This window comes from Plecotus auritus (genome assembly GCF_963455305.1).
Source record: "Plecotus auritus genome assembly, chromosome: 7".
In the NCBI taxonomy this organism is placed as follows: Eukaryota; Metazoa; Chordata; class Mammalia; order Chiroptera; family Vespertilionidae; genus Plecotus; species Plecotus auritus.
Window position 1 is genome coordinate 99,773,541 of NC_137774.1, and position 72,089 is coordinate 99,845,629.

Consider the following 72,089-nt stretch of genomic DNA (forward strand, 5'->3'; position numbering starts at 1 on the left):
CTAACTGATCAAAACTACATCAAGAACTTAAATAATATGGTCTTTTAATGGATAAACCATTTGATCATTTTGACTATTTTCTTAGTTCTCCTTTGTCAGCATTCTTTCCAAATCTCTATGCTTTATATATGAAAACTAGAGGCCCGATGCACAAAATTTGTGCAAGGGGCTCGGCCCTCACAGCCTCAGCTTCATCCAGAAGGACATCTGGAAAGTTGTTTGGCTGTCTGGTCTAATTAGCATATTATGCTTTTATTATTATAGACTAGAGGCCCAGTGCACAAAATTCGTGCACGGGGGTTGAGGTGTTCCCTCAGCCCAGCCTGCACCCTCTCTCAATCTGGGACCCCTCGGGGGATGTCTGACTACTGGTTTAAACCAGCAGTTGGACATCCCTCTCGCAATCCAGGACCGCTGGCTCCTAACTGCTGGCCTGCCTGCCTGCCTGATCTCCCCTAACTGCTCACTTGCCTGCCTGCCTGATTGCCCCTAATTGCTTGCCTGCATGCCTGATTGCCCCTAACCACCTCTGCCTCAGCCCCCACCATCACAGTTTCATCTGGAAGGACATCTGGAATGAAATCCGGAAGGTCATTCAGCTGTCCAGTCTAATTAGCATATTATGCTTTTATTATTATAAATTAGAATAAAAATACTTTGTAATGTGGAATACTATCATACCAACAATAGAATATTTTCTCTTTCTCACCTAATTTAACAACTAATTAACATAAAAGTTTAGTAATTATTTTTATAGTTAAATAGTATAATTTAGATTTTTGATTCTTTAAAGAAGTAAATACTTCACATAGAATATAAAGTTCACCTCTATGTAATACGTCAAATTCTTAGCTTTTAATCCAATAACATACACCAAATTATGTATTCTCTAATATTATTTTGACTTTTTTGTTTGGTTATCATGTATAGCTTCAAAACTAAATCATGTTAATGGCTTTTGGTTGGACATTACAGTTAGTCACTGCTCATAAGTAGCTCGTAATTAGGTGGTCCAGTAGTCTCAGAAATGACACATGATGTTCATGTTTCTTGTTTTCAAGAGTGAGCCGACAATATTTCAAATCTTCATCAACTTTTTGTTCTTTGAGAAGACCAGAGTTTCTCAAAGCTATACACAAATCTTGTGTAACCTAATATTCTTTTAAAAGCAATGAGAAAAGCCTGTAATTTTAGTGGAAGAGTTCTGACAAATGTCAAAGTGTTGTCAAAACTGTTGATGTCTAGGCAGCCGTGAGATTAGTGTTAACCATTTTAATGTCCTCTAAATGACCACAACCATCTTTCCTGGTAAAAAATAATTTGTCACAGTTTATAACAGCAAAGAATATTTTCACTTGAATAGTAAATGGGTCCTTTAAAAAATTATTTCTTAGTGGAAAAACCAAAAAACTTTAGTGGTTGCTGGACCAACCTGAAGTCTACCATGACTACTCTCTCTCATTAATCAGAAGGGAAAACGAAGATACAGAAAAAAATGAAGAGCTCAAAAGATATCTTGGCCTGCCCACTTTTTTTTAATGCCCCTTTAAGGCACTGATACAAGTTAAAACTGATTATCAAGCTAGAAGGAAAAGTGTGACAATATGGATCCTAATTCTAATTGCTTAACCTTTATGAAACTCAATTTCATTCTTTGCAAAATGGAAATAATACTCACGTGGTTAATGTAAAGTTTTAAAGCTGACAAGCTCAAATGAAGTAATATAAGAGATTGTGATTTTAATATTAATTGCACATATATAGAATAAGAGATGGTGCCAAAGTCTTAGACAAGCTATGAAATTATAAACCTGTATAAATTTACAACATAAATGTCCATAAAATACAATCCTTTATATATGAAAAAAGTGTACATTATATTGATATAGCATCATTATTGTACCCATTCAGCATAATATGTCTACTCCACAAACATCATACTTCCCCAAGTTTAAAAAGCCTGTCATCAAACTTTTTACTGGTGATTTATTATGCAATTTAGGAATAGAATTAGATAAGGAGACAGATAACTAAATCAAGTTTTAGTTTGCCTTGCACAAATTTAACATCTAGGATACTGCTTCTTCATCTGTAAAAATAAGGAGAACAAATTATATAGTCTCCACAATCCTTTTAAATACCATAGATTGGAGATTCTATATGGCCTTCTATTCAATTTGGCCAATTAAAGTAATTTTATAGATATTTACATATTTAAATCAGGAATGTGTTTTCTTTAAAGTTCTGTCACTTATCTAAACTTGGGGATGAAATCAGTAAAACAGGTGACAGCTTATGTATCAGTAATTTCCCATCAAATGTTAGGGCAGTTTTTCTCTCATTGAAAACATAAACAGTTCCAGTACTCAGAACATGAGAATGTTTTAGCTAAATGTACACTCAAAGATAGTGTTTTACTGATGGACATGGCATACCAGAGACTAATTTTTTTCTTGTTGTAGTTTAAAATTATTTTTTAATTTTATTTTTTAATTACAGTTTACATTCAATATTATCTTTTTTTAGTTTCAAGAGTACAATATAGTGGTTAGAAATAGACAGTCATACTAGTATACTTTACAAAGTGACCCCCAAATATTTCCAGTACTCACCTGGCTCCATATATAGCTATTACAATATTATTGACTATATTCTCTATCCTATACTTTACATTCCCATTACTATTTTGTAACTACCAATTTGTACTTCTAAATCCCTTCACCTTTTTCACCCAGCTGTCTAATTGCCCACCGTTCTGGCAACCATGAAGATGTTCTCTGTATTTACAAGTCTGTTTCTTCTTTTGTTGTTCATTTACTTTGTTCTTTAGATTCCACATATAAGTGAAATCATATGGTATTTGTCTTTCTCTGTCTGACATTTCATTTAGCATAATACCTTCTATGTCCATCAGTACTGTTGCAAATCGTAAGATTTCATTCTTTTTTATGACCAAGTAACATTCCATTGTATATAAGTACCACTTTTTTATCCACTCATCTATTCATGGGCACTTAGGTTGCTTCCATATCTTGACTATTGTAAAAAATGTTGCAAAGAACATAGGGGTGCATATATCCTTTCAAATTAGTGTTTTGGGTTTCTTCAGCTGTATGCCCAGAAGTGGAATCACATACATTCCATTTTAAATTTTTTGAGAAAATTCCATACTGTTTTCCATAGTGGCTGCAGTGGGAATCCTATATAATAAAACCCTAACATGCAAATTGACTGACTAGCAGAACAACCTGTCGCTTTGACACACACTGACCACCAGGGTGGCAGACGCTCAATGCAGGAACTGCCCCCACCTGTGTTGAGCGTCTGCCCCACCCTGACTCAACTCTATAACACCTGACCTCTTGGTCCCTTCTCCTGACCTTCAGGCACCGATCACCCGATGGCGAACGGGGAATCGGGGGTGGGTGGTGGATCCAGCTACAGGAAGCTGGGGAAGATGGCCTGATCTCAGGCCAGGCTTAGGGACTGTACCCATGCATGAATTTCGTGTGCCGGGCCTCTAGTAGTTTTAATAAAATTCTATCTTTTATATATATTCATGCTTATCAAAATACTCCATTGGTAATACAGGCAGTCCTTGGGTTACCTTGGACTTGACTTACATCGTTTTGTGGTTACATCACCATCTCCCATTTATTTATAAAAAAAGTTCTGTCATTTTGACATATGTACATATGTGCTTTGTTTTTTTATTATTTATTTACCACAAGTAAAGGTCAGGAATTGTTATCTTTCTTTTAAATATTTTTTACTGTTTCACTTCATTACTGCTGTGTATGTGCTCCATGTGAGTGACATAGGTCCTTATGTAGGTGAGTTCCGACTTACGGCAAAAATCGCGTTATGTCACACAGTAGGAATGGATCTCTGCCATAACCCAAGGACCTACTGTATATGGATTATTATATTTTGGTTGATAAAAAATATTTATTTTATATAACTTTAATGTTTAATTTTTAATGTCATTAATAGTCACTATTTTTTGTATAAAAAACAAAAATAATTAGCATTAGCACTTTATATCACCCCTATCAAGTATAGTATACATTGCTTTAAATTTATCAAGAATCTTTTTTTCCAAAAGTAATATGAGTAACATGTACTTCTACAAAATTGATTAGTTGCATTTGGATCTGAGTTATTGGTGTTTATATTTTGATGTAGTGCAATATACACTGAGTGGCCAGATTATTATGATCTTTGCACACATAATAATCTGGCCACTCAGTGTATATCCTATAGAATAAAAGGCTAATATGCAAATTGTCCCCTCAACCAGGAGTTTGACCAGCAGGCAGGCTGGCCAACTGCCCATGTCCCCTCCCCCTGGCCAGGCTGGCCAGACCCCACCCATGCATGAATTCATGCACTGGGCCTCCAATATATATATATATATATATATATATATATATATATATATATATACACACACACACACACACACACACACACACACACACACACTGAGTGGCCAGATTATTATGCGTTCAGAGATCATAATAATCTGCCCACTCAGTGTATTTAACCAAGGGAATCCAGGAAGTTGGGGGTGGGAAAGACCTTAAAAATGAAAGTTAAATTGATAACAGAGCATACCAATGCAAGAGAAAGGGTTATTTCTAATTATTAAGTATGAGTTAGTTATAGCTATTACCTTATTGTTAAACAGTTTTTATTCTAATGCGGATAAAGTTCAAACCAAAACTAATAAAAATTTTAAGTGATTATCTTGGGGGAAAAATAGTGTAGAATCCAGTGATCTGGTAAAGATTATTTGCAACTCTAAGAAAAAAGGTCATTAAATCTTAGACTACTGTCATACCTATTCCAGTCTAATCTTTTTTTTTTTAAATAAACACCTGTTTGTCCAAGCAACACCAAATTCTGAAAATCAAAGCATACATAAAACAGTATTCTATCTTGTGTGTTTTTACATAACATTTATTCTGGTATATCTATCTTGTCAATAAACATTTATGAGGTACACTGAATCATTGACATATATTAATGTCTCAGGGGTCTATTACTGGGAATTATAATGATGAATATATATTATACTCTTAGTTGCTGACTCAACTCTATAAGGAAAAACTGGACACTGTTAAGCTCTGAATAGAGAAATTATCATGTATCAGAAATGAGTCTACAGGTCTGTCACGCCCCAAATCCCCTTCTAAAGAAAATAGATGAAGAAAATTATTTCCTTTGTTCCATATGACTCTACTTCCCTGAGCACTACTGAGAGATCAGACATGGGGTCTGCCTGTGAGATTTTTTAGCACAAAAACTCTGTTCAATGGGAAAATACAAATTAGAGGTTCATTCAATATTTCACAAGTTTTTGATTTCCTACTAAGAGTTAAATGTTCTACAGAGAACTGGTGATGCATTGCTTAACCCAAACAGACATAGGCCCTACCCTCCTGAATCTTACAGTATAGTGAGAGAAATAGATAGCAGTCAAAGTACCTACAAGTATGTCGAAATGTGTGTTTGTCATAAAAGATTAAAGTGGGAAGACTAGTCAAATGTGGCTTCTTAGAGAAACTGACATTTGAGCTGATATCTGAAGGAAGGGAAGCAGTTAAGCAGGTGAAATCATATGGGTATAGGTATTAGCCAAAGCCAAGAGCAAGACTGAATGAAATCACCTGGGGGACAATATAGCAGAAAATGAGAAGGGAAACCAGTATCGATATTCATGAAACCACACATTTAATGACTGTAAAGGTTTTGGATCTAAAAATGAGTCCACAAAGAAGTGGCCAATGATGAAGATGGAAATCCAGGGAAAGGATTAAGTCATTCAGAGCCTATCTCTTGGGGAGAATAGATAGTTGTTGGTAGATTCAGAGGCCAAAATACATAGAAACAGAAATAAATAATCTCCCTGACTGGAAAACCATGCATAAGCACAAGCTACAAAGTGGAGGGGAGGACAGAGAAGCTTTGTTAGAAATGACTAGAACAAAGACAGAGACAAAGTCACCCAAAGAGCAGGATGACATATGTTTGCTGCTGTGGTGTCAATAGCATTATATGCTCAAGAGGGATATAATGTATTTTAAACAAAGTCCTATTACTTGCACAGCATTGCAGTCTCAAAGCACTTGGACACATATTAGTTGAAATAATTTCTGGTCCTTACTTTCCTATGTAACCTTATAATAAACTAGACTCCTGGTGCACGAAATTCATGCATGTGTAGGGTCCCTAGGCCTGGCCGGCAATCAGGGCCAATCTGTGGGGAGACCAGCGAGGCAATCGGGGGGTCCCCACTGGCACTTGTCTTGGCTGGCCTGGGGCCTGCGGGCTGGGGGTAGCTCCTGTGTTAAGTGTCTGCCCCCTGGTGGCCACTGTACATCATAGCGACCGGTCGTTCCACCAGTGGTTCCACCGTTTGGTCCATTTGCATATTAGGCTTTTATTATATAGGATACCTTTCAATTGAGGTTACACATGTCTATCTATTTTCTAGCAACTGGAAAGAAACCAACTAGCACATTTAGAAAGTATACGTTTAATAAAATCAAGTGTTGGTTCATCATGGTACAGAGCTCTAGAAAATTGTTCTTGCTACTAAGTCTTTTGTCTAGTTGAGCTAAAAAAAATGACAAAAACTTTTTTAAAAAAACTTTGAAGAGTGTATAATATTAATGTGGAACAAACTCTAGGGGTAATGGGTCATATCAGATGGCCTCAAAAAGTGGTCACAAAATCTGGCCATAACTTCAATCATGGGTTAGATAGTCAGAGGTGGATGAGGGAGGCACATAGAGAGGTATTTAGCTTGTGGTATCAGTTATAGGATGGTAAAATGTTGGTGCCTAAAATTTTGTTCATTAAAACACTTTGCAATTTTGCATTGTGTCAATCTCACAAAGATACATGCTGCAGTACCTCCATGGAAAAAAGACTACTTCATGTTTTCAGGGTTCTGAATTCAATCTGAACCAACAATACTCAAAAATAAATGACCTGAAATGTTCACATATATTTTTAATGTAATACCTTGTCTACCATTTATCTTCTCTAGTTGAAAATGACTTTTATCAGATTTAAGTAGAAGTGAACTTTTGATGCTTTTGACATATTCATGTTTCTCCTTTACAAAGTTATAATTAGCCCTGTTTTTATATGTATTTATATTTGTGAACACAATCATTGTATCCCTTATTTAAGGATCATTGAAGTAATTTAGTTCAACCCCAACCTCTTTTTCCTCTATGAAAATTTATATGCTCTTGTAAGACCACAAGTGATTTGTAATCTTAGAGTGACATTTACTAATATGTTTCAGTGCTTACCTAATACATGTGGGCCATTCATTATCTCTTCTCTCTAGTGTCATCAATGTTACCCTTTCTTCTAGATCATTTTCATCAATATACAAATGTACTGTAACATCTCCCATCTTAATAACCCTACCCAGATCCCTTTCAGGTACTGCCCTAGTTTGCTCCCCAGCTTCACAGTAAAATTCCAAGAAGGCATTTGCTAGTTCCTTTCCTCCCATTCTATCTTTTTTTAAAAAATGTTTTATATTTCAAGTTTAATTTAATTTTTCCATCATTTATCACCTCTATGCCCTCTTTCGCCTCCCCACTTTCCTCCCCCACCACCACAATAAACACATTGTTGTTCCTCCCATTCTATCTTGAATCTACTCCCATCAAGCATTAGACCTCATCACTCCACTGATACTACCTTTGTCATGATTATTAGTGACCTTCAAAGAACCAAACCTAATGGTCATTTCTCTGTCCCACTCTTATTTTCTATATCGGCAGCATTGACATAACGCGTTACCCCTTGAAGCATTTTCATTTGGCTTCTGGAACAACTCACTTTCTTCACTATCTGATCTCCCCAGTTAGTTTTTTGTTTGTTTGTTTGTTTGTTTTCTTTTGCTGGTTCTTCCCCACCTCTCAACCCTCTAAACCACAGGGTATCCCATGCTCTGCATTCAGAATTCTCTTCTGTCTATATCCATGTCTTGGGCAGGATCATCCAGCCTCATGGATGTAAGTCCATCTATATTTGGATGGCTTCAAATTAGTGTCTTCATCCTGGACCTCTGTCCTGAATTCTAGGCTCAGACATGCACTTCTCTAATTGAATGTCTAATAGACATCTCAAACTTAAGTTTTCACACCAGCCACTTTAATCCCTACAATCTTGCTAATCTGGAAGTCACCCCAATCTCTGTAAATGGCAGTTGTATTTTTCCATGTTTGTCAACCAAAAACCTTAGAGCCATCTTTCTCACAACCCTGCATCCAATCTGATAGTAAATTCTTTAGGCTCCTTGAAAATATTTTTAAAATTTGACTGCTTCTCACCTTCTCTGTTGACAACACTGTTGTCCAAGCCACAATCATCTCTTCTCTAAGTGATTACAATTGTTCCCTAACTATTCTTCTTGCTTCCACCCATGTTCCTGAGTCTTTTCTACACTCAGCAGACATACTCATTTTCTAAAAATCTTTATCAGTTCACAGTACTCCACTGTTCATAATGCTCAAAGTACTAAGAATGGCTTTCAAGGTACTACAGGATATAGCCCAAGCACACCCACAGATTATCTCACAGCCCACCACAACCCTTCTGCCTTCATCTCCTACCATTTTCCCGTAATCCAGCCACATTGACATCTCTACTCTTCTGGGCACTCACCCCGGGGCCTTTGTACTTGCTGTTTTCTTTGTTTGCAATGCTCTTCCCCTACATATCCACATGGCCTACCCCCTCACTCCTTCAGATCTCTGCTCAAATGTCACCTAACTTGTGAGACCTTTCCTGAGCCCCTTAAACAAAACAGCACCCTCCCCTACCTCCCTTTTCTCCACAGCACTAACCGTCATCAGGCAAATATATAGTTACGTGTTTATCTGTCTTCTCCCACTAGAATATAAACTCTGTGAGGACATTAACTTTGTTGTGTTAACTCATATATCCAAGGCCTAGAACTGTGCCTGTACATGTTAGCTACCTAATGGATATTTATTGGATGTATAAGTTGATGAATTTGGTGGCTAGACATACAATACAACATATCCCTCCCCTTCTCTTTCCTCTCTCTGTGGCTTGCTGGTGTATTAGGATATGCTAGCCTCATCCTGGTCAGATATTTCTCTGTCATGCCTTCCTCTACAGCTCAGCTCAGAGATTTTACAGCAAATTATTGTTGACTTCAGTTTGGAAATTGAGCTTAGTTGAACTCCTAATCATATTGGCTCACTAAAGCTGATAAAGCCAGATGTAGTTTATAATATTTATCTACAAAGTACATTTAAATAGTTTTGGTTTAACTTCTTTTTAAAAATGTGAGTGCGTGTGTGTGTGTATATGTGTGTCTTTAATGATTTTTATTAGAAAGTCTAGTTATCTTTGGCTTTGACTGACACCAATTCTTCTATTTCGTAAAAACTATATTGAATTTGTTTTTCTATTTTATATTTATTAAGCAAGAAGTTGTGGGGGAAAATGGTCTTTTCAGAAGCTATGCTTATCCCAAATGAACAGAAGTGGTATCACCAAACTGACAACAAAAGACAGTATGAAGCAGTATAACAATATTATTTTGAGAAATGTGAAGACAAGCATCTCATTAGATCTATTTTTTTTTAAAGAAAGACTATAGGACATCCATATCCCATGTCGATTTCAGCATCACAGAGTTAGATTGATTGAATTTCAACCTATTTACAATTTATAATGAAATGTAATTGTGGCTTTTCTTTTAATTTTCAACTGGCAAGTAGTAATCTTACCATTGACATAAATGGAATAAAAAACAGCATCTCTGCTTGGCAGGGAGCATTTATGGCTGTAGCTAATGCAGATAAGTTTGTTTGAGAATGTAGACAGCGTTTTAGACGATCACTAGAGATAGGACCTTAATTTAACCCCAAGCCTGAAGCATTTCCTCTGGGATGTGGATGACCGATAACATGGCGGAGGGCAGAGAAAGTATGGATTTATTGAAAAACGGATGTTACAAGCAGGGGGTGTTAAATTTCTTCCTCTAAAAAATCATTGTTTAAAAGGACAAGCTTAGATTCCTGCTTCAGGAGGAAACTTTAAGTGTTGCAAGAGAGAGAAATTTTTAAAATCATAGGTAGTGGGCATTTTCAACATTTCATTTCAAAAGATAAGCAGTGTACTTACCTCTAGCTCATCCTGCAATAAGATGGCATGACTGCACTTGCTTTTAATATCCTCTACCTCAGTGATTTCTAATTTAAAGAAAATGAGTCCTTTACCGACAGCTTGATAATCTTTCCCATGGGAACAACAGAAAAAGTCTCCTGTTCATGACACTAATGAGTATCATATAATAACAAGCAGCTTCTTTAATGGTGGAGTAAATAGATCTTTATTAACTTTTGCGACAGCCTGGATGGACCTGGAGAGCATTATGTTAAGTGAAACCAGCCAGTCAGTGAAAGATTTATGATTTCATTTATATGTGGAATCTACTGAACAAAGTAAACTAACAAACAAAATAGAAACAGACTCATGGATACACAGAACAGACTGACAGATGTCAGAGGGGAGGGGACTGGGTGAAAAAGGTGAAGGGATTAAGAAAAATAAAATAAATAAATAAATAAAAACTCATAGACACAGATAACAGTATGATGATTACCAGAGGAAAAGGGAGGAGGTACAAGAGGGGATAAATGGGATGGAAAGAGACTTGACTTGGGGTGAACACAGAATACAATATACAGATGATGTATTATAGAATTGTGCCCCTGAAACCTATATAATTTTATTAACCAATATCACCTCCATAAATTCAATAAAGAATTTAAAAACTTTCTGAAAAAAAAACACACTGGTTATCTATTATGTCTTTCTATATCACAGTCTTCAATAACGTTTTAACAAAATGAATAAATTATCCGTAATAGGTTTCTTGCCTTTTACTAAGCAAAATATCAAGAGCTTCTGCAAGGTCAGAGGTTAAATAACTTCTTTGTTTACCAATGATAAAGTTAATTGTGTGAAACCTAATTCTACTGGGTTGGAAAATGATTTTTTTTTAACTCACACGTGGCCCTCACAGAGATATTTTTTTTTAATATTGTAATTCTTCAAATGAAGCTTACCTTCATCTTCTGCTATAGTTTTAACTAATTCATGATGGCAAGCAAAATACTGGATACATCCCTTTGAAAATGACTAGCTAAAAACAGTAAATACCTGATCTTCACTGGGGCTGCTCAGAGTAGGCATTTCAAATATGCATTAATATTAAATATTCCTTCTTATCCCTCTCATTGGATTGAACCAACCAAGTGGCACTCCTCTGCGGCTAATTGAAAAGTAGCCTATGTTACAGAAGAATTAAAAATAGCCATTGAATCATCTGCAGACCTGCTGTGGTTTTTCTAAAATTCTACATACACATGTGAATTTTAATATATCATTTTAATTATGCAATTCTTCCTAGTAAACTCTTCTCATTACTTAGGCAGTGTATGTGTGTGTCTCTTTTACCTTGATTACAAAGTCAAACCATTTTAGCTGAAATTAAAAATATCTGTGTATTTATAGAGAAAACAGCGGGCTGTGTTTTGATAAGGACTCCAGAGGAGGAGGGCAAAATGTTGTCCTGTAAGTGAGAAAGGCTGCCGGGTCTTCAGATCAGACACCAGCTAACGAAATCCTAAGAGGGTTTGTTACATGAGCCAGTGGGCTGAGGCAACCTTTAACATGCAGGAAACTGGAGTTAATTAAACCGTTACCAGGAACCTATCTGTCATCCTAGCCGCGTGCTCTAGCCCAAGTCCATTTACATTTTAGAATTGAAAAAATGTTCTCACGACTGTTGATAAGCCATGTTTACTATCTCTATTGATTTGCTACTTTTGCATAACCTTTATGTTTTAATTATAGTACTTCTTGAAGGCTCTCCTGTAGCAGTCGCTATCTGATTAGACTCTACCGGCAATTACTAAACACGAGGTATACACCTTTTAATGGATTAATCTGCTTCAGAGTTGTTAGATGACTGCAGAGGCAAAACGGTTAGGAAAAAAAATGTTATTTTACTGAAAGGCTATTTCCAAATCACAATTGTGCTTACTGTAGAGGAGACATGCTCAGATTATTGGCCAGCTTTATTCAGTGAAATGCCTAAGGGGGGACTATTTTATAGATAGTATGTCAGAAAAAGCATACACCACTGTAGCTATCAATTGGATAATTAAGATGCAAATTTAACACCTGGTGAGCTTGCATTCTGAGAAAGACCTGGAGCCAGACCATTTTGTAATATAAATGTTTTTATTAAATGAAAATCATATTATAGCAAAAATGAATACTGCACAACATGCACTTATTTTTTTAATTTTACCTAATATTTACTGAGTGCTTAAAATGTATCAGGCATTGAACTTAGAGCTAATTACATCAACCATCTCATGATCATGGAGTTATAGTAGCCCAGTTTTCACATGATGAGACAGAGGCACAGAGAGGTCTAGTAATTTGCCTCAGATCACAAAGCCTGCAAGTGGATTTCCAACTTAGGGCATCTGATAACACTGGGCAATCCCCTCTGGGATGTATTTCAACAATGGATCCCAAATATCATAAAGGGAGGATCAGGCCATATGCTTTTAACCCATGTTAATATCCAAGTACTGGCCCAGAGTTTTGATTTGAAGATCCAATAGTAATAATTGTTCCTAAAATTCAAAATAGCTCCAACTCAATTATAATATTAAAGAAAGTTTACCTGCACATATTCTATTTTAAGGAGCTTGCCAATTATGAATGGATTTCTATCAGGAGATATAACAAGGAAAACAGGTGAAGAATCTTGTCTGTTCTTCTAAAACAACAACAAAACCCCACATAATCCTGAATTTGCAGATTTACCACCAATGCCTTAAATGCAAACATTAATGTCAGGAAACAGACTATTTGCCCACACAGTGTTTGGTGCTATTGAAAGGAACCTGGAAACACTTTCCCCAAACACTTCAAAGGCAATCCTGGATTCAACCTTCCATTCATGTACTTGGGTGTACTGGTTAATAATGCAGATTTTTTTCAATAGATGTTACACATATGTTGATATATATGCCATTTGATATGTATGCTATTTTGTTGTATTGACAACAAGCATCAAAACTTCATATGTCAAATTTTCTGAAGGTGTTAACATCATAGATATTTTTACACTTAGAAATGTTGAATTTTGTGCCAAAAAAGCATTTGTGGGAAGTTTTAATTCATTATTTTGAAGAAAAGTGCTGCTGAATACTTCGGGAAGCTTATGGTGAACATGCTCCATCTCAAGATACTTGTGAACGCTGGTTTAAACACTTTAAAAGTGGTGATTTCGATGTGAAAGACAACATCCAGGTCAACCAAAAAAGTTTGAAGACCAACAATTATAAGCATTATTGGATGAAGATGCATGTCAAACTCAAAAACAACTTGCAGAAAGATTAAACGTTGCTCAGCAAACCATTTCCGATCATTTATAAGCAATGGGAAAGATTTTAAAGGAAGGAAAATGGGTGCCACATCAACTGAACAAAAGATAAATGGAAAACCAAAAAGTCATCAGTAAAATGTTGCTTCAATGGCACGAAAGAAAGTTTTTTTGCATCGAATTGTGACTGGCGATGAAAAGTGGATTTATTTTGAGAATCCCAAACACAAAATCATGGGTTGATCCAGGTCAACCATCAACATTGACTGCAAGGCCAAATCGCTTTGGAAATAAGACAATGCTCTGCGTTTGGTGGGATCAGGAAGGTGTGGTGTATTATGAGCTTCTAAAACCAGGTAAAACCGTTAATACTGTTACCTACCGACAACAAATAATCAATTTAAACCACGCTTTGATCGTAAAATGACCAGAATGGGCCAGAAGACACGGCAAAGTAATTTTGCTTCATGATGACGCACCATCACACACTTCAAAACCGGTTAAAGACACGTTAAAAGATCTTGCCTGGGAAGTATTAACCCACCCGCTGTATTCACCAGACCTTGCTCCTTCAGATTATCACTTGTTCTGATCAATGGCACACGCACTTTCTGAGCAGCACTTCAAAACGTATGAAGAAGTGGAAAATTGGGTCTCTGAATGGTTTGCCTCAAAACAAAAAAAGTTCTATTGGGACGGTATCCACAAATTACCTGAAAGATGGAGAAAATGTTTAGCTAGCGATGGACATTACTTTGAATGAAGCACTTTTGATGTTTCTCTTGAAATTATCATGTTTTCTTTGATTACACATCATTAACCAATCATTAACCAATACACCTAGTATTTTAGTTGTGAATATGAGGGAAAGGAAACCCTGATCTTTCTAGCACAAGTAGAGGAGTCAGAGCAACTAAAGGTCCCACCCAGGAGCAGACAGGTGAAGCTCAGTAAGTCACCTAAGCTGCTATTCTACCCATTCACCCATCTTTAAAGGGAAATGATTTGTTGCGATGGAAAAACTCCATCAGCCCACCAAGTGAGGGTCTGTCACAGGCCTGATGGGTCTCTGTAGCCCCATGCCAAGGGACCACGGGTCAGAGCCCAGCCGGAACATGTCCTGTTAAACAGACATGCATACACTGGAGGGTTTCCTCAGACTTGTAAGCCTTGTCCTGTGCCTGTGTTTACACTTAAATAAAATCTGTTGTTTCCAATGGGGTCATAGAGCAAGATAACTTCGGTGGATGGGCTAAATTTGCATTTGCAATCAATTTGTATTTATTAGTAATTTGTTTTTAATTAGATTTTACATACTGGGGAGGTGCGGAATCATCCCAAAGGAGATGCTAAATTTCTAGTAGTTGGGGTAGGGTCAAATATTGCAGTCCAGTTTTTCTTTCTGTTAATTCTTTAGAGGCGACATTGAAGGGCTGGAAGTAGGGGGAGGCTCTCCTTAGATTACTTTGCCTGTTTTGAGTCATTTTGAGTTAGGACTGAATAAGAAAACAACAGACAACAGTCAGAGCTGGGCTCTTAGCAAATCGCTTTGTAACAATTACGTCAAGAACTGGCCCCAAGTCCACGTTCCTCGACTTGGACTGGCCTCTGGGCGGGCAGCCAGGCATCACTGCAGAGCAAATGTGGCACCTCTCCCTGAAGCTCAAATTAGCTTCTTAGTAAGTCATTTTCATCATCTGTAAATAAAAACAAACATACTGGAACTGAAAATAAGTTACTCAAAAACTTTTAAGATAAACACCAAATCTGAAAGAACTATTGAGCTTTTAAACAGTCTAAGTGGCCATCCCCAGATGAGTGGATATAAAAACTATGGTACACTTACACAATGGAATACTATGCGGCAATAAAAAAGAAAGAACTCTTAACCATTTTCAACAGCATGAATGGAACTGGAGAGTATTATGCTGAGCGAAATAAGCTAGTCAGAGAAAGATAAGTATCACATGATCATATGCATCCTCTAATGAACCAAATAAACCGATGTTCAAAAATTAAACCCAAAGTCATAGAAGCATGAGCAGACTGTTGAACCTCAGAGGGAAGGCAGGGGAGGGTGGGTGGGAAGAGATCAACCAATGAACTTCATGTATATGCATAGCCGTGGACACAGACATTGGGGTGGAGAGGGCCTGGGTGTGGGGAGGGTGGGGGGAGGAGGAGGACCAAGAGCAGGCTGGAAGAGGTTAATGGGGGGAAAAAGAGAACCTATGTAATTCAACAATAAAGACTTTTTTTTAATGGCTCTCTTTAAGCTAACTCCTTCCCAGTTCCCCAGGGGACACTTTTCTTCAACTCTTCCCTAACCAGGATTTGGGTGAAAATGTTTAAGGAGTCCTTCCTGTTTCTGGTGCTTCCAACCATCCGCACCTGTGCACATCTTCCAGCTCCTTGCAGCCTTGTGCACTGGGCCTTGAAACAGCGTTCACAAAACTTTGGTGGTGTAGGGGGTGGGGGTGTCCACAGAGATATCCCCAGCATCTGCAAGAATCTATATTTAAGAAATCTCTCCTTGGAACTTGCTCTCACCCCATAATAAAGCTCAGATATTTTACACTTTATTTCTTACCATATAATTAAAGACTTTGTTCCAATTAAGGGGGTTATGATTTCTGTAGGCAAGAGAGAGGACACCAGCTTAGTGTGGGTGCCCTTCCCAAACAGCCCCTTTGCTGGCCCATCCCTCCCCCACATCCCTCTGAGCTCCAGAGCATTATTCTGTAGGAAAGCTCGCTGTCTGGCAGCAGGTTTAAATTTAGAATTCTGTACTGCTTTACCCAGATAAATCAAACTACTTGACTATTAAACTCTTCTCTCTGCCCATCTCTCACTCCTTGGGCTGAAGTACTATCCTGAATAAATTTGACTAGCTCTAGTGGGTGCCTCAGCACAACTCCTGTGGCATAGTAGCCATTAAATATTCATATTCCGCTCCTGGGGTGATCATTACTATTCCAGATCAGAACTGTTCTGACGCATTTAAACATCAATATTTCCCAGCTTAATTCATCATGCGTCCATTCAGGTAGGTGTTCACATAGCCAGCCTGTGTATGTGCCGAGGTCTCCCATCCCCCGCCAAGAAGGCTGCTTCCTTAGAAATGAGGAAACTGGGATACGGTCCTTTTTTATTTTTAACTGTAAACATGAATTAGATGCTTGGCACACATTAACGGTTTTTAAGTCATGTCTTTGTAATGTAATCTGTCATAGTGTCTTCATCACCATGCCAACTGGAAGGACTTTATGTTCCCTCTGATAGGAAAGTTGAAAACAACGACTGAAAAGAAACCATATTTATTTACATCTTGTTTCCATAGCGGTGGGAAGCAGGAAACGCTCTGGGTATATTACCTCGCAAGTTGTGAATGCAAAGATGTCAGACCTCGTTATGTATTTGTCTGCTCTGGTGGAAGAGTGATTACACAGAGTGCTGTCCCCTTGGCTGTCTCCGCTCAGGCTCAGAGGCTGTGCCCCACACGGCCCTGCCCACACCCAGCTTGGCTAGGAAATGCTGCTGGGCTTGGTTACAGGGCAACCCTTCTCTGGCAAATCTGCCCAGGCCAGGATTTAACCCGCTCCTCTCCCAGGCCTTTTGTCTTCTTGTTTATGCTGTTACCACTCCTGCTTTTCATTTTGATGGTGTGTTTTTTTCTCTCATTCTCTCCTTCCTGTGGGATGTCTATCATCAGGCTCTCTCAAGGTCAGCCTTGTTACATGGACCTGACACAAGCGAACTTCACTCCTTTTTGTCACTGAGCCAGCGGATGGGATGGCCTGCTTCTGCATGCAGGTTTGAGAGCTGGGGGAGTGATTCTGAGCATGGTGACTGGGAATGCAGGAGGGCCTGCCCAGGGACTGCAGGGTCTTTTACCTTCTTCCCAAGCTTGCTCCTTCCCTCCACACCTCTCCCCTGTTCCCTGAAAGAGTGCAGTGCTGTTCTGTTGGACTTCACACTGCCAGTGACTAAGGCAGGCTCCAGAATTCAAGTGCATTCGCCAATGCCAGGGAAAGAACAGGACGCAGAGAAGGATGAGATCCCCTAACGCTTATGCATCACCTTCGGTCTCTCCAACTTTAAAAGGCACAGCATTGTCTAACTAAGATGATTCCCGAGTCCTGGGTGAGGATGGCTTTTTACATACCAATCATAGAGCACAACAGACAAAATCTACATGGAACATTTGTGTCTCTAAGTCCTGAAAAATTGGGGAAATTAAGAAGCCCCCGCCCTGTCATTTCTTTCAGAAAGCATGTGAAAGCATTCCTTGCCTACTAAATGGATTTAGCCTAACTGCCTAATTCATTATGCTAAAACCATGAAGCAATTTCCTGTTCAAAGCCCAGCTCACAGGCTCTCTGTTGTCAAGTATTTGAATTTCAGATTAGAAATGTGTTCATTTGGATAGCTTGAAAGGAGAGCTTTGTTGTCAGTGTGGCTTTATGTTCTGCCAGAAGCTAAATCCCTCCTCTTCAGCAGTCACCAGCGGCACACCAGACTGCAGCCCTGGACTCAGAGTCTTGAAACAAACACCAAAGCCTCTGTCCTCTGTGGTCAAAGCAATGGTTGGAGGTTTACTCTCTCTAATAATACAATTCTTTTAGCTGATCATTTCTGACAGATAGGAGCAAATATTTAGGGTCTCCACCTTGCCTACCCCCTTTCATATCACCATCATACATTTTTTTAAAGGAGTATTTTTGGCAGAATACCTTCTGGAGTAGCTTAGCTCTCTTAGTAACTGAGCCATTTGTTACCCAGCAGTGAATTGAACTGGTGGCTGCATTTTTGTCAACCTCTGTCTTGTCACTTGCCATCATTTACAATGTGCAGAACTGTACCATTCACTTGCTATTACTTGTGACGTTTTCCCATTATTGATCTTAGAAACATATACACAGCTGCTCGGAAAGTCAAGAGGACATGCTTTTGAGCTGAAGAAATGAAGTGCAGGCAAAAACCCCTGATACCCCTAGAAAGGAAAATCAAAGCATGCAATTGATTGGCTAGTAATCATGGAGGTCCTGATAATTGGTAGGAATTCAAGCCATCATTTGTTACACAAACTTTTGTGTTTCTGAAGCTGCAAGATTCTACAATGTTGTCACATTTTTGTATTGTGATTCCATTGTGACCATTTTTCTAGTTATTAATCAATAAATAATTGAGGATTATTTTATCCCATTATTAATGCAGTCCTTATCTCTGATATTACCATACAGTATTTTTGGTTATTACTCATATTAATAACTAATACTTGTTGGGTGTTTTACAGTTTATAATGTTACCTCACTGTATTGTCAGATTAATTGTATTATTGTTTTAAATTGAGATATGACATTATTTCAGTTCCAGGTGTACAACAATGATTCAATATTTATATATATTATGAAATGATTACCACAATGTCTAGTTAACACCCAGAATCAGCCATAGTTACAAATTATTTTTTTTGTGAAGAGTGTTTTTAAGATTTACTCTTTTAGCAATTTTCAAATATGTAATACAGTGTTATTAACTATAGATAACATGCTGTACATTATGTCCCCTTAACTTTATTTTATAATTGGAAGTTTGTACCTTTCACTCATTTCCCCAAATCCCTACCCCACCACACACCTTCCCACACCCCTGGGTCTGGCAACCACCAATCTGGTGTCTATATCTATGAGCTCTGTTTTATTTTTTTAAGATTCCACATATAAGTAACATTATGTGGTATTTGTCTTTCTCTGTCTGACTTATTTCACTTAGCAGGATGCTCTTGAGGTCCATCCATGTTGTTGCAAATGTTAAGATTTTCTTCTTCTTTTATTTATTTACTAGAGGCCCAGTGCATGGATTCATGCACCAGTGGGGTCCCTCAGCCTGGCCTGTGGGAATCGGGCTGAAACCAACTCTCTGACATCCCCCAAGGGGTCCCAGATTGCTAGAGGGCAGTTCTCGGGTGACACACCCCAGAATCGGGCTCCCTCCTCTCTGGCTCCAGGTGCATCACCCAAGAACTGCAGCTGCCAAGTCACCACAGCTCGGCACCTTCTTTGTTGGTCATTGCATGTCATAGCTACCAGTCAGAACATCTGCCTCCTGGTGGTCATTGCATATCATAGCTACCAGTCAGACGGCCAAATATATATCAATTGCCAGAGTGTGTCACATATACCGGTCGCGCGGTCAGACGGATAGACGGTCAATCACTTAGCCTTTTATATTTATAGATTTATTTATTTTTGGTTAATCCTCACTCGAGGGTATTTTTCCATAGACTTTTAGGGAGAGTGGAAGAGAGAGGGAAAGACAGAGAGAAACATCAATGTGAGAGAAACAAATCAATTGGTTGTCTCCTGCACAGGCCCTTACTAGGGCCCAAGCCAGAGAGAAGCCTGCAACCAAGGTATTTGCCCTTGACTGGAATCAAACCTGGGACCCTTTGGTCCACCTGCTGACACTCTATCCACTGAGTCAATCTGGCTAGGGCAAGATTTTCTTCTTTTTTATGGCAGAGTAATATCCAGTTTGTGTGTGTGTATGTGTGTGTGACATTTTCCTTATCCATTTATCCATCAATGGACACCTAGATTGCTTCTATATCTTGACTTGTAAATAATGCTGTAATGAACATGTGAGTTGCATAGATCTTTACAAATTAGCATTTTAATTTTCTTCAGCTATACAAAAGTAGAATTTTTAGATCATATGGTAGTTGTATTTTTAATTTTTTGAGGAACCTGCATATTGTTTTCCATAGTGCTTGCACTAATGTAAATTACCAACAACAATGCACAAGGGTTCTTTTCATATCCTCACCAATATGTTTTGTCTTTTTTATGTTCGCCATTTTAACAGATATTAATAGCTCATTATAGTTTTGATTTGTATTTCCTGATAAGTGATGTTAAGCATCTTTTCATGTACCTGTTGGTCACCCATGTGTCTTCTTTGGAAAACTGCTTAATCAGATACTCAACCCATTTTTTAATTCATTTTGGGGGGGAGGGAGTTGCTGTTGATTTGTATGAGTTTTTAAATGTATTTTGGATAATAACCCCTTATTCTATTTAATAAAAGAGTAATATGCAAATTGACCGTACCTCTGCTACACCCACCAGCCATGCCCACCAGCCAATCAGGAGGGAATATGCAAATAAACCCAACCAAGATGGCTACAGCCACAGAGAGCAGGAGGGAGGCTTGGGTTTCCCTGGCAATGGAGGAAGCCAAGCTTTCCGCTTGCCCTTGCCAGCCCAGGCCTCCACTCAATGCTACAAAGTTTCAATTATAGAAGATAAATAAAGCCCAACAGAAATGGCAGCAGCCATGGAGCTGGAAAGAGCAGGAGGCTAGGGTTGCCCCCAGCGATGGAGGAAGCCAAGCTTTCCACACACCCTGGCCTGCTTTGGCCTCCGCTTAAGGCTACAAAGTTTCAATTATAGAAGATACATAAATCCCCCCCAAAAATGGCTGCTGCCACAGAGAGAGCAAAAGGCTTGGCTCCGCTCCAGGCTACATAGTTTCAATTGTAGAAGATAAATAAATCCCAGATCCCAGGGCCTCTGCTTGGGTCGCTGGGGGGCGTGGCCAGCCTGCAAACCACCACAGGTCCCTCGCCCAGACCACCTCACGCCCCAAGGGAACCCCCACCCTGATCCAGGACACCCTTCAGGGCAAACCAGCTGGCCCCCACCCATGCACCAGGCCTCTATTCTATCTAATAAAAGAGTAATATGCAGATTGACCATCACTCCAACACACAAGATGGCTGCCCCCATGTGGTCAAAGATCCTGCCCCCATGTGGACACAAGATGGCCACCACAAGATGGCCAGCAAGGGAGGGCAGTTGGGAGGAACCAGGCCTTCAAGGAAGGGCAGTTGGGGGTGATCAAGCCTGCTGGGGAGGGCAGTTAGGGGTGACCCGGCTGGCAGAGGAGGGAAGTTGGGGGTGACTGGGTCTGCAGGGAAGGGCAGTTGGGGGGGTCCCAGGCCTGCAGGGGAGGGCAGTTGGGGGGTACCAGACCTGCAGGGGAGGGCAGTTAGGGGCAAACAGGCTGGCAGGGGAGCAGTTAGGCATCAATCAGGCTGGCAGGGGAGTGGTTAGGGGGTGATCAGGCTGGCAGGCAGATGTGGCTAAGAGCAATCAGGAAGGCAAGCAGGTGAGCAGTTGGGAGCCAGCAGTCCTGGATTGTAAGAGGGATGTCCGACTGCCCGTTTAGGCCTGATTCCACTGGGCAGTCGTACATACCTCGAGGGGTCCCAGATTGGAGAGGGTGCAGGCTGGGCTGAGGGAACCCCCCCCCCCGTGCACGAATTTCGTGCACCGGGCCTCTAGTAAGATATATAATTTACAAATATTTTCTCCAACTCAGTAGGATTCTTTTGTATTTGTTGATTGTTAGCTTTACTGTGCAGAAGCTTTTTAGTTTGATGTGGTTCCACTTGTTTTTGTGTGTCAAAGCCAAAAATCATCTCTAAGATGGATGTCAAGGAGCTTTTACTCTGTTTTCTTCTAGGAGTATTATGGTTTCACTTCAGACATTTTCGTCTTTAATGAAATTTCAAATTAATTTCAGTGAGTGGTAAAAGATAGGAACCCAATTTTTTGGCATCATTAATTGAAGAGACTATCTTCTCTCCATTAAGTATCTGAGCTCCTTTATAAAATATTAGTTTTTACCATGTATTAGAGGGTTTATTTGGGGCGCTCAATCATGTTCCATTGGTCTATGTCTGTTTTTGTGCCAGTACCATACCGTTTTGGTTATTATAGGTTTCTAATATAGTTTGAAATGAGAAGTATGGTGCCTCCAGATTTGTTCTTCTTTCATTTCAGAAGATAGCTTTGCCTACATGGTATATTTATGGTGTCATACAAACTTTAGGATTGTTCTTTATCTAGTTCTATAAAATATGCAATGGAATTTTTATAACAATTGTAATGAATCTATAAATGGCTTTGGGTTTTATGAACATATTAATAACATTGCTTTTTTCCAATTCATTAACATGGGATATATTTTCATTTGTGTCTTCTTCAGTTTTTTCATCAATGTGTTATAGTTTTAGTGTATAGGTCTTTTACAAACTCCATGGTTAAATTTATTATTAGGTATTTTATTGTTTTTAATGCTGTTAATGGAACTTTATTTCTTTTTCTGATAGTTCATTGTTAATGTATAGAAATACAACTCATTTTTATAAGCTGGTTTGTATCCTGCAACTTTACTGAATTTTTTTTATTATTTCTAAGAGTGTTTTGGTGGAGTGTTTAAGGTTTTCTGTATATAAAATCATGCCATCTGGAAACAGAAAACCATTTTATTTCTTCCTTCCTGATTTAAATGACTTTTTTTTTTCCTTATTCTGGCCCGACTGCTCTGGCTAGGACTTCAGTTCTATTTGAGTAGAAGTAACAAGAGTGGTCATTCTTGCCTTATTCCTGATCTTTGAGGAAAAGCTTTCAATCTTTTACATTATTCTGATGTTAGCTGTGGGCTTGTCACATATGACCATTATTATGTTAAGGTATATTCTTTTTATACCAAATTTGTTAAGAGTTTTTATCAGGAATGGCTGTTGAATTTTGTTAAATGCTTTTCTGCATCTCTTGAGATGATCATGATTTTTACTCTTCTTTTTGTTAATGTGATGTGCCCATATATTTACTGATTTATTTTGAACCAGGAAGGAATCCCACTTGATCATGGTGTATGATCCTTTTACTCTATTGATGAATTTGGTTTGCCGAGGTTTTCTTGAGAAGTTTTACATCCATATTTAATCAAGGATATTGGCTTGTAATTTTCTTGTGGCATTCTGTGAGGTTTGAGTCAGGGTAATGCTGGCCTCAAAAAATTAGTTTGGGAGTTGTTTCACCTCTTCTGTTTTTTTTTGTTTGTTTTTTTTGGTTTTTTTTTGGAAGAGTTTGAGGATTGGTATTAATTCTCTGAATGTTTGGTAGAATATGAATGAAGCCATCTAGTCATGGACTTTTGTACATTGGGAGGTTTTTTATTACTGATTAATCTACTTACTAGTATTGTTCTGTTCAGGTTTTCTGTTTCTTCATGATTCGGTCTTGGTAGGGTGTATGTTTCTAGGAATTTATCCATTTTATCTAGGGTGTCAAATTTATTGGCATCTAATTGCTCATAGTAGTCTCTTATGAATCTTTGTATTTCTGTGGTATCAGTTGTAACATTTCCCATTTCATTTTTTATTAATTTGAGATTTCTTCCCTTTTTTCTCTTGGTGTGTCTAACTAAAGGTTTGTCAATTTTGTTTCTCTGTTCAAACACCAGTTCTAAGTTTCATTGATCTTTTGCATTGTCTTTTTAGTTTCAATTTCATTTATTTCCACTCTGATCTTTATTTCCTTTCTTCTACTATCTTTGCTGTTTTTCTTTTTCTAGTTCTTTGAAGTATAAAGTTAGGTTGCTTATTTAAGATGTATCTTGTTTCTTGATGTAGACATTTAATGCTGGGACCTTCTTTCATAAGTCTGCTTTTGCTGCATTCCATAAGTTTTGGTATGTTTTATTTTTATTTGTGTCAAGGTATTTTTATTTCTTTTGAATTCTTTTTGACCCATTGGTTGTTCAGTTGCATATTGTTTTTCTCCAAGTTCTTGTGAATTTTTAAGTTTTCCTCTTGTCATTGATTTCTAGTTCAATACCTTAGTGGTTGGAAAAGAAATTTGATAGGATTTAAGTCTTATTAAGTCTATTAAGACTTATTTTGTGGCCTACATATGATCCAGTCTAAAGAATGCACCATGTGTTATTGAAAAGAATGTATATTGTTGTTTTTGGATGGAATGTTCTGTATGTGTCCGAGACTTTCCTGTCTTCTGTGTCATTTAAGGCCAATATTTTCTTTATTGATTTTCTGTCTGGATGATCTATCCATTGGTGAAGGTGGAGTATTAAAGCTCCCTAGCATTATTGTATTGCTGTTTATTTCTCCCTTTAGGTTTGTTAATATTTGCTTCATACATTTAGGTGCTCCTATGTTGAAGGCATAAATATTAACAAATGTTATATTCTCTTCTTTGATTAGTCCCATTATCATTATGTGATTTTGGTATTTATCTCTAAGTCTATTTTATCTGATAAAAGTATAGCTATTCCAGCTTTTATTTTTTGGTCTTTATTTACATAGACATTTTTTTATCCTTTCACTTTCAACTTGTGTATGTCCTGTCCCGTTCTGTTCACACAATCTTTCAAAACTGAAGCAGGAAGAATCAGAAAACCCAAATAGGCCAATAACAACTGATGAAATAGAAACAGTAATTTAAAAAAACTCCCAGCAAACAAAAGCCTTGGTCTGGACAGCTTCACAGGGGAGTTTTACCAAACATTCAAAGAAGAACTAACACCTGTACTCCTAAACTATTCCAAAAAATACAAGAGGAAGGAAGACTTCCAACCTCTTTTTATGCGGCCAGCATGATCCTAATTCCAAAACCAGGTAAAGACACTACAAAGAAAGAGACTTACAGGCCAATATCCCTGATGAACATGTGCCAGTCCTTTTAAGAACCATTTCTCAGTTCACTGTAGCCTTATTGGTCTCATGCATGCAAGCCCCATTGGTTTTAAAAGCTAGATGTTTTAGGGGCTCACCTCTCAGATGCAGGTCTTAAAAGTTAGTGGAGTGCAAACCCTGCACTCCGTAGGCGCAGTGGTCGGCAAACTGCGGCTCGCGAACCACATGCGGCTCGTGAGCCGCAGTTTGCCGCTCTGTTGACTAATGAGTTTGCCGACCACTGCCGTAGGGAGAAGCCTGGAATTGTGAGTTCCCTCTCGATTGTGGGTGGTGATGCTGTGGGTGGGGTTTATCACAAGATTGTGTCTCAGCCTCTCCCACTTGCTTTGATATGAGTGTTCTTCTAGCTCATTGTGGAGAAGTCACTCAGCTAGTTGGTGGTGGTTGTTTTTTTGTGGTTTTTATTTTTTGTGTTCTTTTATTAATTGTTCCATATGTAGCTATAGATTCCTGTGAGGAGGTGAGTTCATATCTTCCTATCTCACCATCTTGAATGGAAACTTCATCAAATGATTCTTATCCATCTTTGACAAGTAAAGATACTGGTCTTAATAGTTATATCACACAAGTAGAATTAAGTTGCAGAGGGAGGAGTTTCAAAGATAACTTTGGCTCTGAATTCCCTGAATGTTTCATTAAACCACCCGAAATCTAATATCGATCTCAGCCCTTAAGTGGGGATATCTTCTCTGTGGGCTTCTTATTTTGAGGCCAAATATGATAGAACTTATAGCCTTGCATCCATTTGGCTTATCTCAAGGATAGAATGACAGTACTTGTAAGTAATTTTAGTATATTCATTGCTTTCAGTTTGAAAATAGTAGTTGTATTAGTTTGCTAGGGCTGACTTAACAGATAGCTTAGAATACGGAAATTTATTTTCTCACATTCCTGAAGTCTAGAAGTCTAAGATCCAGGTGTCAGAAAGGTTGTTTTTTTCTGAGCCTCCTCTCCTTGACTTACAGATGGTTGTTATTTCCTTGTGTCTTCGTATGGTCTTCCTGCTATGTGTGCAAATGTCTTAGAAGGACACCAGTTATATTAGATTAGAGCCACTGTTAAGACCTCATTTTTATTTGTTGCTTTAAAGACCCTATCTCCAGATATCGTTAGTCATTTTCTGAGGTACTGGGGGTTAGGTTGCGACATGCGAATTTGGGGTGGAGGGGTGGGACACGATTCAGCTCATAACAGTAGTCTCTTATATAGATTTAAACTATAAACCAAATTGAATTATGCCAGAGAAAAGTAGAGCATTTATCATATCTGCTTTGATAGAAAAATAATAGTAGTCAACATGCTGATTTATTGTGGAAATTATCCAGGCCTTATTACAAGGAAAGGGAAAGGAAAATTGGGAAGAAATTAAAGACAACTTAAGAGTTAGGTCATCCTTTGAGAATAACAGTTCCTTTCCTTCAATACCATTTCCATAAGAATCATCCTACTTCATTATAAGCCTTGGCCTGCTTCTCTCTGTTGGGTCATTCCTGGAGCTTATTTAAGTTTCTGAAATGGCAACTAAGCTACAAAATTTTTAATGTCATTCCAATGCAAATTATATTCTGAACCAAGCAATGGTATTGCTAACCCAACATTACAATTTTATTCTGAGAGCGAGCCCACAACTTGACACATTAATCACTTGAACACAAAAGTCTCAAACACTGGAAAAACTGTTTCTGCCATAGCACACAGCTATTGTCAGGCATATACATTATTTTAATTGCATTTTTAAATAGATTCAAAACTTGTATATATTTTCCCCTCTCCATTTTCTCCTTGTATAACCTTTGTCCTATTTCTCCTCCCTGAATTATTATGGTCTTTTCTCCTTGTTTTGTAGAATAAATAATTGCACTAGTGTAACCTCTGCTAGTCCTAACATCTGAGGTCACATATGCTTCTCTGGTTCCCCGGTTGATTGACAACAATTGCAGGTGCTGAGCTTATGGTGTCTCTCCCAGGTCTCTCTCATTTTCCACCTCCTCCAAAAACCTTCCATCCACAGTGCTAACCCACAGTGATTTCCCCCTGTGAATGTGCCATTTGTGAACATCTAATTTTTATTTTCTATTACTATTAACTAACTTTCCATGACTTTATGTCACCATTCTCCCACTGGATTGCTGCTCCCTTACATGCTTTAAAAATGAACAACTTACACCTATCTCTGCATTCCTTATGACTAGCACAGTGGAACCTGTGAGCGTAAGTTACTTTCAAGTGGCCATGAGAAAGCCAACTGGTCACCCATTGGAAGGGAGCGGTGCTACTGTTGAGGGAAGAGAAGAAGCAGATAAGTGTGAGCTGGAGGATCCATGTTCAAGGCTGATCACCAACCAGTCATCCTATAGCATGACCAAAGCAGATATTATGAAGTTGCAGCTATACCCAACCCTTCCTACTTTCTCTTCCTCTGAACTGAATGCAGGGATAAGAAAGATGAATGTGACACAGAGTCCCTGTCCTCGGGCAGCTCACGGACATCTATCAGAAGGGTCTGCCATGGAGGGCATGATGAGAGCATGCCTCACAGCCACCTCTACATAAAGTCTACGGTGGATTAAACTGTGCCAACCCAGTTAATAGGGAACATTGCCTGGAATCCTCTTTCATGTAGGGTCCCTGACTAAGAATTGGCATGAGTCTGGGGAGACAAAAGTGAAGCAGCAGCCATTATTTTCTGCAGGTGGTGTGGTTAAATATGCAGAATAACTCCAAGGGGTCAGTGGATACTGGCTTGTCCTTACTCTCCCCAGCTTTGTGTTCACTCTTCCAGCAGCAGCCTCCGGCTCCTCCCTAACAGACATTTGGCTGAACACCTACACAAACAGTTGCCATCACAGCTAATAGCTTTCCATAGGCTCTTTCCCAGCTCCCTTCACAGCCCTACCCTGGAAACTGAACACTCCTGCTTCCCAGATTCCCCTGAAAGTTCTTACTTGCCCACCTGCCCCAGTGCTTTAGGAATGCTGGTTGGTGACTTTTCTCTGATCCTTCATTTCTCCCTTCTGGATACTTACTTCCCTAGCTTCTCTGACAATTGCATAGGTTCTCATTGCTGTAATGAATCTTTATTCCATCACACACTGCTTCAGCTTCCCCAACTGAATGCTGATGGGATTCAGTAACTCTCTTAATGAAGGTGCCCTTTCTTGATGAGCTGTGGCAGATAATATTGTGCTGTCTTAGCGAGTGACAGAGGTAGTGGAGATAGATCATTTTTATTCAGCTCTGTTCCTTATGATGATATGCACTGATTTGGGATAAAATGAACTAACAGAAGTCATGGGTATTTTGGTGGCCAGTGTAGAAAAAAAAAAAAAAAAAGCAGCTCACCAGTCCTATGATTATAACACAAATCAAAGCAGTAACTAGTTTTCAACTACCTCAACCAACTAAGATAATGGCTCTATGGAAAATTAATGACCAAAAGACCCCATTTGGAACTTTGGAATGATAAAAGGTGATCCTTTACATCATTAACAATATTAAGTTCTTAGCCTATGCATTGAAAACAATCTATTTTATTTTGACACCTTGTCCATTTCTAGAATTTAAAGTACTCCACCATTCCTAAGGAGAGTTTCCTCATTAGTAAAATATGCCACCTTTTAGCCAATTGTCCCTCACAGATTTTCTGTATGACTGATTTAAATAGAAGAGAGCCCTGACCAGTGTGGCTCACTTGGTTGGAGTGTCATCCTGTACACCAAAGAGTCACAGGTGTGATTCCTGTTCAGGACACATACCTGGATTGTGGGTTCGGTCCCCAGTTGGGGCCCATGTGAGAGGCAGCCGATGGATGTTTCTCTCACATCAATGTTTCTCTCTCTCTCTCATCAGTAGACATATCTTTGGGTGAGGTTAAAAAATAAATAAAATAAATAAATAGAGGGGAGATCAATGAGGGCATTAAGGTAAGTTACATGGAAGTCAAAAAGCAGTATAGACTCAGAAAGTGAAATCTGAGGCATGGAAAGGAGGAATGGAGATTTAGGGACCACTAGACGAGGGTAATGACTGAAGTTATAGCATACTCTGAGCATGGGTGGAGGAGGGGAGCTTGGATTGAGCTATAAGTAGTGGGCTGGGCATTGAGCATAATCCACAGCTTACTTTGATCTCTGCAAGTGTGTAAAAAGAATAGCTGATACTGATGGGCGTGTGCCCTGAGTGTGACAGTGAGAAATTCCTTTCCAGGTGTACACTGTAATAGATGACAAAGTGTCCACCCCAAATGGAAATAGCACAGGCTCTGTCTTGCTCACAATTATACCATAGCCCTTATCTAGTATAGAACCTAACACATTAATGATAGTCAATAAAAGTTCTTTAAGTGTAGAGAGATGTCTTTGGAAGAGACAAAAGTAGGAAATGTGAGACACCAAGATTAGGCTCAGACTCATTTAAAAGAGATTCAAATACATTCAAGACCTATTCCCAGCATTGTTACCACTTACTCCCCAGACCTTATTTGTAGACATCCAACAATCTTACACACTTCCAACGGATCATCAAATGAACAAACCTTTTTGCTTTTAAGTACTTTCTGAACTTAATATATTAAATACCTATACACCTTGACAACAAGAGGGGATTCTACAGATATAAGTCTAATGTTTCATTTCTTCAGGTAGAGTTGCCAGGCAACCGTCACATTACAACACACAGGACTGTCATTATGGATCAGTCGCCTTTTCCTGAAACTCCTTTGCTGCCGAAATGAAAAGTAGTGCAGGCAGCAATGTCATTTGAAAGGATCCCTCCCTGTGGTACTCTTATTGGCTACAATCTTCTCTTATAGAAATTGTAGAATACTCTGGAGCTGGCAAAAATGATTCCATTTTATTAGAATATTTTATTCCAGTATAGAAAAGACACATTAAGAAAAGATTGTGACTAAAAAGATAATGCAGATTATTAAACTTTGAAATTAGCAATGCAAATTATTTATCATAAATTAATGTAAGACACCAGGGGTCCCATGTATAGCAGAATAGGTGCTGCCTTGTTCATCCTCTGGTTACTGCTGAGTTTCCCTCCATGGTAATTTCATCCATACCACTCACAGGATGACAATTTTATATCATAAGAGGTCCCCTGGTAATGGATATTAATTCATAATAGAGGGGAACAGCAGAGAGAAATTTTTTTGTGTGCTCTTTGCCAGTAAAATACAAAAATGGCTCCCTCAAGGCACATCCAGTTATATATTAAAACATTAATGATGGCATTAGAGTTAATAAGAGATATAATATACAATACAACCATATATAGTATATATTAACAATCCACAAAAAGAACATTATATATCCTAAAGGAAATCTCCCAGGATAAATTGTGTTCTATACTTTCTTGTGGTTTAAAAACACAGTCTCTGAAAATACACAACACATCCTTAATGGAATTCCCAATTATCTGAGGTTAAATATCTGAATTTTTTCCCAATGAAGCATAAAACATAAAATTTCTTATTGTTGTCTCTAAACTATAATAGAACTGCCAGTAACCACGGGATGAAATAAATGATTCCAAAGTAATAGAAAGCATTAAGCTACATTAGTGGTTTCCATCTCTCCTTAAATGATTCTTATTCCACATGAAAAATACATAAAACATCTACTTCAGACTATTAAGAAATGCTAATTTAGAATCTAGTTAATGTAAGGGACTTTGCATTTTGACTAAGATATAGCCATAATCCTGTATGCAACTAACATTTTTAAAAATTATGCATTATATTTCAAGGACTTTGAAATATTTTACTAAAATAATTTTCAATATGAAAGTATCATTCTCTATTTAGGAACTCAAAAACCACTAATTGCCAGGTAGAAGTTAAATGGCATAGGAAAGGTCACATAACAAAATAGTGGTGGAGTGTGGAACAATCTAGGATACTTCAAGCAAGCTAAACCTTTAGTAATGAGATAGAGTTATTGTCGTGTCCTAGAGAATATATCTTGTCACAGTAGCTATTTTTTTTAAATTGAGGCATAACTGACATATATAATATGACATTAGTTTCAGGTGTACATTATAATTATTCAGTATTTTGTACATATTGAGAAATAATACCCACAATAAGACTAGTTGACATCTGTTACCATATCTAATTCCAAAATTTTTTTCTTGTGATGACAACTTTTGAGACCTAATCTGTTAACACCTTTCAAACATGTCATACAGTATTATTAACTATAGTCACCATGCTGAACATATTTCATTGACTTATTTTACAACTGGAAGTTTGAAACTTTTGACTCCTTCACCCATTTTGCCCACTCTGTCTCTGACAACTACCAGTCTGTTCTCTGTATCTGCGAACTCAGTTTCTGTTGTTCTTGTTTAGATTCCAGATATAAGTGATATCATACAGTATTTTGTCTGACTTATTTCACTTAGTATAATGCCCTCAAGATTCATCCATGTTGTCATATACAACAAAGTTTCCTTTTTTATGGCCAGATAACATTCTGTTATGGGTGTGTATCTTCTATATATATAAAAGCCTACGCAACCATTATGACCGGCCAGTAGCTATGACACACACTGACCACCAGGGGGCAGATGCTCAGTGCAGAAACTGCCCCCTGGTGGTCAGTGTGCTCCCACGGCCAACCTCCCGCGGTCCCTTCCCCTAGCTGGCCAGCTGGCCCCGATTGGCCCCAATTGCCAGCCAGGCTGAGAGACCCCTACCTGTGCACAAATTTGTGCACCAGGCCTCTAGTATATAATATATACCCACAGAAAGTATATACACATACACATATATCTCTCACATCTTCTTTATCCATTCATTTGTCAATGGACACTTAGGATATTTCCATATATTGGCTATTGTAAATGCTGCAAAGATACTTTTTGAATCATTGTGGAACCCTTGTACACTATAAATGAGAATGTAAATCAGTGCAGCCACTATGGCAAACAGCATACAGGCTCCCCCCAAAATTAAAGATAAAACATATGATTCCAGCAATTCCATTTCTGAGTACTTATCCAATGAAAACACTGCAGGCCAGTGCTTTAAGATAAGTGAGCCTCTTAACACACAAAGTGTGGGCACCTCTCCACAGGCTGCACTAGGCATTGGGGCAGAGGAGTCTGAGCATGCGAACACTTTAAGAGCAGGTTCTCAGTGCGTTATAGCCTTATGTGTTTCGTGGAAGCCTGCCCATTGTTTTTCAAAACTAGATGTTCTGGGGGCTTGCCTCTCAGGTGCAGGTGCCTGATGTGGGGTTCAAACTCTTTGCTCATCTGGAAGAAGCGGCAGTTTTTGAGTTCCCTCCTGATTGTCTATCAGCCTCTCTTACCTGCTTCAAAGTGTTTTTTTCCTCTTTCCCCCCAGTGTGTAGGAGTTGCTCAGCTAGTTTTTATTGTTGTTCTTTTTTAGGAAATTCGTCTATATGTGACTGTAGATTCGGTGTGTTCATAGGAAGGTAAGTTCAGGATCTATGTTGCTATGTTCAACCAGAACTTCTATTTTCAAAGTAGTAACTATGTGTCCTTTAGAAGTCCAGGACCACTGGAATGATAATGAGACCAAAGTTAGATAGGCCAATTAGATCAACAGCAAAATTCACTACACGTTGTATTCTTTTTCCCCTCCAAACATCTGACATTTTCTAGCTCTTGTTTGCATACTCCTTATCATATCGTGGTCAGTTTCATACAATCTATGATTGCAACTCTCACATCAACAATGTGATGTCTCCCATTTCCCAGTCCATATCTGTCTTCATAGGTTCATATCTCACTTTCCAATAACTTACTGGTTAGGACTCACCGTATGTCCCCCTGGTAACTTTAAACATTCTACCCTGGTTCATGATATTATCACCCACCGAATATTTTTATTTCTTATATAGTCACTAGAGACCCAATGCACAAAATTCGTGCAAGAGTTGGCCTTGGCCCTAACCAGTTTGGCTCAGTGGATAGAGCGTCGGCCTGCGGACTGGAAGGTTCCAGGTTCGATTCCGGTCAAGGGCATGTACCTTGGTTGCGGGCACATCCCCAGTAGGAGGTGTGCAAGAGGCAGCTGATCGATGTTTCTCTCTCATCGATGTTTCTAACTCTCTATCCCTCTCCCTTCCTCTCTGCAAAAAATCAATAAAATATATATTTAAAAAAAAAAAAAGAGAGTTGGCCTTGCTTCCCTCTGGCCACCGGCAGGCACCCAAGACGCGGGCTTCCCTCGCAGCCCTGGCTTTGTCCAGTCTAATTAGCATATTACACTTTTATTATTATAGATGTGTAAATTAATGACAGGAATGTTCTGAGAAATGCAAATTAATGACAGGAATGTTCTGAGAAATGCTATATCAGGTGAAGGTGATTTTGTCATTGTGTGAACATCAGAGAGAGCACATACACAAACCTAGATAGCATAACCTACTACACACCGAGGCCACAAGCCTGTTACTGTACAAAGTACTACAGGCAATTGTATCACCATGGTAAGTATTTGTATATCTCAGTGGTTCTCAACCTTTCTAATGCCTCGACCCTTTAATACAGTTCCTCATGTTGTGGTGACCCCCAACCATAAAATTATTTTCGTTGCTACTTCATAACTGTAATTTTGCTACTGTTAATGAATCGTAATGTAAATATCTGTGTTTTCCAATCGTCATGACCCACAGGTTGAGAACCACTGCTGTAGAGCCTAAGACCATCAGAAAACACAGATATTTACATTAGGATTCATAACAGTAGCAAAATTACAGTTATGAAGTAGCAACGAAAATAATTTTATGGTTGGGGGTCACCACAACATGAGGAACTGTATTAAAGGGTCGCGGCATTAGAAAGGTTGTAAACCACTGATCTAGAGAGAAAGAAGGCAAACGTTCATAACTGGTGAACCCTGACTGATGCACCTATGAAACTCCACTCATCAATAAACACTCAGATTTACTATTACCTTCCTTTTAATAGCTATTAATCAAGATGGTTTAGATACTTTATATACAATAGCTATTAATCAAGATGGTTTAGATACTTTATATACAATTATCATGTTACCCTAATAACAACTCCCCTTTTGAGAGGCCAGAGTTGCTGAGGTGAGTCCTGGAGCAGGAGTCACTGTGTCTCCAGCATGCAGGTTTCAAGCCCAGTGCTTCCTGCCCTGGGCAATGTTTGCTGCTCTCTACCATGTTTCCAAAGCATTTGCTGTACATGGACTTCTATTGCATTTACATGCGACAATGTAATTATTTTTAAAACTGTGTCTTCCTCACTTTTTCTTCCTTCCAACCTAGTACGAAGTCTGATACACAGTCAGCATCTAACAATAAACAAAACAAGCAGGAAGTGTATACATCGCTTCCTCAACCTGTCACCACCACAGGAACAGCAATCAAGGAACCCTGGAGTTGGCTGATAGAAACAATATCCACCAAAATTGCTCTGTTGGTTAGAGAGCCAGTCACCCATGTGGCTAATCCAAACTGAGAAGTGCTGTAAGTATAATATACACACAAGAATTGATTATGAAATTTTATCATTAAAAGAAGTTGAGTATGCCATATTATTACCTACTTATATGATATTTTGGATGTATTGGTTTAAATAAAATGCATTAAAATTGTTTCCCATTTAATGTGGCACCTATAAATATAAAACTATACATGTAGTTCACATATTTCTTTGTTAGTTCTGATCAATGCAGAAACTAATTAAGCTGCTTTGTTGATTCTGATCTTTCTATGACAAGACCAGTGAATAGTTTTAAAAAGAAATGAAAAAGGCAAGAGTTAAGTGTAGGGTCTACTGGGGCAGTGTTTTTGAACTTCCATGTACTGCCAGCAAGCATCTTGTTAAAATGGGGATTCAGATCAGTAGGTCTTGCGTAGGCCTGTGACTCCACTTTTCAACCAACCACTCAGTGGTGCTAGCCACACTGTGAACAGAGAGGGACTAAGGCATGCCAGGCTGTAATTTGATGCCGGTGTTGGCACATAAATATTTCATTAGCCTAAGGAAAGTCAGTATTTTAGGAAGTCTAATTACTGGTAACCACTTCTGAGTATATCAGATAGTCATAAGAATACGAGTTCCCCAAACCAACAATATGAGTTACCACACTATTAATAAACTGCTAACAAATGTAAACAAACCTATTAAGATAATGGAAGAAACAGAATTATGCTGGTGCTTTTCTATAAACACAAGCAGTATTTTAACAATCCCAGTTGTGCCTCAGGGGACATTATAGGAAGTCAGCTGGACCTCAGAATTCTGGATGTACTTAAAAATTATAGCTGCATTGAAAAAAACAGTATGCTCCTCACACGTAGAATTTCATCTCAATATTTCCGTATCTCAATATGGCTTTTTGATGAGAATCTCATTTAATACTGGATAATAACACAAGTTAATGTGGGCCAGGGACTATATTGTAAGACATGACAAGCATCAATCACAGCTGGAGCGGTCAAACACTGACATCAGGTGTGGGAGGATCTTTTGATACACCCTGAGTAACAAGGAATTGTTGATAGTGTTGTGCAGTAATATTAGTATTACCATTTATCACACTGTATGGTAAAGATTATTCTTCTCATTTTGTAGAAGAGGAAACATCAGGTTTGATGGGGTCCAGGACTTGAAAATTCTAACTCCCCTTTCATTTCCAACCACCACATGAACCTTAAGAAAGCAAGTTGGAGTGTGAGGCCATGTTATGAAGGGTAGTGCCAGCTGCAGGTAGACATCTCCCTGGCACCCTCACTTGTCCTAGGGTATACCCAATACCTTGTAATTGCTAAATCTCAGGTAGCAGCTAACAGTATGGGGTAGGAAGCCTGACCATCACCCTGAAGTCATGTCTCCGTAGACCAAGCATGTCAAACTCGCGGCCTGAGAGTTTGACACGCTTGCCGTAGACAATGTAATTCATTCAGACACCCAAGAGATTCTACCATGATTTACCAACAGGAAGATAAATCATTTATTTATAGTAGTCAGGAAAATAAACTCACACACAAACAATGGAGGTACCTCAAAAAATTAAAACTAGAACTACTTATTACCCAGAGATTCCACTTCTGGGAATTTATCTGAAGAATTCCACAACACTAATTCAGAATATATGCACCCCTATGTTTAGTGCAGCATTATTTACAATAGCCCATAGGTAGATGAGTGGATTTAAAAGGGTACAGTACATTTACCCAACGGAATTCTACTCGACCATAAAAAAGGAAGGAAATCTTACCTTTTGCCATAGCAGGGGTGGACTTGAAGAGTATTATGCTAAGTGAAATAGGCCAGTCAGAGAAAGACAAGTATCACTTGATCTCACTTACATGTGGAATCTAATGAACAAAACAGAGACACATAGATACAGAGAATAGACTGATATCTGTCAGAGGAGAGGAGGTTGGGGGACTAGGTGAAAAAGGTGAAGGGATTAAATGGAAAAAAAAAACACTCATGAAAAACAAGAGTATGCTGACTACCAGAGGGAAAGAAGGGTGGGGAGAGGGTGGAAGGGGGATAAGTGGAGATGGAAGGAGACTTGACTTGTGGTGGTGAACACACAATACAATATACAGATGGTGTATTATAGAATTGTATCCCTGAAATCTATATAATGCTATTAACCAATGTCAATCCAATAAAATAAAAAATAAAAATGAGACCGAGAATGCTTAGGGAATTGTTTTTGGGCACACAGCTGACCAACAGGGAGGTGGGATATGAACCCAGGCATGCTGGCAGCAGGGCCTGTCTACTGACTGCCCCCATCCCCCATACTCTCATTGCTGGAAGTGTGTGAATTATAGACCCCAACAGAGGTGGGTTTAAATCTGCCCACAACCTTAATCACAGAAATCTGTTATTCACAAAAAGAATTTGGCTTAATTAACTTAATAAAGCTGGACCACAGGCAGGTTCCTTACCTTTACAATAAAATGTTATGATCCTGTCGGGGGCAGGGAGGGGGGAGAGGGGAAAAATGAAATGATATGTGTAAAGTTTCCAGCACAGTGCCCAGACAGTGTTAATAAATGTTCATTTAAAATTAAATAAGTGGATTTGAGATGAGCCTACACTGACTATCCTTTTTGCTTCTTTTGGTCGTTTATTAATGACCAGAGCTTCGAGAAAACAAGGACTTGCTGAAGCAACATTGATGCCTATTTTCACCCAGCTCATGATAGGTGAGGTGACCAATTGTAGGTGAGGACAACTGGGAGGCACCAGAAACAAGTGCATGTTACTATAGAAAATTAGCAGGCCATGCAGATTTTCACTGAAATACTCAGTTCTTTAGTTATAAATGTAGAAATATTTATCCAAATGATTTGTCCCAAGACTATCAAAACAATATGCTAAATCCAATAAGATGTCATCTGCAAGTAAGGCTTTTATCTGCCTAAAAGAACTCTCTTCTATTTGTAGATTTGGTTGGCCTTTTGGGTTTCTCACACTGGGCAAAGGAAACATCTGTTTCTCAGTGGAGCACTATCATTGAGCAATAAGAAATTAGCCGTTGCGTATCATAGGAGTCAGATTTACCCAGCACAGACAAGGTTCCAAACCATGGTCCGGTCCATGAATCGCTTTAACCAGTGTCACTGCAGCTCTGTGGGGACCAGCATTCCATCCGTGTTGTAAAGTGAAGCTCTACTCGCTGGATTCCCTGGAATGCACAAAAGAGAGGCCACAAGTGAAATAGATGTTTTGCATCATTTGCAAGAAGGTAGAGTTTTAAGTAGTAAGAAATGGAGACAATACTTCAAGTTAATCATCCTTGTTCGTAAAGTTGAGTAGCTCTATAAACACCCAGAAAAAAAATTTTATTCCAGCAGTACAATTTCAAATTTTAAAAAACATTTCTCCACAAACTCATGATTATCCTCAGATGTGATCTAACCTTGAAGACTATTCATAGGTTTCAAATCATACCCACCCACAAACTGATAAATACTAGTACTTAGAATTTTGAAATCCCCTTTCTCTACCCACTCTCAGAACTCTTCCTGACTGTTAGGGGAAAATACGGCTTAAAAGTCATCTGGCTAAGCAGTAGTTTAAAAGGCAGATAGCACAAAAGAGCCGTGCATATTTATTACCCAAATTAAAGGCCCATGACATGGACATAAAAAAAGAAAAACCAGAGTTGACCATAAATGAACACAGATGTGCAATTTGACTGCATCATCAAGTTCTCTGACTCAACATCAAACCTCTTCCTGGGAACATGCTAGGGCGTTGTTATCTGAAGTGAGGTAGAGATACTAATGCAACCTTAAAGCTCCTGGGGAACCTGTCACGTGGATCTTGCTTTTGTAGCAGAGAGATTACCGCTCTATAAGAAGTGACTGACCAGCTTGCAGATACATTCCTCCTACTAGGACCATACAAATATTTTCTCTTTAAAGAAAATTGTCCCAGGATTGTTTCACCATTAATTTTAATATGCTTCCTTTCACTCAATACATCCACTTTCTCCCTGCAGAATCTTCCATTGGCAAAGCTCAAGGAATGCTTAAAAACTCAAATTTGAAAAATTAATTAGGAGTAATTTGTACACATATTAATATGTATTTTTAAAATAAAGATGGTTAAGTGAGACAAAAAGAATGGGAAGATGAGGAGGAGGGTGAGGAAAAGGAGGAGAGAAAGGAAGAGAAGAGTAAAGGAATAAGTATAATAATAAACAATATTTGAAGATCAGTACCCTTTTTGTAAATTAAACACACATGCCACCACCACTAACACTTTCTATTTTATAAGATTGCCAAATTATTTTTATTTTTTAAAATGTATTTTTATTCAGAGGAGAGAGGGATAAAAACATCAGTGATGAGAGAGAATCATTGATCAGCTGCCTCCTGCATGCCCCACACTGTAGATCAAGCCTGCAACCTAAGCATGTGCCCTGACTAGAAATTGAATCGTGACCTCCTGGTACATGGGTCAATGCTCAATCACTGAGCAACACTGACCGGGCAAGTACTAAATAAACAAAAATAGAAATATAACATCCCAGAATTTATGAAATGCAGCAAAAGCAGTTCTAAGAGGGGAAGTTCCTAGCAATAAATGCCTACAATAAGTAGCAAGAAAGATTCCAAATAAACAACCTAACTCTATGCCTTAAAAAAAAAAAAAAAAAAAAAAAAAAAAAAAAAACTAGGAAAAAACAAGCTGAGCCCAAAGTTAGCAGAAGAAAAGAAAAAATACAGATTAGAGCAGAAATAAATGAAATAGAGAACAGGAAAACAATAGAAAGTATTAACCAAACTAAGAGTTCGTTCTTTGAAAATATAAACAAAACTGACAAAACCTTAGCTAGACTAACCAAGGGAAAATGAAAGAGGGCCCAAATCAACAAAACTATAAATGAAAAATGAGATATTACAACTGATACCACAGAAATACAAGGGTTATAAGAGGCTACTATGAACATATAACCAGAAACATACAATGTGCCAAGAATGAATCAGGAAGAAATAGAAAATCTGGATAGACCAATTACTAGTAAGGAGATTGAATAAGTAATCAAAAATCTCACAATGAGGAAAGTCAGGGACCAGAATGCATCTGGTGAATTACCAAGCTCTTCCAAATAACTGAGGAGGAGGGAAGATTTCTAAACTCATTTTACAAGGTCAACTTTATCCTGACATCAAAATCAGACAATACACCACTAGGAAACTACAGGCCAATGTCCCTGAGGAATATAGATGCAAAAATTCTCAACAAAGCACTGGAAAAAAAAAAAGCAGCTCATTAAAATGATCATTCACCATGATCAAGTGGGATTGATCCCTGGGATGCAAGGATGGTTTCCATTTGCAAATCAATCAATGTAATACATCATATTAATAGGATAAAAGAATCATATGACCATCTCAATAGAAGCAAAACAAACAAAAATAAACCCACATCATTTCACAAAACTCAAGATTTGTTCATGATAAAAACAAATTAGGCACAGAAGGAATAGATCCTATATAATAAAAGGGTAATATGCAAATTGACCCTAATGACAGAACGACCAGAATGACCGCTGGACCAGTCACTATGAGGGGCACTGACCACCTCTTGGTCCCTTTCCCTGGCCGGCAGGCTCTGATGGCAAACGGGAAACTGGGGGTGGGTGGCTGTGGGGGGCAGGGCCAGCTGCAGGCAGCCAGGGAAGATGGCCCTGATCGCAGGCCAGGCCTAAGAACTGTACCCATGAACGAATTTCGTGCACCAGGCCTCTAGTTTTAACATAATAAAGATCTGGTCTCTGCCCTCATGGGGCTCTCAGACTAGTGGTAAAGTACATGAGTAGATGAGATGGAACTTCAGAGACTTTATATGCATTAACCACTTAATCTTGCAAACGATCAAGTGAAAAGGTGTCTTCATGGCCTATTTTTCAGATGTCAAAACTGAGAATCAAAAAGGCAAATGTAACAGTTCATCTTCTTTGTTCCCACTCCTACCCCCTATTCCCGGCCCCCCAGTTCAAGGTGCAGTGATGTGCCTCCAGCCTTCCCCTTATCTCTCCAACTCCCACTTTGACCACAGGACTGACTGAGAGAAGGACAATGATTTCAGGGAACAATTCTCCTGAAGGACTCAGCACCTACCAGGATTTTAAGATGAAAAAAAAAAATCTGCCTTTTTCATGAGTACTTTTAATCTATAATAAATATTTAATTTTTCATTGCACTATTAAAAAAACATCATATGGTCATTCTTTTCAATTTGCCTACGAATGCATTTTCTTCTCCCAAAGAATCCCCAGAATTTTAATAGTGAGCCTGTTCTATTCCTTGAGTGGGGGTGGGAAACTTACCTCACAGCTCTAGAAATGGCATATTTCCCCCATATACTCATTTAAACTCTACACGGGTCATTCTGGAATTTTCAAGGACCTTTTATCCCCATTTACCCTTGGTTAGATTTTTATATTTTGCTTCCTCATAAGCTCTTCATTTCCAACCCTATCGTCTTCCCTGCAGCCTGAGATTCTTTGTTCTGTCATGCACTTGTGACAACCAGGGATGCTACAATTTCCTGGCTGGCAGCCATCAAATTTGCAACACTTTTTGGAAAAGGTTCTTGCAATTTGTACTCTTGTCATTTTCTTCATATCTGTGGCTGATGTGGAAAGAACAAAGCTGAGGCAATTTGCTCCTGCTATCTGGCTTATGGCAATGCCGTCTAAATTTCTGCTTATCCTATCCACCTCCCAAAATGATGCTAAGTTGCTGGCGAACCTGGGCAGCACCACTGAACTAATTTGAGGGCTGATTTCCCATGCTGTCAGGGCTTTTTAACCCAACCACTTTACCTTCATTTAGAACAGCTACTTGGAATGTTTTCTAAGCAGGAAATCCCACGCATTTTATACAGTTTATTGGCTATGAGCTCAGTGTTTGGAGTGAGAGAAACACTGAGTTGGAGAACTCACTCTGCCACTTACTAGCTATGAGACTATGGGCAAGATTTTAAGTCTACAAGCTGTAATTTGCTGGGTTTTATCCCTCCTGTACAAAAGGAAGAAGAATATTACTATCTCCTCATGTTATTGTGGAATTGAGATCGTACTTATGCCTGGTATCTAATAATTATTTCACAAATGTTACCTAGTATTATATAGAGATACTGATTAATATACATGTCATTCAACAGATATGAACAAGACCCATGCTAGGTATAATGTGAAAGAAAGAAGAAATCATATCTACTGAGTGGATATTATAAGTATGCACTTTTATACACGCATTCTTATGTAATATGATTGAGTGACTATTTCCTGTCTTCACAAGCCTATAATGACATGCATACAGCTAATTACTCTGCAGAATGTGGGAGGTGCTATAATTAAGTGGAACTCCACTGAAGGGATGGAAGGGGTAGTAGATAAAGTTAAGCCTCAGGGACCCTGTCTTTCATGCCTCAATTCCAAATACAAAATCACATTTGCAATAGGCACTCAGGAATTGCCATATTGGTTAGGAAGATGTGGTCTGTACTATCCAGGGCTCTATAGTTACCAAGTGATGGAGATATAACTCAATCTGGCTTTTAGCCCAAAAGGGAATTACTTGGCTCACAAAACTAAGAAGTCATGGGTGGGAGAAACCAAGATGGCGACGTAAGTAAACACCTAAACTGCTGCCTCACGCAACAATTTCAAAACTATAACTAAAAGACAAAATGTCTATCACCCAGAACCACAGGAAAACTGGCTGAGTGGAAATTCTACAACTAGAAGGAAAGAGAAAAGAGCATTGAGACGTGCACAAGTGCTGAAAAGGTGAGGTATGGAGGCGCGCGAATCGGGCTGGCAGCGGGCGACTGGGAGCACTGCTTTTTTCAACCCGAAGGGAGAGAAGCTCCCGATTACTCCGAACTTCAGTTTCTGGGGAGATGCTGGGGACCCAAACTCCTATGGGGAGAAGCTGGACTGTCTGCCATCGGGTCAGAAAGGGAGGGTGACTTTCTTGCAGAGGTGCGCCCAGCAATCATTGTTTACTGCACTGGGACACAAGACGCAGGAACTTGGAAACTGGCAGCCATCGCTGTTTGCCATGCCCTAGCCTAGTGACTCCCTGAGACCCCGCCCCGCACAATCTACAAATCCACCCAAGCTCTACACAGTGGCTTTTGCATATAAATGGCCTGCCCTATCGCAGCTTAACCTAACAAACTGCAGCTCCAAAACCTCCAAACCCCAAGCAAAGAGGAGAAAACAGTAGTTCCCACTATAGCTCCTGCTGGGTGACCTCAGACAGTAGCTGACCTGAACCCCATTGGAGATCCAGAAGCTAGTGTATCTAGTGATCAGTGTGAGACAACACCAGATTTCAACTACTCACATCCATAAGTGACACATTCAAGAGGCAGACTCAGTGAGCACCAAAGCCCCACTGAAGCAAGTCCTGCCCCATAAGCGTGTCTCCAGCACAGCAATTCTTCCATTATAGACACAGCGGGTCCTCACAGCCAATTGGCCTGGAGGTCAATTCCTCCCAGTGACACCAACAACAGTTAAGACTTAACTACAACAAGGCTGTACACACAGTCCACAAAGGGGTGCACCAAAAGTGTCCACCTCAGGTAACTGGGGAGGCTGAGCCACTGGGCCCTATAGGGCACCTAGCACAAAAAGCTACTCTACCAACTCAGGGAAGCAACGAAAATGCAGAGACAAACAAGTCACAAATGAAAGAAATGGAGGAAAGCAAACGACTGGATATAGAGTTCAAAACCACGGTTATAAGGTTTTTCAAGAATTTCCTAGAAAAGGCTGATAAATTTAACAAGACCCTCGAGGATATGATAAAGGACCAACTAGAAATTAAACATACACTGACTGAAATAAATATTATACAGAGACCCAACAGCAGACTAGAGGATTGCAAGAATCAAGTCAAAGATTTGAAATACAAAGAAGCAAAAAACACTCAACTGGGAAAGCAAAAAGAAAAAAGAATCCAAAAATTTGAAGATAGTGTAAGGAGCCTCTTTGACAACTTTAAGCATACCAACATCAGAATTATGGGGGTGCCAGAAGAAGGGAGAGAGCAAGATACTGAAAACCTATTTGAAGAAATTATGACAGAAAACTTCCCCCATCTGGTGAAAGAAATAGACTTACAAGTCCAGGAAGTGCACAGAACCCCAAACAAAAGGAATCCAAAGAGGACCACACCAAGACACATCATCATTAAAATGCCAAGGGCAAAAGACAAAGAGAGAATATTAAAAGCAGCAACAGAAAAACAGTTAATTACCTACAAGGGAGCACCCATACGATTGTCAGCTGATTTCTCAACAGAAACTATGCAGGCCAGACGGGAGTGGCAAGAAATATTCAAAGTGATGAATAGCAAGAACCTACAACCAAGATTACTCTTCCCAGCAAAGTTATCATTCAGAATTGAAGGTCAGATAAAGAGCTTCACAGATAAGAAAAAGCTAAAGGAGTTCATCACCACCAAACCAGTATTATATGAAATGCTGAAAGGTATTCTTTAAGAAGAGGCAGAAGAAGAAAAAGTTAAAGATAAAAATTATGAACAACAAATACATATCTATCAACAAGTGAATCTAAAAATCAAGTGGCAGAGAAACCAAGATGGCGGCATAGGTAAGCACCTAAACTGCTGCCTCGCACAACAATTTCAAAACTACAACTAAAAGACAGAACGGACACCATCCAGAACCACAGGAAAGCTGGCTGAGTAGAAATTCTACAACTAGAAGGAAAGAGAAAAGCTCACAGAGAATTGGAGGTACGGCAAAGGGTCTTTGTGCGCGCCGAGAGGAAGGGCAGCTGAGAGCCTGGCTGACTTTCTCTGGCGGGAGGGGGAAAGAAGCCCCCAACTGCACTGAACCCCAGTTCCAGGCGAAACCCCGTGGACTCAGGCTCATACAGGGGGAGTCTGGACTGTCAGGTAGAGAGAAAGGCACCCGGAGACTCGGAGACCCAGGGGAGACCCAGGGGAGGCCCGGCAGGCAGGGGTCTGGAGGCGCGCGAGCCACTGCAGAGGTTGCCACAGGCTTTCCCTAGCAGAAGGGAGTCGGAAGCTCCTGACTGCACTGAACCCCAGTTCTGACTACACTGAACCCCAGTGTCAGGCGAGCCCCTGGGGACCCATGCTCTTGCAGGGGGAATCTGGACTCTCGGGTGGAGACTCGGGAGCCGGGGAAGGCAGAGGTCTGCAGGCACGCGCGTGCCAAGACTGTCTGCTCTGCCCTGAGACTCCACCCCATCCAAGCTGAGCACAGAGGCTTTTGCAATTTGGCAATCTAATCCTATAAGGCTGTCTCCAGCACCAAACTTCTCCCAGCGTAGACACAGCTGATCCTCACAGCCAACTGGCCTGGAGGTCAATTCCTCCCAGTGATACCAACAACAATCAAGACTTAACTACAACATGGCTGTACACACAGTCCACAAAGGGGTGCACCAAGAGTATCCACCTCAGGTTAACTGGGGAGGCCGACCCACGGGGCCATATAGGAAACCTAGCACACAAAGCGACCCTACCAACTCAGGGAAGCAGTGAAAATGCGGCGACAAAGAAACAGATCACAAACGAAAGAAATGGAGGAAAACAAACAACTGGATATAGAATTCAAAACCACAGTTATAAGGCTTTTCAAGAATATCCTAGAAAAGGTCGATAAATAAAACGAGACCCGCGAAGATATGAAAAAGGACCAACTAGAAATTAAACATACACTGACTGAAATAAAAAATATTATACAGAGACCCAACAACAGACTAGAGGAACACAAGAATCAAATCAAAGAATTGAAATACAAAGAAGCAAAAAACACTCAACTGAAAAAGCAAAAAGAAAAAAAAAATCCAAAAAGTTGAAGATAGTGTAAGAAGCCTCTGGGACAACTTCAAGCGTACCAACATCAGAATTATGGAGGTGCCAGAAGAAGAGAGAGAACAAGATACTGAAAACCTATTTGAAGAAATAATGACAGAAAACTTCCCCCACCTGGTGAAAGAAATAGACTTACAAGTCCAGGAAGTGCACAGAACCCCAAATAAAAGGAATCCAAAGAGGACCACACCAAGACACATCATAATTAAAATGCCAAGAGCAAAAGAAAAAGAGAGAATATTAAAAGCAGCAAGAGAAAAACTGTTAATTACCTACAAGGGAGCACCCATACGATTGTCAGCTGATTTCTCAACAGAAACTATGCAGGCCAGATGGGAGTGGCAAGAAATTTTCAAAGTGATGAATAGCAAGAACCTACAACCAAGATTACTCTACCCAGCAAAGCTATCATTCAGAATTGAAGGGCAGATAAAGAGCTTCACAGATAAGAAAAAGCTAAAGGAGTTCATCACCACCAAACCAGTATTATATGAAATGCTGAAAGGTATTCTTAAAGAAGAGGAAGAAGAAAAAAGTAAAGATAAAAATTATGAACAACAAATACATATCTATCAACAAGTGAACCTAAAAATCAAGTGAATTAAAAACCTGAGGAACAGAATAAACTGGTGAATATAATAGAATCAGGGGCATAGAAAGGGAGTGGACTGATAATTCTCAGGGGGAAAGGGGTGTTGGGGGTGCGGGAAGAGACTGGACAAAAATCGTACACCTATGGATGAGGACAGTGCGGGGGAGGTAAGGGCAGGAGGTGGGCTGGGAACCGGGTAGAGGGGAGCTATGGGAGGAAAAAGGAGAAACAATTGTAATAATCTGAATAAAGATTTATTAAAAAATAAATAAATAAAAATAAAAATCAAGTGAATTAAAAATCTGATGAACAGAATAAACTGGTGAATATAATAGAATCAGGGGCATAGAAAGGGAGTGGACTGATAATTCTCAGGGGAAAAGGGTGTGGAGGGTGCGGGAAGAGACTGGACAAAAATCATACACCTATTGATGAGGTCAGTGTGGGGGAGGTAAGGGCAGAGGGTGGGGTAGGAACCGGGTGGAGGAAAGCTGTGGGGGTAAAAAGGAGAAACAATTGTAATAATCTGAACAATAAAGATTTACAAAAAAAAAAGAAGTCTTGGGTGGAGGGAGGATGGATCTTTAGGCCCGTCTAAATCCAGATGCTCCAATGATGCTTTGAGAAATCTGACACTTGGCTCTGGTTTCTTCTAGGTTGGCTTCATTCTTAGATAGATTTTTCACTCTGTGTTGGCCACCGGCAGCCCTCGGCTGACAGCTTCATGGTTCATCAGGCACTGTTGAAAGATCATTATGGGGAAAGTCCAAGATTCATCTCATTGGACCAACTCAGGGCATGTGCTCATTCTTGAGCTAACCACACTGGTGAGAAAGATAAAATTTGCCAACTGGCTAAGTCTGGCCCCCTTGTCCTCTTTAGACTGAAAACTAATATCAGTTTTATCATAGGTGGAGAGTGGAGGAAACAAGGGAAGAAAACCATCTGAAGGGAAGAAATGGGTCTAAAAGTAAATCTGGAATCACACTCCAAAGAATACCCAATTTGCAGAATGTGGGAGAGCAGCATTTGAGTCTTCTTCCCTCTATTCAACTTATAGCAACACTTAACTAATTACACCTTCCACAGCCCTATTTCAATTAAGGTAAGATTCTGAGGCACTGGAGATTGGGACTTCAACCTATACATTTTGGAGGACACAGTTCAATAGAAGAACCAAGGAACAGAAAACTCTCAATGCTATTCAACTCATTCAATATAGATGGAAAAGTTAATACCTTCACTTTCACACATAACATTCCAGAAACCCCCCTCAGTCCTCTGGCCTAATTCCTACACTGTCCACTCACCATACCACTTCCTACTCATCTCCCTATTTACCAGCTAACTGAAGTGGCCAGCAGAAAACATTTGGTATCACTTTAACTTAGCCTTAATGTGTCATGTTATGGAGTTTTTTTCTCCAAAAAAGTCAGCTTTTTTTTACTAATTCTCTTCAAGAATAACATTGGACAATTTGGGCTTATTTCCGTTAAGTCCAGTTTGCTTTCAGCTGACTACTTGACAACTGGCCATCTCTTAATTGGCCTTTACAGTGTAAGTCCCTTTTCAAAGCCTGTGATGGAAAGATGTTTCTCAGCCAGATCATGGTCCCCATGACCATTCGCAGCTCCCTCGAATGGGTTTCTAGTCTCAGCACGGTTACTCATTGCCCTTTCCTGTCATGGTCCTTTTGCTTTCTTATTCTCTCCATTGTTCTGACTCTAGGTTATTTGAGACATTATAAGCTGAAATCAGTCCAATCTCTATGGTTGACATGATTACATACCCCAAGAACTCAATTTATTTCTTTCAAGGCTCCTGTAACAAACTAAATCTAACAAATACAATGATTCACTTGATTCTCTCTGTCTTCAGTGGTACATTTAGGAAACTCTCCTCTTTCATCTTCCTGTATTTTTGGATTCATGTGTGAAGTCAAAGATCGCAGATGGTATGCTTGATAATTTGCCCTTGGTAGGCTTCCTGTTATCCCAAAATACTCCCCAAATGCACTTCACATGCATTTCTGGTTTTTTTAAAGATGTTATCTTGGCCTAGTGCTGGTTTCATAAGCTTGTTTTTATAGTGCATGTTTCAGAGCCTGAAATTCAGATTGCACTTTGAAACATGTGAAAAGGGGATTCACAGATGTCTTCATAACCTTTTTCTTTTCTTCCACAATGTTCAGGTTCAAATTAGGTCCTGTGTTAAAATTATTCTTCCAGATCTTTTTTGTGTGCCTGGCATAACACAGTGTATTAAAAATTCTTGTTTTTCACTATGTCCTGCCTTTATGCTCCAAACTTTGATTAAAGATAATCATTAGCATCATATTATTTATACATTAAGGAAACAAAAATTTCCCTAAAAATATATTTTAGTGCTCAATCAACTTGCTAGGGGTCTTGGGGAAAATCAATGACTCAGAGGAAGATAATCAGATGGTAGTAAAAAGGAGCCGTCAAACCTATTTGTTCAGAAATAAAATTATGGAATCTAAATTGATGATAGATATATATTATGTGCATCTACAAATACCTAAAAAAACTTCATAAAATTGCATTACATTAGTGTCCAAATTAGCAACAAAGGAACATATACAGAAAGGACATAATATATACAGTAGCAATGAAAGTTATAATGTGGCAATATAAATATCAGACATATTACAACCCAGAATTATAACTACTTGGGCTTGTCCCAGACAAGGTGGTTATTAGTGCTAATCTAATCAATAGTAAGTTTGGGAAAGTCATGAACAAAATCCAGAGTTCTCTTGACCTAGGAGTGACTGGGAGCTATATAAGACAGATTGCATAGACTAAGCTTTGGAGACTTGGGCTGAGCGGGAAAACAAGAGGCAGTAGAAGCTAAAAAAGAAAGTTAAGTAGGATTTGAGATGATCATGTTGATAAAGACACTGACCTCAGCTTTCTACATGGTTATTCTTATTAGAGAGGCAAAATTTTTTTAAGAACCAGTGTTCAATAGGTCTTCAAGTTACGGAAGACCTAGTCCTTCTAGACTGTACTCAATCCTGGTTGTACATTAGAGTTGCTTTGCAAGTTTCTAAAAAACACCAGGGTTCTTCCCACCACCAAGATTACAACTTAATTGAACTGGCTTGGGGCTCAAGAATCAGTTGGTTTAAAAGCTCCCAGGTAGATCCAAATGAGAATCTTGTAGGGTAACATTTCCCAAATGAACTATGCACACTCCTGGTCCTCTGAATCCTCTGAGAAGAAAGGTCCTGTGTCCAATACATTTAGGGAGCCCCTCATGGTAAATGTGCTCATGGTGTCTCACAAAGCACATTAGCCTTCTAAATGCTCTGAGAAGTCCTGGTGAAGAGAAACCACCTTTCCTATGTTGGTCTGTGATGACCATACGTAGTAACATCACCTTGAAAAAAGCTGCCCTGAGTCAAGGTTTTCCAACTGTTACCTTTCACTTTCTACTTCCCCCTACCATCCACCTTCCCCAAAGGTCATCCTGAGCTAGTTTCAAGATATTGAACTTTCATATACCTGGGTGTATGATCTTATAACAATGGTTATCTAACAGAAATGTGTTAGACATGCTGAATCTCTGGAGGAGTCAGAAAGCACAGACTTTGCCAGATGAGCCTTTGTAGAGACATACTGGGTCCAGTATTGGGAATGAGGAGGACAAGAGTGAGCAGGCTCTCATGGCCCCAACCATGCTGCTTTTGGGGTCATTTCCCTCAATCACCAAACACTTGGGAAGCAGGAGCAGAAAGTTCATAAGTAAAGAAATGGACATTGGACTCAAAAACCCTAAAGTCAATATCAACTACTCTTATTAGGTGAGTGACATTTAGCAAATTATCAAACTTATTTTCATCTCAGTTTACTCTTCGATAAAATGGGAATAATAAAATATAGCTTCGAGGATTATTCTTACAATAAAATTACATACAGTACTGCATTTAAAATCTTTATAATCCAGGTGTCTGTCAGGGAGGTTAATTTATTATCCCCTTATATTTATCAAAATTTCATCTGAGAAATACGTTTTTTATGTTTGTAAAGGATATTCAGTCTATCTGTTTTATCTATCCATTCTGCTAAAAACTCTAAAGTGTGCTCCTGCATTAAGCCAGATTATCAGAAATTTCTGTGCCTGCATTCATCACAGTGGCCTTGCCCAGGGATATTTGCTTTCTGAATTACATTTGGTGCAATGGTATCAGCTCACATCAAGAACCTTTCCCAGAGAGGGCCCAGCAAAGACCTCACAGCAACTTTGCTCTCAGGATGCTGTTGAGAATTCTACTTGGTATTCTACAAGGTGTCCTCTGTAAGGGGGCCCAGAGGAGCAATCTCACTAAGTGGCAGGAAGAGCTCTGCTTTTGCTGAGCAATTGCTCTGTGTTACTGTTATGGCTATTCTAAGACGTGGAGCCAATCATGCTTTGCCTTCAGTGATGGTTACTCGAGAACTTAGAGTTTCGTGTGTGCTCCATTTCCGCTGAACACGGACATGAACTGTGTCTCGCTAATATTCCTCACCCTGATGTTCTCATTGCCTCAGTTAATCTTTACTACCTAAAATGTATTGCATCTTGTATTTTTTAACTTCCTTACAACAATTTTTGAAGTAAGCCAATGAAGATAAATAACTGGGTATATAAATATATTCAGATCCTTAAAGCAGTGCTTGGTTTCCATTTGCTTCTATCACATGCTGCCCCATCACCTTCTGAGTTTGGAAGAATTGTATATGGCTTAATGGCAGGCAGAAATAACCAACAAAGTGCCCATTTTGACACCACCCCCTCTCCAGCACTGGAGACTTCTTAGAGTACAAAATCTCAGAGAACCTTGATTACTCACAGGCCACTCCAAAGACACATATGATGGTGAAATCAAATACAAACGTGAGTACTCCCACTGCCAATGCTCCAGGAACCTCTGGTAACAATGGTTGTGTGTTTTAGTTATAATAGATTACTCCTTAGCAATCCTCTAGCTATTAAAGTATTTTGGGTCCATAAGTAAACCAGTGACTTTTCTTGTTTCTTCTTCCAAAATATGACTTCCACTTCATAAGCCTCTGCTCAGCTAGAGGCTGTCACACCACCAGGATACTTGCCTCCCGCCGGTGTCAATGCAGATACACACATTGTTCAGCAATGATTTCCCCTCTCATAAACAAAGGGTGCTATTTTCTTCTTTACATCAAATACCTGTGGGTTCTCACTGTATGAAAATACTAGAGTTATTTTGGATCCTACAGACTTTTTCTAAGAAAGACAAACATTTATTTTTTTTGTCCATGTGAGTCTTTCATTTACAAGTAGCAGTGATTTTTTTTCAATATTTGAATAACATTATGACAACATGCTTAATAGCTGTGTGCCGAGCCAGTACATACTTGGGTTTGTGGTCCTGGCAAAATCTGATTAGTGTCACATTACATTTCATCAAACTCATACAAAATTTTTAGGGCTTTGAGTTTCTTTAAATACTGCTGAAATTCAGAAATAATCCTGAGAGACCAGTGCAAGGCTGACTAGCAGCCACAGACTTTCTCAACTTGCAGTAAAACTCAGGAAGGGCAACACTATTGTTTTTCTACAACCTCCTCACCCCCAGATAAACAATCTGGCAGTTTAGAAGCAACAAAATGTCCAGGGCCCCAAGTTCATGCCAGGGTTATTCTGGAATTGGAGCACTTCCCCACGGCAGAAATGCCTGATTCAGACTCAATCAAAAACTGGGCCCTGGTAGTCTAATGAGACAGACTCCTCCCGTCACTCTGAGGGAGGTCATGCCAGTCTCGCTGTCAGAAAGCACGCTGACAGATGTGCAAGAGCTCAAAAGAAAACAAGATGCAGTTCAACATGTGAATTTCTGATTTCTATTACCAAAGAGTCTAGGAGCCAATGGCATGCTCACAGATACTTAAAATCCAGTTCTCTGGAAATATTTTTTAAAAAGCAGGCTCTGATTTGCATCATTTGCATATTTCTATGGTATAAACACTACATAATTCTACCATGACTCATCTCAGGCCACCTGTCTGACATCACAGAATGTGGAGTTGGGAAGAGAGGTACATAATCAGCTCTCACCAGCCAGAGCCAGCTCATCACCACTGCTGGGATCCCCCACTCTGCTGGCAGGGTTATTCATAGGAGAACAGAAAACTTTTGCTCACCCATTCTACTTAGAAGAACCCCTCTTTTTGGCTTTCATCACATCCAAGGTATGTGTTGTCTGTCTCCACCTGCTTCTTCTTGCCTCTGCTAATCAATCACATTCTTACCCTCTACCAAGGTACTTCTGCTGACCCCATGTAATTCTGAGATCATCTCTTGCATGGGGAGGCTCTCCCCTACCTTTGTGATACTTACACACTTCTTTATTCTGGACACATTTTTCTGGATTCCATAGATACTAGTTCTGAGGCCCCTTGAGAAAGGGTTTTGGGGGAAGATGGTTCTTTTCACTCTGAGTGGTGGGTCGAGGCACAGAATCCCATCAGAAGATGGGAAACTATTGAGTCCCATTCCCCGGGTTTTCTCAACCACTATAGTTCTATTTTTTTTTTTACCTCAATCAATTACTTCTAATATTTTTTTTCTAATAACCACTCATTGGTTAAGTGTTATGTGGCTTCTATTAATATATGTAAAGATATTTTATAGGAAGTTTTATCAAACACTTTTAAGAGGACAATATATCAATATACATACAATATAAATACATTTATAAGGATGTATATTGTATGTATACTGTATTTGTATTCTGTATTGTATTTATATATATTATATATGCAAATTTTGTATTGTATGTATTATTTGTATATGATATGCATATATATATATGTGTGTGTGTGTGTATATATATATATATGTATATATATATATATATATATATATATATATATATATATATATCGTGTATATGTTATATACACCCCCCCCTACAACCACACCAGCACTAAAAACTCAAGTTTGAAAATGGGTTATAGATCCCACTCTCAGAATTTTTTGTGTATATGAGGGGAAAAAAAGTCTTTTAATAGATGGTTTGGTTGAATCGGGACCTGTCTCAGAATTTGACTTAACAAAGGCCATAGTATTCTTGCAAATTCCTGGAATTCTCATGCCTTCTAAGCTGAATTTTGTATGTGTGGTTTGAGGGGCTTGCCAGAGGCCACAAAACCCAGTAGAAATGCATTGACTGGTTGATCCACCAACATCAGCATTCTTGCTCATTGTCCTTCCCTTTCATTTCTCATCAAACAAATTCTTGGCCTGAAGATCAGATCCTCTTCTAGTGCCTAGGGTTCTCCATAATATGGTTGAATTTCACAAATTCAGAAACATTCCCATTAAGTACGTGTCCCTAAGACTCTATAGCTCATTGTTTTCTTTCCCTGCCAGCATCTCTATACTCCCTAAAATAACCTGGACTTTTCAGTGCCTGGAAGTTTACAATACAATCTGATCCCATGGATTTCTTGAAGCTACCAACCCAAGGATCTGATATAAGCAGAAAGATGGCTTAAATCCTCCCTACAAATCTTCCATATGGAGTTTCTATCTCTAGGAGCTATCCAACTTTCTAATGTCCCATAGGTTATAAATAAGTAACCAAATAATACATCACCCAAATTGGAGCACTGTTAAAATAAGTCACTGAAAATAAATAACTGACCTACAACAGGTATAAATTGAAACTGTCCTAAAAGACATATGGTCTTTTCTAATTATAATTTCCTTGCCATGGGCTACCTTCAGTTGTGATCTCATGCAGAAAATTCCTGTTGCAATTTGCTTAATGAATTCACATGGTAAAACAGAATTATCTGGTTAGGACATCTATTTTTGAACTTTATGCTACCTCAGGGACTCTAATACCACCATCCTTCTGCCTCCACACAGTTTTTCTTTTGTTGATTGTTCATGCAATGGCAGAATAGGTTTGGAGTCCAGGCATGCCATCTGCCCCTATCTTTTTTATGCCTCTGTTCTCCCAATTCCATCCTGGAACTATGTTGCAAAGCACAGATATATTGGTAACTATAGTCCTGGGTGCCACTGTAGAAGAGCCAAGAACTATAGTTATTTCTACAGTAGAAGAGGCAATATTAGAATAGCATTTATAATTATTGAGATGAGAAAGAGTACAGGAAACGTTTTTATTAACAAAGATCTAGAGTTAATTTAGGAAATGTTAGGAGATGACTGACATAGAGGGCATAAGACTAGGCTAGAGATATTGGGAGTCACCAACACATAGAAGGCTTTTAAACACATTGGACAATATACAAGTCTGGTTCAATATTCCAAAATCAATTAATGTAATTCATCGTATCAATGAGCTAATGAAGAAAATCATCTATAATCTATCTAATAAAGAGGGAATATGCTAATTGACCATCACTCCATCACAAAGATGACTGCACCCACAGCTGAAGCCAAGTTCCCATAAGGAGCCTTAATGAGCAATCAGCAGGAACCTGAGGCTACCTACGCCCTCCCCTGCCCCTGTAGGGCTTGACAGGGGACCTCAGGCCCATCCCCCACCCAGCAGGGCTTGACAGGGGACCTCAAGGTGTACCCCAAGTGCTGGGTCGGGGGAACTCAGGCCGCGCCCCCCACCCCAGCACCAGGCCAAGGAACCTCAGACTGCACCCCCCGCCCAGTGGGTCTTGACGGGGAACCTCAGGCTGTGCCCCCCACCCCAGCACCAGGCCAGGGAACCTCAGACTGCACCCCCCGCCTGGTGGGTCTTGACGTGGAACCTCAGGCTGCACCCCCTGCCCCAGCAACGGGCCAGGGGACCTGAGGCTGCACCCCCCTGCCTGGCTGGGCTTGACAGGGGACCTCTGACTGCACCCCCCACCTGGCAGGGCTTGACAGGGGACCTCAAGGCATGCCCCCCACCTTGGTCTAGGCTGAGTGACCTCAGGCCACGCCCCTCGTCCTGGCGCTGGGCCAGAGGACCTGAGGCTACTTCCCCTGCCTGGCGGGGCTTGACAAGGGTGGGACTGGCCAGATCTAGATCTAGCCCAATGGGGGTGGGGGCCGGCCAGGTCTGGGTCTCACGTGATTTTGAGGTGCATGTGGGTGGGCAGGGACTTGACTCTGGGTCCCGTGGTGTGCCCCAGACTAACAGGAGGAAGGTTTTCATATACATTTTACTAATTTTCTTTTATCTCTGACACTTCTATTATAGAAAAAGGGCAAATAGCAATATTAAATTATTTCCTCTAATTAATCCCCTTTTAATGTGCACAAATTTCATGCACCAGGCCACTAGTAAAAGCATAATATGCTAATTAGACCAGACGGCTGAACAGTGGAACAACCATCCAGATGACCATCTGGACGACCACCCGGGACCACACTATGACAGCCACTGGCACCAGGCCATCCAAGGTGGGTGCAATGTGATTGGTTGGGGGCCTGGCCATCACCCCATGATTGCCCCACAGAGGGAGGCCCAGGCCACCCACCTGTGGACTGTGGGGGGTGGGCAGGGCCTCCCTCTCCAAGGGAAGCCCGTGTCCCGGGTGCCAGAGGGAAGCCGGTGTCGGCAGCTGGGGGAAGGAAGGCCTACTCTTGCATGAATTTTGTGCATTGGGCCTCTAGTATACTATAAAAATAGATACAGGAAAAGTATTTGACAAAAGCCAACTCTCACAATAAAAACTCTCATGATAAAAATTCTCAGTGAACTAGGAAGAGAGGGAACTTCATCAACTTGATAAAGAACATACACACGCGAGAAACCAAGATGGCGGCATAGGTAAGCACCTAAACTGCTGCCTCGCACAACAATTTCAAAACTACAACTAAAAGACAGAACAGACACCATCCAGAACCACAGGAAAGCTGGCTGAGTGAAAATTCTACAACTAGAAGGAAAGAGAAAAGCTCACAGAGAATTGGAGGTACGGCAAAGGGTCTTTGTGCGTGCAGAGAGGAAGGGTGGCTGAGAGCCTGGCTGACTTTCTCTGGCGGAAGGGGGAAGGAAGCCCCCGACCGCACTGAACCCCAGTTCTGACTGCACTGAACCCCAGTTCTGGGCGAGCCCCTGGGGACCCACACTCTTACGGGGAAAGTCTGGACTCTCGGGTGGAGACTCGGGAGCCGGGGAAGGTGGAGGACTGAAAGCGCGCACGTGCCAGTGCGCACAAAGGCTGCGGAGGTTGCCACAGGCTTTCCCTAGTGGAAGGGAGTCGGAGGTTCCTGACTGCACTGGGCCCCAGTTCTGACTGCACTGAATCCCGGTTTCAGGCGAGCCCCTGGGGACCCACGCTCTTGTGGGGGGAGTCTGGACTCTCGGGCGGAGACTCAGGAGCCAGGGAAGGTGGAGGTCTGAAGGCGCGCACCTGCGCGCAAGGGTAAGGCTGACAGGAAGCCAAGACTGAGACTCTACCCCATCCAAGCTGAGCACAGAGGCTTTTGCAATTTGGCAAGTCTAATCCTATAAGGCTGTCTCCAGCACCGAACTTCTCCCAGCATAGACACAGCTGATCCTTACAGCCAACTGGCCTGGAGGTCAATTCTTCCCAGTGATACCAACAACAATCAAGACTTAATTACAAAGCTGTACACACAGTCCACAAAGGGGTGCACCAAGAGTGTCCACCTCAGGGAAGCAGTGAAAATGCGGCGTCAAAGAATCAGATCACAAATGAAAGAAATGGAGGAAAACAAACGACTGGATACAGAATTCAAAACCACGGTTATAAGACTTTTTAAGAATATCCTAGAAAAGGCCGATAAATATAGCGAGACCCGCGAAGATATGAAAAAGGACCAACTAGAAATTAAACATACACTGACTGAAATAAAAAATATTATACAGAGACCCAAAAACAGACAAGAGGAACACAAAAATCAAGCCAAAGAATTGAAATACAAAGAAGCAAAAAACACTCAACCGAAAAAGCAAAAAGCAAAAAAAAAAAGAAATCCCAAAAGTTGAAGATAGTGTAAGAAGACTCTGGGACAACTTCAAGCGTACCAACATCAGAATTATGGGGGTGCCAGAAGAAGAGAGAGAGCAAGATACTGAAAACCTATTTGAAGAAATAATGACCGAAAACTTCCCCCACCTGGTGAAAGAAATAGACTTACAAGTCCAGGAAGCACACAGAACCCCAAATAAAAGGAATCCAAAGAGGACCACACCAAGACACATCATAATTAAAATGCCAAGGGCAAAAGACAAAGAGAGAATATTAAAAGCAGCAAAAGAAAAACAGTTAATTACCTACAAGGGAGCACCCATACGACTGTCAGCTGATTTCTCAACAGAAACTATGCAGGCCAGACGGGAGTGGCAAGAAATTTTCAATGTGATGAATAGCAAGAACCTACAACCAAGATTACTCTACCCAGCAAAGCTATCATTCAGAATTGAAGGGCAGATAAAGAGCTTCACAGATAAGAAAAAGCTAAAGGAATTCATCACCACCAAACCAGTATTATATGAAATGCTGAAAGGTATTCTTAAAGAAGAGGAAGAAGAAAAAAGTAAAGAGAAAAATTATGAACAACAAATACATATCTATCAACAAGTGAACCTAAAAATCAAGTGAATTAAAAACCTGAGGAACAGAATAATCTGGTGAATATAATAGAATCAGGGGCATAGAAAGGGAGTGGACTGATAATTCTCTGGGGGAAAGGGGCATGGGGGGGTTCATGAAGTAACTGGACAAAAATCATACACCTATGGATGAGGACAGTGGGGGGGAGGTAAGGGCAGAAGGTGGGGTGGGAACTGGGTGGAGGGGAGCTATGGGGGGAAAAAGGAGAAATAATTGTAATAATCTGAATAAAGATTTTTAAAAAAAAAGAACATACACACGCACACACCAAAAACAAAACAAAACATGGCTAACTAACATCATATTTAATGCTGAAACTAGATGCATGTTCCCTAAGTTTGGGAACAAATCAAGACTATCCCTTCTCACCACTCGTATTCATTGTACTAGAAATCAGAGCTAAAGACAAGAAAAGGAAATGCAAGGCATACAGATTAGGAAGGAAGAAATAAAACTATCTTTGCTCAAAGATGACATAATTGTCTATGTAGAAAATCCCAAAGAATCACACAAAAACAAAACACCTCCTTAGAAACAATAAATGATTAGAGATGGTCCCAAATTTATGGTAGTTCAACATGATTTTTCGACTTTACGATGGTGTGAAAGTAATAGGTATTCACTAGAAACTGAATTTTTATCTTTTCCTAGGCCAGTGATATGCAGTATGATGGTCTCTTGTGATATTGAGCAGCAGCAGCAGTGAGACACAGCTCCCAGCCATGCGACCCTGAGGGTAAACAACAAATACTCTACAGTGTGCTTTGTTGTAAGTACTTTTTGGAAATTGTGTTATGTGGTTTTGCATCCCATCATGTCTGCAAAATGCCCATCTGTGTCTTCTGTTAGAGGTGAAAAGAAGAGGAAGGAATTATTTAGAGATGAAACTCAAAATAATTGCCCAACTATAGGATAATGTAAGTGTACTGAGCATGTTTAAGGTATGCTAGGCTAAGCTATGATGTTCAATAGGTTAGGTGGATTAAGTGAATTTTCAACTTAGGATATTTTCAACTTATGATATGTTTATTTTGATGTAGCCCCATTGTGAATCAAGAAGCATCTATGTAGCAGGATTGAAGGATACAAGGCTAATATACCAGTGTACTAGTATGTATACACACACACACACACACACACACACACACACAAATGCGCACGGGGAGGGGGCTTCCTATAGAGCAACAATGAACAATTGGAATTTGAAATTAAAAACACAGTGCCATTTACAATAGTACCAAAAAAAAAAAGAAATTCGTAAGCATAAATCTAACAAAATATGTACAGGATATATAGGAAGAAAAGTATAAAACTGATGAAAGAAATAAAAAAGAACTAAATAAATGGAGAGATATTCCATGTTCATGTATAGAAAGGCTCAAAATTGTTAAGATGTCAATCTTCTCCGAATTAATCTATAGATTCAATGCAATCCTAATCAAAATCCCAGCAAGTTATTTTGTGGTATCAGCAAACTGATTGTAAAGTTTATGTGGAAAGGAAAAAAGGCCCAGTATAACCAACACAATGTTGAAGAAAGTACAAGTTAGAGGACTATCATTACCCAAAACTTCAATACTTACTTTAAAACTATAAATGCAGCATATTGGTGAAATAATAGATAATTTGATCAATAGAACAAAATAGAGCCCAGAAATAGACACATACAAGAATAGTTAACTGATGTTTGACAAAGAAGTAAATGCAATTCATTGGAAGAAGGAAAGTCTTTTTAACAAGTGGTCCTAGAACAATTAGACATCCATATGGAAAAAAAAAAGACTCAAGAAGCAGTCCTTAACACCTTTCATAATATTTAGCTCAAAATGGGTCATAGACCTAAATGTGAAATGTAAGACCATGAAAGTTCTAGAGGAAAAGAAATAAGAAAATCTAACCTTGGGTTTGGGGATGAGTTTTTTGTATAAAAACAAATGCACTATCCACAAAGACAAAAATTAGTAAAACTTTAAAATTAAACATTTCTGCTCTATGTAAGACATCTGTAAAGAGAATGACGAAGCAAGGCGCAGACTAGGATAAAATATATGTAAACCACTAATCTGATAAAGGAATGGTCTACAATATATAAAGAGCCCTTAAAACTCAATGAAAAGAAAACAAGCAACCCAATTATAAAATGGGTAAAAGATCTAAACAGACACCTCACCAAAGAAGACATACAGATGGCAAGTAAGCATATGTAAAGATGTTCAACGTCATATAATTGAAAATTTAAATAGGGGAATACCATTAGACACCTATTAGAATGGCTAAAAATCGTAAAACTAATAGTACAAAATGCTGGCAAGATTGAGAAGCAACAGAAATAGTTACTTATTGCTGGTGGGAATGGAAAATGGTACACTGTGGAGAACAGTTTGGCAGTATGTTACAGAGCTAAATATTGTCTTACAACATGATCCCGCAATCACACTCTTCAGCCTGAGTTGTAAACTAATGTCAACACAAAAATATGTATAGAAGCTTTACTCCTAATCACCAAAACCCAGAAGCAATATGATGTCTTTCAATAAGTAAATGGATAAATGAACTGTGGTATATCTACACAAAGGAATTATTATTCAGTATTAAAAGGAAATGAACTACCAAGCGCTGAAAAAACCTGGCTTAAATGCATATTACTAAATGAAAGGAGCCAATCTGAAAAGACTTTGTGATCCAATTACATGGTATTCTGGAAAAGGCAAAACTATGGAGGCCATAAAAACATCAGCTGCAATTCAGAGGTTTGTGGGAAGAGAGGGGTGAACAGGTGGAACACAGGGGTTTTTTTAAGGTAGTGAAACTATTCTGTACAAAATTATAATGGTCATTATACACTCGTCAAAACTCAGAACTACACAACGCAAAGAGCAAACCTTAATGTAACCTATGGACTATTGTTAATAACAACGTGTCTGTAACAAATATACCACACTAATGCAAGATATTAATAATGGGAAAAACTTTGTGTGTAGGTGGGAATGGGAGGGGAGGGTTGGGTGTATGAAATTTTTTGTACTATTTACTCAATTACTTTGTAAATCTAGAACTGTACTAAAAAATGAGGTCTAGCTATTATAAAAAATAGGGAGACAAAAGCAGGAAAGAGCGTCAAATGATTTCCTAGGATACAACACTGACATTTAGAGAGATGAGAAGCAACTTACCAAAGGAGACTACAGGCCAGGCCAGTGAATTGAGAAGAAATGGTAATGTGGTGTCCTGGAAGCCACGTAAAGAAGCTGTTTCAGGGAGTGATCAGCCATGTCAGATCAGCCAAATATGGAGATTGCAACTTTCCAGTGCATTTAGCAGGTGGAGGTCATCGGTGACCTTGATCAGTGGAGTTTTGGGGAACGTTAGGGAACAAAGCCTTGATCCAGTGCTTTTGAGATAAATGGGAGAAAGGGGACTGAAGATAAGTACAGACAGCTTTACAGCAAATTGGAGCTTAATTGGGCAAAACCTCAAGAGGATATAGGGTTGACTTTTCAAAATGGGAAAATATACAAAATAGTATGTGCTGATCCACTAGAAAGGGGAAATAATAGTAATAATGCAAGAGAAAGAGTAGGAGAATCCTGAAATGATGAATGAAAAGGAATGGGATCTAATCCACAAATGGAAGGACTAAGAGAGTATGAATAATTAATCCATCCACAATAACATTATGTAAGGAAGAGTATATAGGCATAGATGCTGGTTGGTGGGATGATTTAGTAGTGGGGACTCAAGAGAAATTTTCTGCTCCTATTTCCTCAGTTAAATAGAAAACATAGGTGACAGCTGCAAGTGATAATGGGAAAAGGGTGCTAGAATTTTGAGGGGAAAGAGAAGGTATAAAACAGCTATCTAGGAAGTGGGAGAGTGAAATGTAGTAGGATTGCCAAGTAGCACTGAGAGCCAACTTGAGTAGATGGCATGAATTTAAAAGTGGCAAGAGGAGACACAGTTATATACATTTTTCTAGCTGTGTTTAGCTGAACAGGTGCAGGCTTAGATTAGTCAGAACTGGATTTAACAGCACTGTGACTTTGTTAGGTGATTATGCAAAGTGAGAAGGGGAAGTTTGTTGAGCATATATACAAAAGAGTGATTATTATAACGGTGGACCATAGAACCTAAGCTGAATAAGGATGCAAATTGGGACATAAAGCAGGAAGTGAGGGAGAATGAAAAGGTGGCAGGAACAGTGGGTAATAGGTATGGGAACATTATTGCTCAAGATTCTAGGAGTGAAGTTGAAAGACAGTAGGATCTACACTAATAAAAGAGAAACATGCAAATTGACCATCACTCCGCTATGCCCACCAGCCAATCAGAGCGAGTATGCAAATTAACCCAACTAAGATGGTGGCCGCCATGGAGCTGGAGCAAGCAGGAGGCTTGAGTTGCCCCTGGCGATGGAGGAAGCCAAGCTTCCCGCCCACCCTGGCCGGCCCTGGCCTCCACTCAAGGCTACAAAGTTTCAATTATAGAAGATACATAAATCCCAGATACCAGGGCCTCTGCTTGGGTCGCTGGGGGGTGTGGCCGGCCTGCAAACCACCATAGGCCCTTCACCCAGGCCACCCCACACCCCAAGGGAACCCCCACCCTGATCCAGGACACACTTCAGGGCAAACCAGCCAGCCCCCACCCATGCACCAGGCCTTTATCCTATTTAAGAAAAGAGTAATATGCAAATTGACTGTCACTCCAACACACAAGATGGCTGCCCCCATGTGGACACAAGATGGCTGCCACAAGATGGCCAGCAGGGGAGAGCAGTTGGGAGGGACCAGACCTGCAAGGGAGGGCAGTTGTGGGCAATCAGGTCAGCAGGGGAGAGTAGTTGGGAGGGACCAGGCCTACAAGGGAGGGCAGTTAGGGTGACCAGGCTGGCAGAGGAGGGAAGTTGGGGGCGACCAGACCTGCAGGGGAGGGCAGTTGGGGGCAATCAAGCCTGCAGGGGAGGGCAGTTAGGGGTGACCAGGCCTGCAGGGGAGGGCAGTTGGGGGGACCAAGCCTGCAGGGGAGGGCAGTTTGGGGGTGTGGGGACCAGACCAGCAGGGGAGAGCAGTGATGGGCGATGAGACTGGCAGGGGAGGGCAGTTAGGGGTGACCGGGTGGGCAGGGCAGTTGGGGGGGACCAGGCGGCAGGGGAGGGCAGTTAGGGGTGACCAGGCTGGTAGGGGAGGGCAGTTAGGGGCAATGGGGCTGGCAGGGGAGCAGTTAGGCATCAATCAGGCTGGCAGGGGAGTGGCTAGGGAGTGATCAGGCTGGCAGGCAGAAGCAGTTAGGAGCAATCAGGAAGGCAGGCAGGCGAGCAGTTGGCAGCCAGCAGTCCTGGATTGTGAGAGGGATGTCTGACTGCCCGTTTAGGCCTGATCCTACTGGGATCGGTTCTAAACGGGCAGTCGGACATCCCTTGAGGGGTCCCAGATTGGAGAGGGTGCAGGCTGGGCTGAGGGACACACACCCCCATGCACGAATTTTGTGCACCGGGCCTTTAGTGTTAATATGGAAAAGTAGTAGATACTGGTAATGACAAGTTCTTAGGTATCCCCACTGGAGTGCACTAGGGTAGTGGTCAGGATAATTGGAATAAAGGAGGTTAAGGAACTGAGAGACCAGGCTATTTGGAAAGGCCATCTGCAGGCGTGTGCACATAGAAATCTCCAAGCACTGCTGCTGCTCTAGTGGCTGACACCTTTAGGTTAGCCAGACTTGCCTGTGTGAAAGCTATTAGTGCAGACACATTCTGCTCCTGAAAGATGCCATTTCAGTCCCACAGGTTTCAGACTTCCTGGAGCTTGACTGCTTCTGAGAAGCAGATATATTTTGCCTCATGTGCTGTGCATTTCAGGAGCAAACAAAAATGATGACACATTTCACAGGGGAACAGGACCAGGATCAAGGTTATGAATTCAACAAATATGAACTGTCAGATGCTAGAGGATTGGCTTAGTAGTAGAGACCTCAGGGTCAAAATACTCAAATTTCCCTGCAACCAGAGATTCCAATCTCAAAAGCTTCAACTCAGTCCTTCACCCTTTGAAGGCAGATAAATTGGGTAGCACAAAATTGATTGGCTAGGGTCTTTTAGATGACATCTTAAGACCAAAAGCTCCATCTGCTTTCATAGGACATCAGGTAATTTGGGGCTTTTTTTAGGAACAAGAATTGACATTACAAAACATGGCCAAAGGAATGGAGACATTGATTTTCTCCTGGAAAATATTCATATATAAGTTACTCTCCAAAAGTAAACAGAGAGAGCAACAATATGGTAAAACAGCAAACAAGTTCTGTATTGTTGGCTAGCTCAAAAATTTCCTCACCAGTATGAATAACATGCATATACGTGTATATTTCAACTGGATGAAATGTCAACCCTGAACAAATAAAATGGTGTTTTTTTAATGATTGAGGACAAACATATGACTTCAATAAACAGAGTCAACTTAGAGACTTTCAGTTGTTATTGGTTATCATTCAATTCTAATAATTCATTGTCAGGCAAATAACTGGTTGTCCTAGTTATTTTTCAACATAGTCTCAAAAGAAAATAATCAAATATGGGAAATCTGTAATCTCTAATGAATGCAATTAAGAGATTCTGGAATTCAAACTGCTTGCAAAGGCATCACATCTGAGTAAAATAAAATTGATCACATCCAACTAGTCATTGCTGCAAACTTTTCAAAGTGTTAAGCAAGTTCAGTACATGGAAAAGTAGAGAAGTATGTAACAGGATTACTAATCACATTTTGTACTTACAAAAAGTATACTAGGTATTAGGGAAGTTGTAGGTAAAGGTGATTACTGTGTTTGAGCATTGGGAACATTATAGATTGCAGGCAAGAAATTGTAGTCAAAAATGTCTTATCTTGTACATGTGTTTGTTCATGTTTTGAAATGCATTGCTGGACATGAACCAACATACTGCATGTGCAAACTCTTTCTTTCATGAATTTCTTTCCTCAAAGTAGACCCAGGTTTCCAAAAGTAGGAAGTAGCTTCAGACCTACTGAATATATTTAATGATGTCATATCTGTCTGTCTTCTTTCAGAATTCTTGGTCTAGAAAAGTTTGTAAAGTACTCATACAAATTCTTCAATGAGAATATTATTTCCCAGCATGAAGATTAAATGGTGGCCCTGGTTCAGTGTTACTGTCTAGTTAAAGATGCTCTGCCTGCCTTCAGTTTGCTGATATATTTGGCAATGATGACTGCGTTCACAGCTATAGATTAAATGACAGCCATTTAGGAAGTTTAGATTTTTCAAAAGTAGTGGCTATCACTATATCATATACTTTTTATGAGACCAATAAATGCAGTTTCTATGAAAAAAAAGCATTTGGAGATGATTAAAAATGAAAACATATAAACAGACCAAGAATAATGAAGGCATTTCCATCCTTACAGTCATATACAACTGTTCATCGAGACCATCACTCTTGTGCTCTCTCTTAGTCTCTCAAGTGGGCCCTAAATTAGTGCTAAGGGACCTTGGCAGGGACAGGGAGACCCTGGCCTTTAAGATAAAATAGTATTTGATTCTATTCAGTACTACTGCTGTGCTGCTTCAGAGTCAATTATTAAATTTAATTCTTTTTTCAAATGCCAACTCACTACTCCATCAAGACACACAGAGCATTGAAAAGGCCCTTGATGTGGTCCTATCCCATCTTATGAAGAAGGAGTCCTGAGCTCCCTAAGGAAAGATATGGGACTTAACCAAGATCTTGATTCAGTATGACACTCATTGGAGTGTCCTCAGAAGCAACATTTCCAAGTAAGGTAGAGGAGGAATTTTATGGCCCCAGTTACAGTTTTAGAATCTAGAAAGAACTATTACTTCTGTCCTCTAGGGCACAGTTCTCCTTTTGGGGTAGAGACAGAGACACAAGAATAAAACACTGTGCAGTCACTGATTATCTTTAGTTTGAAGTTAAAACTTTTGCTAAAGGCCAACTTATTTATTTTCCTAATATCCATGCAGTTGTAGGAAGGCAATATTGATCCAAACAATATAAATGGGAAACTGAAAATGACAGCATTGCTTGAATTAAGCTTAAGCTGAAAACACATCAGACCTTCCAAACTCATTACCCATTCTTTCCACTGAACTTTCAAAGTAACTTATTCTTTAGCTATAATTCAAGTAACTTTTATATATTTTCTTAGAGAACACAGATGAGTTATTTGAACAGGCTTTTTTAAAAAAATCACGGATATAACACTCAGATTAATGCCAATTCTATTTCCTATAATACTCACCCAGCCCCAGGGTGAGTTAGTAGCCTCCTTCAAGATTTATTGCTTCTGAGATGATGCTTGATCCATCTCACCACAACTACTATTATTGAACTATCACTGACATTGCCCATTAGTATCTCTTTAGTTGCATAGTAGCCAAACTTTAGCATTCATAAAACCACTAGAGGCCTGGTGCACAAAATTCGTGCACAGGGGAGGGGGGTGTCCCTCAGCCCAGCCTGCACCCTTTCCAATCTGGGATCCCTCTCACAATCCAGGACTGCTGGTTCCCAACTGCTCACCTGCCTGCCTTCCTGATTGCTCCTAACCACTTCTGCCTGCCAGCCTGATCACCCCCTAACCACTACCCTGCCAGCCTGATTGATGCCTAACTGCTCCCCTGACAGCCTGTTTGCTCCTAACTGCCCTCCTCTGCAGGCCTGGTTCCCCCCAACTGCTCTCCCCTACAGGCCTGGGTCCCCCCCAACTGCCCTCCCCTGCCGGCCTTCCCCCCCACCCAACTGCCCTCCCTTGCAGGCCTGGTCCCTCCCAACTGTCCTCCCTTGCTGGCCTCTTGTGGTGGCCATCTTGTGTCCACATGGGGGCAGGATCTTTGAACACATGGGGGCAGCCATCTAGTGTGTTGGAATGATGGTCAATCCGCATATTACTCTTTTATTAGATAGGATAGAGGCCTGGTGCATGGGTGGGGGTCAGCTGGTTTGCCCTGAAGGGTGTCCCGGATCAGGGTGGGGGTTCACTTGGGGCGTGAGGCGGCCTGGGCGAGGGGCCTGTGGTGGTTTGCAGGCCGGCCACGCCCCCCAGTGACCCAAGCAAGGCCCTGGTATCTGGGGTTTATTTATCTTCTACAATTGAAACTTTGTAGCCTGGAGTGGAGCCAAGCCTTCTGCTTGCTCTGTGGTGGCAACCATTTTTGGGGGGATTTATGTATCTTCTGTAATTGAAACTTTATAGCCTTAAGCGGAGGCCTGGGCTGGCCAGGGTGTGGAAATCTTGGCTTCCTCCATCACCGGGTGCAACCCTAGCCTCCTGCTCTTTCCAGCTCCGTGGCTGCTGCCTTTTCTGTTTAGATTTATGTATCTTCTACCATTGAAACTTTGTAGCTTTGAGTGAAGGCCTAGGCCGGCAAGGGCAGGCAGAAAGCTTGGCTTCCTCCATTGCCGGGGAAACCCAAACCTCCCTCCTGCTCTCTGTGGCTGTAGCCATCTTGGTTGGGTTTATTTGCATATTCACTCCTGATTGTCTGGTGGGCGTGGTTGGTGGGCGTGGCTTGAGGGTGTAGTGGAGTGATGGTTAATTTGCATATTACTCTTTTATTATATAGGACTAGAGGCCCGGTGCATGAAATTCATGCACGGGGGTGGGGGGGATGACCCTCAGCCCAGCCTGCACCCTCTCCAATCTGGGACCCCTCAAGGGATGTCCGACTGCCCAATGGGATCGGGCCTAAACGGGCAGTCGGACATCCCTCTCACAATCCAGGACTGCTGGCTCCCAACTGCTCGCCTGCCTGCCTTCCTGATTGCCCCTAACCGCTTCTGCCTGCCAGCCTGATCACCCCCTAACCACTCCCTTGCCAGCCTGATTAATGCCTAACTGCTCCCCTGCCAGCCTATTTTCCCCTAACTGCCCTTCCCTGCAGGCCTGGTCCCTCCCAACTGCTCTCCCCTGCAGGCCTGGGTCCCCCCCCAACTGTCCTCCCCTGCAGGCCTGGTCACCCCCAACTGCTCTCCCCTGCAGGCCTGGGTCCCTCCCAACTGCCTTTCCCGCAGGCCTGGTCGCCCCCAACTTCCCTCCTCTGCCAGCTTGGTCACCCCTAACTGCCCTCCCCTGCAGGCTTGATTGCCCCCAACTGCCCTCCCTTGCAGGCCTGTTCCCTCCCAACTGCCCTCCCCTGCTGGCCTGATCACCCACAACTGCCCTCCCTTGCAGGCCTGGTCCCTCCCAACTGCCCTCTCTCGCTGGCCATATTGTGTCCACATGGGGGCAGCCATCTTGTGTGTTGGAGTGATGGTCAATCTGCATATTACTCTTTTATTAGATAGGATAGAGGCCTGGTGCATGGGTGGGGGCCAGCTGGTTTGCCCTGAAGGGTGTCCTGGATCAGGGTGGGGGTTCCCTTGGGGCGTGGGGTGGCCTGGGTGAGGGGCCTGTGGTGGTTTGCAGGCCGGCCACGCCCCCTGGTGACCCAAGCGGAGGCCCTGGTATCTGGGGTTTATTTATCTTCTACAATTGAAACTTTGTAGCCTGGAACAGAGCCAAGCCTTCTGCTTGCTCTGTGGCAGCAGCCATTTATTTTTTTTGGATTTATGTATCTTCTATAATTGAAACTTTGTAGCCTTAAGCGGAGGCCTGGGCCGGCCAGGGTGTGTGGAAAGCTTGGCTTCCTCCATCACCAGGGGCAACCCTAGCCTCCTGCTCTTTCCAGCTCCGTGGCTGCCGCCATTTCTGTTTGGGTTTATGTATCTTCTATCATTGAAACTTTGTAGCTTTGAGTGGAGGCCTAGGCTGGCAAGGGCAGGCGGAAAGCTTGGCTTCCTCCATTGCCGAGGAAACCCAAGCTTCCCTCCTGCTCTTCTGGCCGTAGCCATCTTGGTTGGGTTTATTTGCATATTTGCTCCTGATTGGCTGGTGGGCGTGGCTTGTGGGTGTAGTGGAGTGATGCTTAATTTGCATATTACTCTTTTATTAGATAGGATTATCACAATGCAGTTATTTACCAAATTTGAATACGTTGAGAAATGTGAAAGTTGTTTAAAAAAAAAAAAAAACACAAAAACACCCATCAATTGCAGCTTCTTGAATTTTATCTAGAAAAATTTTGTGTGATCAGGCTATTGGGGGTGTATTCTTTGATACCAGCCAATTCTCCAATTCTCTGACACCAACTGGGTACCCAACAATTCAATTCATTTCTGATACCACCTAGTAGTTAGGCAGACCCCACAGTTTAAGAACTCAGCCCCCCCGCCCCGCCCCAAGTCTGCAGATGCCATCACAAGTGTCAGGCCACTTTCTGACTAGCCATAAATTAGGAGTTCCCAGCACCTTCTCCTCAGGTTCAATAATTTACCCCAACAACTCTGAGAACTGAGGAAGACATTTTAGTGATATTTACTGGTTTACTATAAAGGATACACATGAACAGCCAGATGAAGAGGTGCATAGAGTGAGGCCTGGCAAGGGCCCGAGCACAACAGCTTCTGTCTAAGTGAAGTTGAGGTGTACCACCCCCTCAGCACATGGATATGTTTGCCACTTCAGAACCCCCTACAGTCTTATTGTTGAAGAATGTGTATAGACTTTAATCTCCAGGTGCCCCCTTTCCTTCCTGGGGGTGGGTGGATGGAGCAGAATATTCCAACCCTCCAGTCACTTGGACATTCTGGTAACCAGTCCAATCCTGAGACTATTTAGGGACCCTACCCTAAAGCACCTTATTAACATAAGCTTGGGTATTAAAAGAGGCTCCTTATAAATAACAAAAGACACTTCCATAACTCAGAAGATTCTAAGTGTTTAGGATTTCTATACCAGGAACCACGGACAAAGACCAAATATATTTCTTATTATGCCACAGTACATACATCTCCTGAGCTTTTAAGTACCATTGTAGAGATACAGTGGTAGGGAAAAACATACAATTTCTGCCCTCAAAAAGCTTAAGTCTAGTGGTAGCGGACACTAACCTTAGTCACGTAAGCACAGGAGGAGGAATGTAAAGAACAAGTGGGATAAGAGCTCTGAAGGAAGTGGTGGACCAGAAGTAGGTGGGTGAGCTCCTCCAAGGCTGTGGACTTTAGGAAGTCTTCCTGAGGAAGACCGCTTTGAGCCGAGCTCATCAGACTGAGAGATTAAAGAAACAAATACAGCGTGAAGGGGCAGAAGCCAGTTTGAAGGCACTGAAGATGACTTTGAGCTAAGAACTAGGAAGACATGGTTTTCTGAAAATTAATCTAAGAATGTGTTTCTTCAAATACTATGTCTTATTTAGTAATATTATAGATATTTACCGTATACTAATATTTACTATTATAGGTAATCACTAATTGCTTACAAGGACTCATTCAGATCACATAACTGATCTAAAATGGTATGTGAATTTGGGTACAAGAGGATAAGGTACATTAATAGACTAGCATTTCTACCAACTGTGCCTCAGTTTCCATCATAAAATGAGTGTGAATAAGTGTGTTATTCAGGACTCTTCCAGTTACAGGTCCTAGGAAATAGTCACAAAATGGGTTAAGCAAGAAGGGAAAACATTGACTCACTCTATTTCTGTGTCTTTTTGGTTTTTCTCCACATTTGGATTTATTCTTAGACAAGCTCTTTCTACATGGGGTCAAGGATAGCCCAGGGCAGCTTAAAACTTTATAGCTAGCACTCTCCAAAGAAATGGAGTATATTTTCTAAAAGTCCAGCAAAAATCCCAAAAAGATCCTAATTGGTCTGTTGGTTCCTATGGCCAGACCTGTGCCAATCACTGTGACCAGGAGATTGGAGTACCCTGGTGGCTGATCCTGGTAGCAGGGCCACTCCCGGGCCCTTGCTTTTTAGCCTCCCAGGACAAAGGAGGAACAATTCCTGAAAACAAAAGGTGCGACTGAACAGATAAAATACTTGAATGACCACTTTAGTGAATTGTTAAGCATCCTTTAAAATTAATGTTCTACTACCCTAAACTCTGGACAGAACAGAGGCAGTGTGCATATTCTGAGACTCTACGAGGAGGCGTATGTTTTGATTTCCTCAGAAAGCTCTAAGGGCCCTTGCCAACACACTGAATGGCAGTTTGCTTTGCCTGCTGGTTCTGTCATAAACATAATGTGCTTCTCATCTCTCCCCAGTTTACGCATCTTCATTTGTAATTGGCCACTAATGTTTTCCAAATGTCTTCACCTTCTCTCACAGCACACCAGGAAGTCGTTTCCACCCACATACTCTCACGGAGAGATTTTTAAATCCCAGAATACTTCACTGGTTTTCACTACTAAGAGCCTTAGGTTGCCACCTGGTTACAACCACGATGAAGAGGGGAGAAATAAATATATTCACTGACTGCCCTCCCATTGTGACCACACATAAGCCAGTAAGTACAACTTGCCTTTGGTGTTTGCCTGATTCTTGGTTTCTATCATTCGGAGCCGGCGGGGAGGCCTAGCTTTTCAAGATCACCCTTGCTTCTCAAAACACATTTTCTAGGCTGCTACTAAAACCAAAGTTTCTTGAGAAAGAAGAGAATAAGAACACAAAGTTAGCATTCTGTCATTTATTTTACATTATAAAGGGACGTCATAGCAATAACAATAAAGGCTAATTAGTTAAAACCTTGAAAAATTGTCCAGGGGCCAGGCTACGTAAGGAACAGAGTTTCTCCCTGCTGTGGTAATTCTGCTCTTCCTGCCCCATTCCCACTCCCCAACAACCTCCCCACGCCCTGCCCTGAATGGGGATTTTAGTGCTAATCACCATGGTTTTTAGTATTTCTTTCTAAAAAAAAAATCTAAATCCTTCCCACGGTCTTTAAGTGGCCATATGACTTTGTTTCTTAAGAAGGACAGGTCTTGCCTACCCCAAATGGCTCAGAGGTTAAGCATTGACCTATGAACCAGGAGGTCAGGGTTTGATCCCAGGTTGCAGGCTCTATCCCCAATAGGGGGCATGCAGGAGGCAGCTGGTTAATGAATGATTCTCTCTCATCATTATTGTTTCTATCTCTCTCCCTCTCCCTTCCTCTCTGAAATAAATAAAAAATATATATTTTAAAAAAAAAAAAGGACAGGTCGTCCCAACACAGCCACGGGGATCCACCCAGAAGCCCTTCCTTACCTATGGATGACATAAGCCTCACTCTGGTGGGGCTTTTATTTTTGGACATTGAGGTTACAGGAGTTGCACACCAACCCCTTTCTAAGGGCAAGTTAATTTAGCAATCTTGGCGGCTGAGTCCCTATTTCACCCAACTCACCCGTTGCTTACAGACAAGTCTGGGTGTTCACCCCCAGAACGGCCTCCCATGTGCAGCCTGTTAAAATGGCACAATGCCAATATTCTAAGAGAGACACTGCTTCCATATTTGAAGCGAACAGCAAGGTTATTACCAACCAACTGCCCAATAGAGGCCACTTCTGATATCTTTTTTTTTTTTAATCACGCAGTTTTCAGTTTTTACACACTGATGAGGGCATTTTAATATAACC